Source organism: Chionomys nivalis, chromosome 9 (genome assembly GCF_950005125.1).
Source record: "Chionomys nivalis chromosome 9, mChiNiv1.1, whole genome shotgun sequence".
Taxonomy (NCBI): domain Eukaryota; kingdom Metazoa; phylum Chordata; class Mammalia; order Rodentia; family Cricetidae; genus Chionomys; species Chionomys nivalis.
This window is the reverse complement of record NC_080094.1, coordinates 42,646,736-42,702,588: the sequence shown is the minus strand read 5'-3', so window position 1 is coordinate 42,702,588 and position 55,853 is coordinate 42,646,736. Positions and strand designations below refer to the sequence as shown.

Here is a 55,853-nt window from a genome sequence, read left to right as displayed (position 1 = left end):
CAGCATGGGCTTCAAAATGCCTGGACGCACAAGCTGTCTGTCTACCTAGCTACTTGGTTTATCTATCTGTAATAGTTACTTTTCTGTTTGCTGGATAAAAACCATGACAAAAGCAACTTCTAGAAGTTTATTTGGACTTATGGTTACAGAGAGATAAGAGTCCAGGGCGGAGCGGAGGCAGCAGGCCACAGGCAGCTGGAGCAGAAGCTAAAGGTTCCCAAGCACAAAACAGAGAGAGGGAATTGGTGATGGCATGTGGCTTTGAAACCTTACAGCCCACCTCAGTGACATACTCCTTCTAAACCGAACCAAACACCACCACCAACTGGGGACAAACATGTAAACATCCGAGCCCATGCCCATGGTAGGCATTCTCATTCAGGCCACCATTCTATCTACCTATTTGTCTGTCTGTCCATCCGTCCATCTAACTATCTACTATCTACTATCATCTATCTATCTATCTATCTATCTATCTATCTATCTATCTATCTATCTATCTATCTATCTATCATCTATCTCTATCTATCTATCTATCTATCTATCTATCTATCTATCTATCATCTATCTACTATCATCTATCTATCTACTATCATCTATCTATCTTCTATCTATCTATCATCTATCTATCTATCTATCTATCTATCTATCTATCTATCTACTATCTTCTATCTATCTATCTATCTATCTATCTATCTATCTATCTATCTATCTACTATCTATCATCTACTCCTACCTATTTATCACCTGTCTTCTATTTATCATCTACCTACCTACTGTTTACCTAACTACCCACACATCTATCTACCTATTTATCATATATCTACCTACCTACTACCTACCTATCATCTATCTATCTACCTATTTACTTAAAAATGTATCTGATTCTTAAAAAGGGAGAAGAAACCTGGGAACCCACGTAAAGAACCAGAGCGACCCTGCTGTGATGAAATGGCAGTGTTACACTATTGTACTTGTTTAATGATGTGAGTGAGTGTTTTACAGCAATAAAGGATTTTCATTTTATTTTGTATGGAGTCCTTGCTACACAGAAGAATTCCTGAGAAATGGCCAACTTTAATCCTGATTATTTGCAAAGGAGAAGCACACTTGGCAGCAATATCTCTGAGCTATATTCTATTTTCTATATGTGTACTCTTGTCTGGGGCAATTTTGAGGGGCCCCATAATGAGTTGGAGAACAAGAAATTCTCTCCCCTCATTCTCTGACTGCTCCATATCGCCTTTGACGGAAACACCACTGATCCTGTCCTCTGCTGTTTGAGAGATCTGAGTAAAACACAGTACCTATTTAGAAATATGTATGTATAGACATAAATGCACGTAGCAACAACTAATGAAGAAAGAGGTCATGAGTTTGTAAGAGAGAAGTGAAGTGTGTTGGGAAAGTTTAGGGGAGGAAAGAAATAGGGAAACATATAAATATCTTTAAAAAAAAAACCCAACCTTTTTTCCCCTAAAACAAAAAACAAAAACCCAAACCCACCAACCAAACCAAAAACGCAGTCATCATTGCATCCCGGCAGTGCTGCCATAGGCCCAGCAGAGGGCAGTGGTGGATCAGGGACTAGACTCAAGTGCTCCAGCACAGGACACAATCGAATAGGATCCTGGCCCCAAACTTCACTGGCTTTTCCGCCTTAATAAAATTGCTCAACCACTTAGCCTCCACTGTATGAAACAGACATAACTGAGAAAATATGCAAAGCACTTGTCCAGTTCCGTTCCTAACATCTAATAACCATTGTGGCCAGAAGCTTCTGCTTGTAATGCCACCACTGTAGTCTGAGAAGTGAATTTCTGTGCGAAAGAAAGAAAGGGCGTCAGTATTCCAGGGAAATCGGGGTTGGATGTTGCAGCTGCATGCGCCAAGAAGTTCAGTCGTGGGAATAAAGAGGGAGGCAGGTTCTAACTACTAAAGTTGACTTAACTCGGGTGCCCTGGGCCCCCCTGGGACTGAGAGTACACGGAGATGTCGTTCGTTGACTGACCATTTCATGGCTTTGTCCAGAGTTCCAGCCAGTGCTGGATGGACCTCCCTCTGCAGACGTCCTAAGCCATCTGGAGAGGCGGAGGGATTCCGTTTCAGTTTGTCTGGCACTGGGCAGGTCAGCTATCCCGTCTGAGCTGTAGTTTTCTCACGTATAACGAGCAGCGCACGACACTCCTGTCCAAGTTACTTTTCCTCACTGTGTAAGGCGGTGGTTCTCAACCTTGCTAATGCTGCTGCTCTTTAATACAGTTCCTCGTGCTGTGGTGACCCCAACCATAAAATTACTTTATTCCTGCCTTATAACTGTAATTTTGCTCCTGTTGTGAATCGTAATGTAAATATCTGATATAGCTGATGTGTACCCCAAAGGGGGTCTCGACCCACAGGTTGAGAACCACTGGGTCATGAAATGTAGTGTGTCGTCCCCCCCCCCACCGTAATAGTTGCATTTTTTGTTGCTGTGACCAAATACCTGCAGAGGCGATGTAAGGGAAGGGAGGACTGTTGGACTCATAGCTTTGAGGGATACAGCCCAACGTGGTGGGGTAGACATGGCAGCTATGACATATGACAGGACAGGAGACAGCAGAGGCAGAGCCTAGGACCAGAGTAAGTGTGAGATAGACCCTCAAGGGTCCATTCCCACGGCCTGCGTCGAAGCGCCATGTCCCAGAAGTTATCTGACCTTTCCAAACGGTACCATCAGTTAGGGACCAGGTATTCAAAACAGAGCCTGTGGAGGGGGACAGTCCACGCTGAAGTCATAGCACCACCCCATGCAATGGTAAGGACTGAATGAGCGTCTGCTTGTAAAAGCTTATATAACCTCTGGCACACAGCAGATTTTCATAAACACGAGCCGTAGTCAATTTCGTAAACCTAGCCGGCTGTGGGTGGTGGCTCATACCTGCATTTATGGTATTTAGGAAGCTGAGACAAGAGGAGCCCTCTTTGTTCCAGGAGAGCTTGATGATGCTGAGTTCCAGGCCAGCCTGGGATACATAGTGAGAGTCTGTCTCAAATATCCGAAAGCCAAAACCACTGCCTCCAGCGAAGCACTGATATTTCCCTTTCACTCCTTTGGTCCATGTGGAGAACTTGGCCTTTGCTTGATTTCTTTCTTTCTTTTGTCTTTATAAAATAATGTATTTTTATTTGACGTGCACTGGTGTTTTGCCTGCATGGATGTTTGTGTGGGTGTCAGACCTTGGAGTTATAGTTATCAGCCTCTATGTAGGTGCTGGGAATTGAACCCAGGTCCTCTGGAAGAGCAGTCAGTGCTTTTAATTGCGGAGCCATCTCTCCAGCCCCCTTAGTTTCTTTCATTTCGATGTACCCTACAGGCTCAGCTTTTTGTCTTCTTCTCTCCTACCCACCCAGTCAGGGTTGCTGTCACCCAGTCAGGGTTGCTGTCACCCAGTCAGGGTTGCTGTCACCCAGTCAGGGTTGCTGTCACCCAGTCAGGGTTGCTGTGTAGCCCAGTCTGGCTTGAGTACACCATCTTTTTGCTCTAGTATCATAAGTATGGAATTGCGGTTGTGCACCCCACACTGACATTAGCCTTCCCTGTTACCTTTGAGAAGATCCTGTTGTGAGCAGGGAGTAAGCCCCAGTCTGGACCAGTGTGCTCCTGAGCAGCACTCCCATACGACAACACAGAACTCTTCGTAGTGGCCACTCTGTGTTGTAGGACCTTTGACCAAAGACTTTCTTTGTGTCCATTATGTGTTGTCATAGATATGTAAGTGCCAAGGAAATGACAAAAAAAGTCAAACGACTCCAAGCCAGTAAGAAGAGGGACATTTTGTCCTGTGGAATCCTGTAAAGATTTGTCACTTGTATTGGTTTAATAAAATGCTGGTTGGCCAGTAGCCAGGCAGGAAGTATAAGCAGAGCAACCAGACTAGGAGAATTCTGAGAAGAGGCAAGGCTCAGTCTGCAGTTGTCACCCAGATGCAGAGGATACAAGATGAGAATGTCTCACTGATAAAAGGTACCAAGCCACGTGGCTAACACATACAAGAATTATGGGTTAATTTAAGATGTAAAAGTTAATAAGAACCCTGAACTAGCAGGCCAACCAATTTATAATTAACATAGGCCTCTGTATGTTTCTTTGGGACTGAACTGATATGGGATCAGGCAGGACAGAAACCTCTGCCAACAAATAGTGCCAACATGGACAACTACATTCACATAAAACCTGAGAGCTTGGAAGTAATTCTAGACACAAAAGAACAGTGTTAAGCATGGCTTCTTGATAGCAGCATTTTCTTGGGTGAGCTGTTTGCTAGAGGTAAGTGCATCTCATTTAAGAGAAGCTTCCTGACTCAGCTTTAGCTGTAAAAACCTTGCAGCTCTTTCAAGAGACCCCACCACCAAGCGCTTAAATTTTGTTTATGAATAGCCTACAGCATGCTTCTTGGTGATGGCAGGGACATTGAAATTCAGAGAACTCAAGAAACTAAACAACAAATTACCAAATAATCCAATTTAAAAAGTAACTGGAACTTAGTTGGATTCTTAGACTTTTGTTTGAGGTAGGAACACATCTTCTCTATTCCTGAAGAACAAGGTCTGGCTATTTGCCACACCTGTTGACCTTGAGCAAGCGGTGCTCTCTGACCCACCTCTAGGTGGTGGGACCTTTGTTTGAGGTAGAAGCACAATAGTCTCTTCCCTTCCTCCACTTACACAGTTCAGGGCTCCATCCAGGAATAGCCCAGTCCCATGGGTGAGAATTCCCACTCAGTTAATACAAGAAAACACCCCAAGTCCTCTTCAGAGTCTGACTTCCAGTTGATTCCAGGTCCTGTCAGGTTGGCAACACTAGCCAGCCAAGTGATTGAGCAATGAGAAGCCTGGTGGGAGGAAGAAACAAGGCTCTCCTGTGAGTCACCAGTCGAATACTGAGGTTGGGAAATTTCAGTCAGTGATGATGCTGATTCTATGTCCTGGGGAAGGGAGGGTAGACGTTTCTGAGAACAAACCTGAGGCATTTAGGGAAAGGGAGAAGCTACGTGTAGAATCTAGCCTACTGTTCGCTGGGTTTAGACATGGTTTCTCTGCCCTTCCCTTCCTTTCTCTTTCCTTCCCTCTCCTCCACTTCTCCTTTCCTTCTCTCCCCTCCCCTCCCCCTTCCCTTGCCTTTCTGTATATCATGGATGAGGTAGGTATAAGGAGCCTTGGTCCTCAGGCAGTGGCAGAAGTCAATGGCCTGGAATTGTTCTTTCACTTATGAAAATAATAAAAAGAGACAAATAAGCCATCCCTTGGTTCTTATTAATCAGAAAGATAGACGGTCAAATACACCATCATAGGACTGGGGTGTAGTTTAGTAGTAGAATGTTTGCCCCACATACATGAGGACCTGAACTGATAACATAATAATTATAACCCATTCTAGTACTGCGTGGGAAGGTTCATTAGTAGGTTCAGTGATATTTTGAAAACTCTCTGCAATGAACCTTATTCTGTGACTAAGATTTTTTTAAAATATTTATTTATTTATTATGTATACAATATTTTGTCTGTGTGTATGGCCAGAGAAGCATGGGGACATAGAACCGAGGCCACTGGTCACATTTTGTCAGTTGGTCACCATCTAATCTTTTAAATGCATGCTTCCATTTAAACATACTTTATTTAACATGTTCTTGAGTCCTTGACATTGAGTTCACGCCAACACCTCTATAATAAAGTCTTTCTAACATATCCATTTTCTACATAAGATGTAATTGTAGCCTTTTTGTACCTGGGAACATCAGAAATCACTTAAGCATCACTTTGGGGCTCTATAAACAAGGCATGACCTAAACAGACTTTGAAAGCATATGTAGCATATGAGTCTTATATGTTTAAGGAGCCTCCCAAGAATTATAGGCTGATTATAAGTATAATTACTGAAGCCCATGCTGCCTGCTACCACAGAAACCTGTGAGCAGAGACAGGAGCAGAACAGAGAGAGAGAGAGAGAGAGAGAGAGAGAGAGAGAGAGAGAGAGAGAGAGAGAGAGAGAGAGAGAGATCTACCTTCCTTGTTCCACCTCAGTACCTCAGTTAGCATAATTTATTTTCAAGACAGGGTTTCTCTGTATAACAGCTCTGGCTGTTCTGGCCCAGGTTGGTCTCAAACTTACAGAGATCCATCCGCCTCTGGCTCCCGAATACTGGGGTTAAAGGCATGCACCACCGCACTGTGGAATGTAAATTCCTTTCCCGTTCTGAACCAACAATGTTTACAACTGAAGGCAGCAGAGTCTCAGCTTCTTCAACCTCTACTGGGAACACGTGTGTTGGATCAGTCAAAATTTACTGTTTTGTGTGTCTATACCAGCATCATGAGCACTGATTTGGGGGTTACAAATGGATTTTAGTTTGTAAACAAATTCACAAACATGCAATTCACAACAATGAGATTATATATATATATATTTATATATATATCATATATATCATAACAACTCATGAGGATACACATACTGAATATTTTCAACTATATGTAGGAAAGAGAATGTATGTTAAAATAAATATTAATAAAAACACGCCATGGAGAAATGATTATTTACAAGAACTGGATGCTATTCTTTGAATGTCTTCTGGATGGAGTTGGGTACCATGAGCTTCCAGCAGCTACCTGCAAGGAAGCCCCATGTACAACCCACACTCTGTCTCTTGATCTGATGCCTATACCATAAGGCTTCCAGAACGGGGATTTAATCCCCTTTTAATGAACAAACAAAGAAATCTAGGAATGTAAACGAGGTTCAACATATTCTGGAACCTGCCACCAAGGTACGCCAGGTCCTTTGGACTGAACATTGCTCATAGTCACAGGCTTTAGCTCTAGTGAGAATTAACTGTGTACCATTTATACGTAATTTCCTTCTTTGGAATTCAGATGCACCAAAGAAAGAAGCTGAATTTTATGTCCTCAAGGCATTTCTTGGTCTGGTAGTCTACCAGTGTGTGTGTGTGTGTGTGTGTGTGTGTTCTTGAGGCCAAGGGAGTATATGGTTGGATGCAGAGGATGTGTTTTGGAGCCACCATTTCTGAGTAGAAACAGAACTTGTGTTAAGATTTCTAATCACCTCCCACACACCAAATTCTTCCTTGTGATGCCTGGAATTGTTTGTCATGCCTGAGAGCCTGAAGCATTTTTTGATTCTTCCAATTTTAGAAGTAACTTATTTTAAATGTTGGATGCCTAACAAAACCCTGTAACAGCATCAGTGTGTAATCATCTTTTATCTTATTGTGGCCAAGAAAATGGATCTGCTTTACTAAATGATATTAACTTCTCAGTGTGAAATAGTAGGAGTAAGTGTGTACTTATCTCAACATGTTACAAAGTATCATAAGCTTGTCTTTAATTAATGTTGAGAAGAGTGAACACAAATGCAATTAACTTAGTACAAAACAGGGGGACACATAGGGCAACGGTTCTCTGCTAATTTACACTCAAGAACACACTCCTGTGAGAACACAGATGTGAGGCCAGTAGCTGGAACGAGACGGCCCTGTTCTAAGCACGCCTTTGGAGATTCGCTCTCGTCTCAGGCTTCAGTGATTTAGATAGCTATCACTTCATTTACATCTAGACATCTAAATGGAGTGGCATTTCATTTGTATTTTGGTAAATAAAGCTTGCCTGAGGATCAGAAAAGTAAAACAGCCACACTGGTCAACCTTACAGACCAGGCAGTGATGACACACACCTTTAATCCCAGTAGCCACACTAGCTTGCCGTAGAAACCAGGCTATAGTGGTTCATGCCCTTAATCCCAGAACTAGAGAGGATTATAAGACAGGAGGAGACAGCTCTCAGTCTCAGTCTCATTCTGAGATTCCTGGACGCAGGATCGCCATTCTCGGACTGAGGTCGAGGTAAGAGACAGCGGCTGACTGCTTTGCTTTTCTGACCTTCAGGTTAAACCCCAGTTTCTGTTTCTGAGTTTTTATTAATCATGCTTCATATAAATACAGCATAAAACATTAGCAGGGAACCCTTTCAACACTGTGATTATAGTTCTGTATGTTAACTATTTCATATAAGAACCACATACCCCTTCTCCACTGGAATATTACATATACACATTGATAATTACAGAAGTGTTTTCCAGCTGAATCCAAACAAAAGAAGGACCGTATGTTCAAATGTAAGAAGGAGATGAAGTCTGTTGATACACTCAAGGGATACAGGGTCTACTGAAGAGATTGGAGGTTTATCATGGAAGCCTGCCATGCCTATGCCCTTGAAGGAACAGTGGTTCTTCAGGATTGAGGACGGTCTTCCTTGGTAACGGAGTGTGCAGTTAAGGGAGGGATGGCTGTGAAGGAGGAAGGAGACACTCCTAGGCAGGCAGGTCAACTTAACCACCCCTACTGTCTGCAATGACACAATACAAATGAGTTCAGGCCTGGGGTCCACCCATGCTCTGTTGGGAAGATGGTCAGTGTTTCCAAGACCACAGGGATGCTGAGAGTATGGGCATTGGCTGCATCCTCTTGATTGTACCCTGGGGCAGGTGGACCTCTATGCCCCACTCTAGATGTGCTACTTTAAAATGAGTTCAGTAGTCTCTGGTCCAATGATCAGGGTTGAAAATGCGAAGCTGTTCCTCTATTAAAAAGAGACCCACAGTGAATGGCATTTATTTCCAAACTCTAATGAGCTATTCAGTATCACATTCTTATCCAGGGTAGAGTTGGAAATCATACACACCGTGGCTTCAATGGGCTCTTCTAATGACCGGTTTTCATCATTCCCATTTCATTAAAGTGGAGGCACACAGAGATGAATCCTGGAGTTAGGACTTTCACACAGATCTTCGGCTCTCAACCAAAGCTCCTTTTATACAACAGAGCATGTTCTAGTAGAGAATCATCCACACTGTAGTAAACGGACACAGATTCTATTCATTGCCACTGGCAGCTTCTGCCTCTTTCCGTGTCCTCTTCCTCCATGACCCCAAAGCCTTGAACTACTTGGCACTGAAGCATCAGGAACTGGATGCGTGTCTTGTGTTGGAATTTCCCATCTTCGCCCTATAGGCTGATGGAATTTGACACATCAGTGGTAAAGACATTTTCCCCCTTTGAAATTACACCATTGTAGGTAAGTACAGAACATCCAGGAGATAGCTGGAGCTGGGTGGTGAAGGTAAATATGATGTCTGGACTCTCTTACCATGAGACCGTGGGCTCCATACTGATGGAGTCACCCTTTACACTTCTGCTGGGTCTAAGTACTTTGTTCTGTTGCCTTTTGACAGTTCTGTGCGGATGGGATACAGATGAGAGAATACGGAGCACGACTCTGGCTAATCATCTGTGACCTCTTTCAAGTGGATGGATAGCTAGATTAAGTGGATAGATAGAGCATGACAGCGCCAAACAGATGCTACCATTTGCGGGGAAGGGTGGTAACTGTTTCTGCGCATAGCAGGGAATCAGCAAACGTCAGCTCCTGTCCTTGAATAATCTCTTGGTATGGTTTGCACACAGAAGGCATTCAGTCCTTGTCACTTGCTGCCATTTGTGTCTTGTCTCTCAAGGTGTTACACAGGTATCAGTTGTGCCGTATGTTAGGACATAGGAGCATCCAGATACATTTGGGCAGGAGAGCATGAATACTGTTGTCTTTTCTCATGTAGCTCGTGAGTATTTGATGGTGTGTGATACACTGAGTATCGAATTTGTTTTCCCTTGGGCATCACCAGCAGGCTACTTCAACCTGATACAATCCACCTCTTCTGTGGCTGGCACCCCACTGGTTTTGAGGTCAAGGTCAGCGCTGGACTTGCTGCCGTAGGGAGAGGGCCACCAGTGCAGCAGCAGCATCTTCTTGAAGTACTTCATGGTGTTGTTCTTGACCATCACGAAGCACATGGTGTTGATCATGCTGTTGCTCATGGCGATGCACTCAACGACATAGAAGGCAGTGAGGTAGTGCTTCTCCTTCACAAACACAGTAGGGAAGAAGTCTCGCACGATGGTAAAGCCATAGAAAGGCGCCCAGCACAGCACATAGGCCGTGAGGATGCCCATGAGTAGTAGCACGGTCTTGCGGCGGCAGCGCAACCGCTTGCGGATCTGCTCCGTCTGGAAGCCAGGTACAGCTTTGAACCAAAGCTCCTGGGAGATCCTGGCATAGCACAGGGTCATGGTGACAACCGGGCCCACGAACTCAAGGCCAAAGACGAAGAGGAAATAGGATTTGTAGTAGAGCTGCTGGTCCACAGGCCAGATCTGGCCACAGAAGGTCTTTTCCTGGTTCTTGACAACAACGAGGATGGTTTCTGTGGTGAAGTAGGCAGATGGGATGGCAATAAGGATGGAGACCATCCAGACCAAAGCAATCAGGAACCAGGCGGTCTGATAATTCATCCGCGGCTTCAAGGGGTGGACAATGGCCAGGTATCTGGAGGGAGAGGGAAGCCGGCAGTATGGTTATACTTGGAAGCACGGTTGACTTTTTTAATCAGCCCGGGAACAGCACAATGAATCCCCAGTCACCCACTACCCAGGTTTAAAGAGCACTAGATCATTAACAGCCCCACTTCGTAGTTAGAGTAGGGATTTAACGGAAAGAGCAGACAGGTTAGATCAACCTGGATTTTCTCCCTTGCTTGGCATAGGGATCTGAGATTTGTTTCCCTAAATACAACCTGGAACAATTGGTACTTACCCTGCGGGATGTCTGTGAACATTAAACATGCTAAGAATGTACTTGTGTGAATATCTTTCAGTAGTTACATGTGCTCATCTGTTCATGGAATGATTATATCCTTTGAGATTTCAATCTTGCTGTCCTGTCCACAAGGTACTCTTAAAGTTTTTATTCAGAATACCTCATGATTTAAGCTGAAAGAAGACCTCAGAGTGAGGTGTGGACACTGCCTGGGCTTTCTCCATCTCCTGGTTGGCGTCAACCTGTATTACAGAGGCAGTGAGATTGAGGACTCTAGTGAGAAATAAGCCCTAGGCCCAGGTTCATGGCTGGCAGATACCGGAATCGAGCCACCTGATATAGTACTTTCACGCCCCCCTCCCCATGCCGTTCCACACTCAAGAGAAAGTACATAACGAAGACACTTCACTGTGGTACCTTGAAGCTTTACCCTTGTCCTTTTCAGAGAGTCATTGCTCAAGAAACACAAGCCAGGAGCTGGAGAGATGGCTCAGAGGTTGAGAGCACTGACTACTCTCCCAGAGGTCCTGAGTTCAATTCCCAGCAACCACATGGTGGCTCAGAGCCATCTATAATGAGATCTGGTGCCCTCTTCTGGCATGCAAGCATACATGGAAGGAATGTTGTATACATAATAAATAAATAAATCTTTAAAAAAAAAAAAAGAAGAAACACAAGCCAGAATCTTCTGTGGAAAACTAGCTTGCCTGTGTGGGTTACTTGTCTCCCGTCTGAGAGAGGGAATGGTAGCTATTTGGATATTTGGGTCCTGGAATAATTTCTGTGCATTATGTGGGTCAGGGGCAGGAAGGTGGAGGAAGAGAAGAGGTGCAACATGTAGGTAAGAGAGACTATCCAGGAAACGAGTGCACGGGCCAAGAGCAGGAAGCACGTGGGCCGAGAGCAGGAAGCCGCCTGTAGACAATTCTGTCTGATTAACCTTTTCTTTCTGACCAGACCCTTTGACCACCTTTTCAACCCCTCTGCCATGTTATTGCCATGCTTTTGTCCCTTATGGTATTTCTGCCATCTTGTCCCATTCTGCCTCTGCTTGCTGGTGGCTCTCCAGCTAATTCCATACTGGAAGCGTCTGAATACTGAGCAGAAAGTTGGACCACCCCAACCACAGGCGGGGTGAGGGCACTCCTGGCTGGGTGTTACCACAAGTGCTGGAGCTCTCCACCCATCTGTGTGAGCAGGCTAGGAGGACAAGCATCACAGGTCTGGAGAGGCAAACAGATATTGGCAGGGGCAGGAATATCTCACAGCCAGGCATTCATTATTCTGTGTACTGTGCTGATCCAAAGTCTTTAGAGACTGTAAAACAAATCCAGGACTTACTAGTTCTCTCAGTCTGGTCCTTGTTGACACCAAGGACATCAGAAAGAAAAGAGCACCGGTTTAGGGGTGTTAGGAGGCCAGTTTCTAAGCTGTGCACTTGGATAAATAACTTAGGCTTCTGAGACTTAGTCTCTGTTATCTGTGAAGTGGGGATAACAATGCCTTAACTGACAATCTATCAGGATTTTTGTCAGCTTCCAAGAAAGTAAACATTCATAATGTATGATGGAGTTTAGTACATTGCTTATCCTGATTATTTCCCCTGACTCATTTGTTGGCAAGAGAGACATCTACAGGGTCTCTGTTGCCAACTATCTGCTTATCTGCTAGAGAGAGAGAGAGAGAGAGAGAGAGAGAGAGAGAGAGAGAGAGAGAGAGAGAGAGAAAGAGAGCGCACACTCAAGTGCTTTTGAGGTCAATAGATTCCTTTAACTCCCTACAACTAGAGATAGCACCTCCTCTTCATGAGCATAGTCTCTGGGCTCAGTTTCCAAAGGTAGCAGGAGCTGGCCCTTCTGGTGTCTGTAGAGAGCAGAACGGGGATATCTGAACAGACAGGAAGTGCTCCGGGAGGCTGGGGTTTCTGTGTTGCCGCTTCCTGTTGTCTCTACCATGTCCTAGTGTGCCAGGCATTGTGAGAGTGCACTTTTGGAGTCAGAAGTTTGACATGGCTCTCAGTGTGAACTTAGGGGCTGGCAGGGGGCATTCCTTTTCGGGGGGGGGGCACCCTTTGGAGAAAAACTGTATGAAAGGAGGGTAGAGGTTCATGGGTCTCTTCTAACTCCCAACAAACTTAAGCTGTTTCTCTCTCTGAGGTGAATGAAATACCATTCCAGGAAAAATTACCCAACCCAAATTTGGCACCATCAGGGAAAGATAGGGCATCTGACCATCAGGGAAAGATAGGGCGTCTGATGCACCTTTCAATTAGTTTAGCATCTGATGATGGAAGAAGGGAGCTATCCTAAGGGATCTCTGTCCTAAGGCCTAAGGTCCCATGTGCTATCTTTCCATCTTCGACCCTTACAGAACCCACCCCCTACCCATGACCTCCTGTGTGCTTGTCCTATGCGCTCCTGCCCACGACACTTCCTTTTCATCTAGCTCCTCGACCAGCCAGTCTCTATCTAGAGACTTCCTGAGGGAGCTGAGTCTAGATTTAGGGGTGCATGTCTGTTATTCCAGTGCCCAGGAGCTTAAGGAGAATCAGAGTTCAAAGTCATTCTGAACGACACAGGAGAGATGCTTGTCTCTCTTGAGAAACTAGCATCCGTAAATCAGTGGATCTTTTATTATTCTTAATGTTTGATAATTCCTAGTTTTTAAAATGGAAAAAAAAAACTTGAGTTCAAGAGCCACGTCTTCTACTGCTTGTATTTCCATGTATGTGGCCTGGGGACAGAGGAGCCCCAAATCTTGCTATGGCTATGGCAGATGCTGCCAGTACTTTCTCCATATGCTTCTGCTCTTTCCGCTTCGGTATATACCTGCCTATAGCTCCACCCCCTTTACTACTTCGCTATGTCCTTCCTCGTACCCCTATGCTCTTACCACCTTGTTATATCCCCCTCATTCCTCTGTGCTTTGCCACTTCAGCATGTGTGTGCATTCCGGCGTGCCTACACCTGTCTTTTTGTTTGTTTATCGGTATGAGGGTTTTCTCTGACTTCCAGAGTCCTCTTGGCTACCTGTGCTGTATTTTCAGAGATGCGATGATTTGTAAGAGCCCCGTATAAACACCCCAGCTCCCTCTTCCTGCTCCTGAGAGAATTCTGAGCTGGGATCCACACCTACTCCAAGGGTTCCTCAGCAGGAATCCCCCATGGAAGCTTTAGCAATGTCTGCTGCCCTCACTTCTCATTCCCCTCTCAGTAATTTCTGGTTCATCTGCACATGGATCCCTGTGTCAAAGGGTTTAGGGGATAACACAAACTAAGATATCTTCATATGTTATCTTAGTTGGAGACAGAAAGGCCAAAGATATGATGGTTGCTCTTAAAATATAATCTTTGGGACCAGGTGGTGGTGGTGCAGGACTTTAATCCCATCACTCAGGAGGCAGGGGCAGGCTGAACTCTGTGAGTTCAAGGTCAACCTGGTCTACAGAGTGAGTTTTAGGCTAGCCAAGGCTACACAGAGAAACCCTGTCTCAAAAAATAATATATATCTTTTTTGGGGAATGACATCTTTATCTGTATCTATATACACAATATGAATTGGAAGGTCAGGCTGGCATAGCCCACAGTGCTGCCTCAGGATTTATATCCTGTGATTGTTGTGGGATATTTGTACACTGTGTGGAGATATCACTATGATTGGTTTAATAAAGAGTTGAATGGACAATAGCTAAGCAGGAGGTGTAGAGGAAGTAGGAGGAGATAATTGAGGTGCAGGGAGAAGCCAGTGAGAGATGGGTGTGGGGAATAGGACATATAGAATGAACGAAAGGTAAAAGTTGTGAGGCAAAACGCAGATTGATATAAATGGGTTAATTTAAGTTATAAGAGCTAGTGGACAAACCCCAGGTAAGGTTTAGTTTTCATAATTAATAACAAGTCTCGGTGTTGTTGTTGTGAGCTGGTGGCCCAGAGAAAAATCTGTCTACCCTGTGACACTGGGACTTGCGGAGATTTCATAAGCACAGGAAAATCTTAGGAAGAGCCAGCAACAGCGAGGTTCATATGCTTTACACGGATGGACACGGGTTTTAGGGAGCAGTCGGAGGCTCCTGGGGAGTGACAGACCGGTCAGCAGAGCGCCAGTGTCCATCGTGACTTGACAAGTGGCAAAGCTGGAGGGACGCAGACTGGACTTAGAGATGAGCATCTAAGTGTGGAGTCAGTGGCTGAGGGACAGGAAGAAAGGCCGGGGATGACAGTCTCTTCTTTGCTTGGGTCACTGGGAATGGTGGCACAGCGGGGGAGGTTGTGTGGGGAAGGGGTGGCTGCGGCTGAGATGGAGCCTCTGCTGCCTGTGCCAGGGTGACCGCTTTCTAAGCAGTTCTAGCATCACAGACCTTAAGAGAAAGCAAAGCGGATGTCAGGTCACACAACACAGAGCTTGCAAGAGGGCAAGGGGTGAGGACAGCAATTACTCCACTTCAGCAAGCAGGAGAGTCACTCATGAAAATGAATAAAAATGCAGATTTTTGCAACTCCCAGCTCAAGGGATTCCCATTCAGGAGACTTGGGTAGGCGGGGTTCAGCAACTAGATGCAATCGCTGTAACAAGTGGTAATCTGGTGATTTTCCTGAGGAACCTGGTGCAGCTGGCTGGTGAGTGTGCGCCTCATAAACCGCCTTATGAGCTGCAGAGCCTCAGAGCTAGGTGATAAAGGCGTTTTCCTGCAGGTATCTTGCTATAAAAGGGAAGAAGTGTCTTGTTTCTGTGTCTTTGGTTAATATTACGGAACTAACTGGCATATTAAAAAGCACTAAACAGCACCGAGAACAAGGGAGGAACTCAAGAGCTGAAGGAGACAAAAGGGAAGGCCACAAGCACTTCATCAGAATGCATTTCAGAACAGCTCAAAAGGGTGAACTCATCAAAGGTCCCCACCCTCCACCCCGCCACTGGGGACAAAGCTGACCTGAAACTGTGTACGGAAATGAAACATGGAGGATCTCTCATTAGCCGCTGTGACAAATCTTACCTATAAATTCATAATAGTGCAAGGACTTCTGGAAGGTCTCATGCAAATGTATGTAAATAAGCATACAGACACTTGCAAAACAGCCAAAGCAAACACGCCCTTCCCTCTTTCCTGTAAGCAAACTCTGCTATCTTATTTTCAAACCAGCTCTGCAGTGAAGTCACCAGAAGGCGAGCGACATGCTGCGCGATCCCAATGAGGTGATTAAAGAACAGACAGATTTGAGCTGTGATGGCAAAAGTGATGCCCAAGACTGGCAGTGGAAACTATTAGGGGCCATGGAATGTTTTACATCTGGATCCAGCTGCATAAGAAACGTGATACCCTCGTCTTGACTGGAAGCTGCCCTACGTAACTATCCCATGGCTTTTGAGTAGTTGCTGCCTGGATTTTCTGCTTTTTACCTTTGTGCTGGACTGCCTACACCTGAAGCAGACAATACCTCAGGTCATGACCAGAACTATGGAACTCAGAAGCTTCCCGCTTGCTCGAATGTTAGTGAACAGAACACAGCTGGAGAAAAGTCCCCTCTAGCCCCTCAACAAATCACTGAGGAGCCGCATCGGGAGCGATGCCAGCCCGTGAATGCAGAAGTGAGGCTCACCTGTCAATAGCAATGGCCAGCAGGGCATTGGTGGACACATACAGCGAGACCGTACGAAGGTAGTTGACAGAGACGCAAAGCTCGTGGCCATGCTCCCAGGAAAGCTGACGTACTACGTAATAGTCCATCTCAAAGGGGCAGCAGACAATCGCCACCAGGAAGTCTGAGATGGCCAAGTTAGCAATGAGGAGGTTGGTAAGGTTGCGTAGCTTCTTGTAGCGGGCGAGGGCAGCAATGAAGACAAAGTTGCCGACGCCACAGACTAGCATGATGCCTGCCAGTGCCACGCCAATGACAATCCTGGCTGCAAAGAAGGTCTGTGTCTTGGTCACGTCCTCATCCTCATCCAGGGGAAGGTCGTAATCACCGTAACTGAAGTTGAAGGGGAGGGAGGAGGCATGGTCTTGAGGTGGATTCAAGCCAGGTGCAAAGCTAACGGTTCTGTTCTGGGCGGCCATGTTGTTCCCTGCAGGAGGGGTGGTATCAGGGAGGTGTGTCCACGTGGAGTTCAGCACCTCCAGCTGTGTGGGGGGTGTCAGGGAGCGCAGTTCCCTGCTGGAATCCTAGGGGAGAACTGATATCATCCAGGATCTGGTGGGGGAGGGGAGATATAACAAATGGACAGCAAGCATCAGATCTGACAGTATCCCCCCCCCCAGAATTCCCTAGGACAGTCCATCTAGACCCACCCAGGGGTAGGGAGATGGGAGACCCTCTGCCTGCTGGCCACAGTATGAACTGGACTCTCCATAGAAACCCAAGGGGAATGGGCACCCTTGCCCTTCTCCCAGTAGACAGTGCTGTTTTGACTGTTGTTACCCTCGACCCCTTATCAGACAACGGCATAAAGCAGGGGCTGGAGAGGAATCCGTTGGTGGGTGGGGCCCAGGCCACAAAACTGCCATGGCAGGCAGCACTGGGTTCCAGGAAAAGCCATAAGCTGACATCATCCGGGGAGGGCCAGCATCTAAAGGGGAGTGAGTGCCTGACACTTCAACCGTTAGATAAGGTCACCAGATGTCCCTGAGCCCAGGACTCCTCTACTCCCCTTTTGCCAAGACCCTTAGACAAATGTCAGTCAATCAGGGTACTGAACCCTGGAAATCCTCTCATCCCAAACTCTACTATGATAAAAACTCTGTCCCAACTGGGCTGTGCACTACTCCCAATCGCTGCATCGGACAGATAGAGGTCCACGCTGAAGCTTGGGTAAAGGCTCTTTGTTTTTACTTAGAGTGTGGACTCTGTGGTGGTTTTTGGGGGACCCCGTGATCTGGGTATAGCAGCTTTCCTCCTACTTGCCTTTCTTTGCCTAGGGATTCTAGAAGCCAGTCTTTCAAACTGTCTCTTAAAACGTGGGGGTTGCAAAAAACTGAGCAACAGTAAATGGTCTCTGAATGACCAAAAAATCAGCCCAAAGAACAAAATCAAACAGGCAGTGAATCTAAGCTGTTCTGGCATCCTTCAACCACGTTGAATCAGGAGACTTCATTATAGCCTTCTTTCTAAACATGCACGTTCACTTTGCCCTGCGTGCTGTCTCGTGTTTCATTGCCAGTGAACAGGGTCTGAAATACCTTGCCTCAGATCCAGATCATGCTATGAATTGCACTTCTACAATTATTGTACACGAGGCTTTCTGATCTCATAGAAACATAAAGGTTTAGTTATGGAAAACCAAGACTTTGAGCGTCACCATTTCCTAGTATGTAAGCATCAAACTGGTCTGTCTTTTTGTTTGTTTTATTTTTGAGGCAGGGTCATGCCACTTAGGCTGACCTTAAACTCCTGATCCTTTTGCCCCAGTCTTCCAAGCACTGGGACTATAGATACACACGGCTGCATACGGCTACTAGCTAGTAGCTTGGGTTTATTGTGCTAAAATATTTTCTTTTTTTTTATTATTTATTTATTTATTTATTACTAAAATATTTTCGATTTAAAAAATTTCTGTGTGAGGAGCTATGTGATGGCTTAGTAGTTAGTCGTGGTGCTTGCTGCTCTTGAACAAGACTAGAGGTCAGAGTTCAGGTCTCTGCACTAACACTGGGTTGTAAAAACTGTAATTCTAGCTGCCTTTTCTGATACCCTTTTCTGGCCTCAGAGGGTACTCAGCACACACATACACACGCACACAGGTTTAATAAAAGTTTAAAAATTGCTGTTTGAGGTGATGACTAGAGTCTTTAAAAAAATCATTAAATGAAATCTGGCTTGGAATTCGGACAGAATTTCCAGCAGTTTCTTAACTGGCCCTGAAACACTTCTTCCATGTATACCACAAGTTTACATGAAGCAACATTCCCAGCATCGATGACTACAAAATCCAAATATCATTCACCTCTGAAAAACGTTGAAGATGCTACATCGAATATTCAGCCAAGATTTAATTCTTTATGTAAAAATAAGCAATCCATCTCATTAGTATACAAAATTTGCTTTCCTCATTAATAAATGGTAAAATTATATGCATATCAAAGAATTGTTTTAAAATACATTAATGATTTATTATCAGTAAATGTCTGATTTATATGCCTACTTTATATGCTTATAAACCCAGGGTCACGTAAGACATTCTCTGGTGATTGAGGTCCTCCCGGATGGAAAAACCTGCTCTAGAATAAGTAATTTCTCCCCAAGTTGACCCCGCTGCTCTGGATCTGCTCCCGGACTCCTTCCCTAGGCTCCCAGCTTCCCATCCTCAGCCAACCTCGACTTGAGGGACTGAATCTTGTCAGCATCTGTGTCCTCTGAAGTGGTGGCTTCTCTGAGACCAGACCGATCTGGAAACAGCCTTCTAAGCGTGGGTGGGGACGATCAGGGACTCTAGGGACTGTCCTTCCTGACCTGAGAGCTCCTTTATATTCTTGGTGTCTTCAGGTGTCCACAGGAGGGAAAGGAAATGAAGTTTGTAAAATGCTAGCCCTCAGGAGGTGACCGCTAAAGGGGAAGGGGTCCCTGAGTGTGGGGAGAGGCCCCCAATCTAACTTGGTCTGTTTCATCATCCGCGAACCACCTCCGGCTCACACCTCAGCACACCTGCGAGTGTGGCAGCTGCGAGAAGGGAGAGCAAGAAGCAATCAAACTGGATAGCGAGATCTCTCCAGCCTTGTGAGGGCAGGGAGAGCGTCGGGAGCCCAGACACAGCAGCCACAAGGTTTGTGTGTGTGTGTGGTGTGTGTGTTTGTGTGGGGGGGCGCTAGTGAAACCCCAACGTGCTACGTACTTATAAGGTGTGCGCTCCACCCCACTTCACAGTTGGGGTTCCGGCAGAGTCTGCACCCCAGTGTCCTCCCTCTGGGTTGTCTATTGGTTTTGCACAGGCTGACACTGGGGATAGATAAGTGGGAGTCCTTGCTGGCTTCTCAGAACCGGCCCGCCCGCCGGTCCCTTGTCTCCCATTTGCCTCGGACACCAAAAGGCGCTGCTACTGGTCCGGGGTTAGGAATCCAGTGGGAAATTCAAGCCCAAGAAGCAAAGCTGGCCACAAGGTTGTCTGCGGGGCTTGGGAACGGCCCGGACACCTCCGCCCTTCTCGGCTCGCCTGCTGCCTACCTCCCTGGTTCCCGAGCTATGTATGCTCTAGTCCCCAACCCCAGTGTCCCAAGGCCGGGAGGAATCTCCTGGAAGCGACGCTCAGTGCCCCGAGTCTGCCCGCTGCCACCCAGCACTTACCTGCCTCGGTGCCTCCAGGGGAGCACTCCAGGCCTGTGTCAGTGCGGTAGGTGGGCGCGGCCAGGGCTCTGGGGACCTTGGCTAGTGCTGGCCAAGGTGCGCGTGCTTGGTGGGCGTGTATTGTTCTGTTCTGCCCTCCTCGGTGCGCTTCTGCGCGTCTGTCTGCAATTGCTGCTTCGCTCTACAGCTCATCATCCCACAGCCTGGGAGCCAGCCCTGGTGGCCCGCCCCTTTGGGCGACCGACTCCGCCCCGGGGACCCCGCCTGCCTTCCAGTCAGGCTAAAGGAGGGTCTCAGACTACAGGGCCCTCAATAGGCTTTCTAAGCTCTTGAACCCGGTGGGACCTCCACAGCCGGGCATCCACAGCGTCTCAGAGACTTGAGCAGTGTCCTCTGCAAGCAGCCGTGGTTCCCAGGGCCAGCGTTCTTGCCCTTCGCAAGCCAGGGGTAAAGCCGTGTCTTCTCTCAGAGGTGGTGCAGGGGAGGCCCCCATACTGGAACCCAGACCTTAAGAGTAAATGGTAGTGGCAGCGGTGACGGCATGGCTTGCCCTGCACAAAGCTTCAATTCTGAGATTCCCCATCCAAACTCTGAGATGACCTTTCCCATAATATTCCTTGGCTGTTCAAAGACAATCCCACTCCAACTTCCAGCCTATCCGCGGAGACTCCTGGGCCCCTGCTTTGCTTCCAGAGGAGTTATTACCCCGTTAAATCAGAAACTGTGTCTCGGCCACGGAGAACATTTTCTAGATGGGGCATGACCAATAGACTGCCAATTTAACTTCCCGTATAGAGGACTTGGAAAAGTCCTTTGGGATTGGGCATTCTGTGGTTCTGCCTGTCCTACCTTATGTGAAACTACCCCACTGTCCTGTTCTCCTATCCTTTCCCCCACCCCCCATGAGCAGGACAGGACCTGGCTTTCTGCCTTCCTCATAGGGAGGGGCTGTGGTTTGGCTGGTGCTGTGTCTGCTCAAGACAATTTCCAGACCGGAGGAAGGTCCTTGTTGTTCTGTTTTGTTTTTGTACAAGGAACGGGCTGATGCTGTGGCCAGATACCTGAACATACTCTTTAGGTCTTTCAAAGAGTTTGTTCATGCTTATCAACTTCAGCTAAACACTTCACCCCCGCGTAGGGGACAAACAGACCTTAGGACCCTTTGGTGTGCTCACAGCATCCCCCCAAGATAGATTTAGGGCAGGGTCGCATTCACACAGATCAGGAAACTCATCGCTGTTATCCTAGCAATGATGTCTAAGTAGATTTTTTTGGGGGGGTTCAGGGAACCAGCATGCAGTCTCCCAAGAGACAAAGAGGAGAAAGCTTTAGTGTGTTGAAATAGTTGTCTTAATCCTGGCTCCTCAAAAGACCCCCAAACAAATTTGAGTGCAGGCAGCTTATGGAAAGTAAGAGTGGGGTACACAGGAAGTGATACGGAGTGAGGGAGAGCCAATGCATGCTGTATGAATGAGCAAGGAATGCTGTGGCCATTGGGGGCTCACACCACCTACAAAACATGGATAGCCTGCCTCATGGTTGCCCATGGCAGCACAAGGCAACTAGAACATGCAACCATTGCCCCAACCCCCAGCTCCGATGGACAACTTTTCCTTTCTTTTTGCAGTTTTCTTTTTTTTTTAAAAAAATATATATTTATTTATTTATTATGTATACAATATTCTGTCTGTGTGTATGTCTGTAGGCCAGAAGAGGGCACCAGACCTCATTACAGATGGTTGTGAGCCACCATGTGGTTGCCGGGAATTGAACTCAGGACCTTTGGAAGAGCAGGCAATGCTCTTAACCACTGAGCCATCTCTCCAGCCCCTGCACAGTTTTCTTGAGAGCCATGATTGCCCTCCCATGTGAGCCAAGAGACTCCGTACCTGACGGAGAAAGCCCAAGGCTGAAGAAGAGAGAGCTTCAAGATTTGAGGGGGAGGGGCCAGCTCACTGCAGAGAGTTTCCCCACTGGTGAGATCAGGTGCACAGGGGAATATGGTGTGGGTGCAAGGCTACCACATGTTCTCATGCCACGATGAGAGCTCCTGGGTGAGAGACAGAGGTCCCATGACGAGAAGCCATGCTGCAGGACAGCTTCTCAGTCAACAGTAAACTCACGCAATCCAAAAACTAAAGCATATAAAATGATATCTTGTGAAGTAACACTCCTACCCACCCATCCACCTCGTGTACCCCCATTCTTCTTAGGGGGTCCTTCACATTCTTCTAGTTTTTCCTTTTGCAAATACAATACCATGTTCTCATTCATTCCCCTACCCTGAACATGCCCATATCCAATATACAGCTGGCTTCTTCATCCTTCTGCTGTACCATAGTCTATTGTAGGGACACACTGTTGCCGCTTTTTAAAACCCATATTGCCTGACACATTGTAACAGTTTCAAAATGTCTGTAAAGCTACAAATTAAGTTATTTCCAATTTTTAGTTCTTGTCCCGTTGTGGTATAGAATGTGGTATAGAATGACGTTCATCGGTGAACACGCACACAGCATACGTGTGCAAATATATTTGTATGACGAATTCCTAGAAGTGGTATTGATGAGTCAAAGCATGAAATGCATTTTCATAAGGCTCTGTGGTAAATCCTGTCACAAAAATCTCCGCAGGCCTCTATTAAGCAGTCTGTCGGGCAGAGGTCAAGGCCCTGCACTCGATTGACGAACACATGTCTATCGAGCTGGAAGAAGCAATATTCCAGAACAAGATTTCTCAGCAATGCTTCCTGCTCTCAGTCCCAAAGACACGTTATGATGTCCCTTCAGTATTTCAATATACAGGAGGGGACATTGTTCTAGAAAAAAAAATCCTTCAAGCCATTTTTCTATGTCTGTGTATCTCTTGTGGAACAGTCAGAAATCAAGCTAAGTCTGAGTCGTTGTTACTGACTGTAGATACATTAGTAGGTAAACCCTGTAAGGCCATTGAAATGAAATGTAACTTAGCTCCATGTGGTTGGGAAGGTGAGGACTCTTCAGTAGAGGTTCTGGTGTCCCAGCTTCCACCTTTCCCACACCCCACCTGCTTTTCCAGGCTTCTGTAGAATGCTTGGGTTAGACACTGGTGGACTGACTGAATTATGTAGGGCTCTGGCTGCCTCTCTGACTTCAGAGGGCAGTACCAGGTGTCAGTCCGGAGGATGAAGAGGTGTCAGATTTTATGGCCACTAATCCTACTTCCTGTCTGTGGTCAAAAGCCCTAGAGACTTTTTTTTAAAATCAGAGTCCGAGATTGCCATTAAAACTGCTTCAGAAGTGGTGGCTGGAGAGATGGCTCAGAGGAATAGAGCACTGGTCCTGAGTTCAATTCCCAGCAACCACATGGTGGCTCACAACCATCTGTAATGAGATCTGGTGTCCTCTTCTGTATTGCAGGATACATGAAGGAAGAAACCTATATACATAATAAATAAAAATCTTTAAAAAAAAAAAAAAAAACCTCTTCAGAAGTTTGGAAGTCCCTGGAGGAGGCGGGAGGAGTGAGACGAGAGGGTATACTCCTTGAAGGATGGAGCTAGTCACCAGACTCAAGGCTGAGGTCCAGCTGGGTATGGGCATGCTCACCTGTAATCCCTGCACTCTGGCAGATTGAGGCTGGAGGATCAAGAGTTCAAGCCCAGCCTCGGACATATAGTGAAAGCCTGTTTAAAAGAACCGAGGAGTAGGCATGTAGCTCAATGGTAGAGCACTTTCCCAGTATGTAAAAGGCTCTGGGTTTGGTGCCCAGCACACACACACACACACACACACACACACACACACACACACGCTGGACTCCATAACAGAGAGTTTAATTAATGAAATCTACTCTGTAGTAAGGGGGTGCAGACCTTTTTTAGCTAGAAAGCAGGGAGGTTGAGTGTTCTAGCTACTGAGGAACACCAAAGGTTTTCCAGTTCTGTCGACTGAGTTTGGGAATTTTTTTTTTTTTTTTTTTTTAGAGAGAAACAATCAGTTTTGATTTACTTCGTACCTCTGTATCTTTGGCTCTTTCCCTTCCAGGTGAAGATCTAGTGTTTAGGTGTTCCGGTCGCCCTTCCCCAAGCTCAGGAAAGGATGCAGACACGTCACATGCCACTTGGATTTTGGGGTGGTGCACATGTGTGAGGAAAAATTCACAATGTAGATATGTGGAAAAGCTGGCCTCCTTCTCTGCTCCCTCTTCATAATCCTGCCCCTGAGCAGTGACCCCTTTTCCCCGGGCTGTCTCAGATGTGTGCAAATGCCAATCATCAAGCTTAAGTGTACTTGGACTCGTTTTTAGGAGGGAGTGGAAGCCATTTTTGCCGTGAATGACATAAGGTTCTGGGTTAACTTGAATATTAAAAGAGTATGACCTTGATTTGCATTTCGGAAGAGAAATAGAACCTTTGGTTGGGGTACTTAGAACACGTAGAGACAATGATTTGAGGGCACTGTGCTTGCTAGGGAGCTGATCATAGGAAGCGCTGTGGAGAACGGAAAGGCACGATGGAGAAAGGGAGGTGGCCAAGAGAGAGAAGGCGATAAAGCTAGCCCTAAAGTGGAGGAGTTAAACCCAGCTCAGACTCCTTGGGAACCGTCTCAGCACAGAACAAGACTTCCCTATTCTGTCAGCAGAGGGCGTGATTGAGCCCTTGACCGAGAACTATGAAGGTGTCAGAGAACACTGAGAGGGCTAAGGCGTTCTTTTCACTGTTGGGGAAAAGCACCCGACAGAAAGAACCTCTAAGAGGAAAAGATTGAGTTTGGCCCCTGGTTTCAGAGACTCCATGCGCACGGGAGGAAAGCTCTTTGGGTCACGGAAGCTACAAAACATGAAGTGTGGTCGAGAGGAAGGGACAGGGACAAGATACACCCTGCAAAGGGGTGCTCACAGACCTACTTCCACCACCCAGACCCCACCTCCTAGGAATGCCGTCACAGTGTGGACCAATCAGCCACTTAGTTCACTCATGAGGTCATAGCCTTTAAGAGCCAACACAATCCCAAAGCCCCACCTCTGAACACTGCTGCCCCTGGAGACTAAGCCTTCAATACATGAGGGTTTTGTGGTGACACTTCGTGACCCGACAGCTGGGAGACGAACACCGCAATGACCAGGGTGAGCTGTCTCTGTGTCGCGGTGGGGGAGGGGGCGCCTGCCACCTGGCATTGCTTTGCATGGTCGTGTTAGAACTTCCTAGCTGGTCTTTTTGTGTCTGTGACCCTCAGTGACATCTGAACGTTTTGTTCTTATGGCAAAGGCAGAGGTGCCCGAGGAAACGAGCTCAGAGGTGAGTCTCCATTTCATTGCATTTGCTTGTATTTCATCGGCTGAAGCACTTGTTGAGAGTCAAGGGTTGGGGAAGGCCACGGTGCCCTCCACGGAAGAGCATCGAAAAGCTCCATCGCGAGAGGCCTGAGACAGGGAGAAGTGAAGAATTGGACTGAATGATGCAACCCACCACACTTGCCTCCCAGACCCTGAATCCAGAACTGCTTTTGGATGTGACGTCACTGCCTCTATCATTTGGTGTCTCATTGTCTCTTTTTCTACTTAATTTGCCCTAAGGTGGATTCTGACATTTGCTGTCATTGAACTTAACAGAACCAGGAAATTGTGTGTGTGTGTGTGTGTGTGTGTGTGTGTGTGAAAGAGAGAGAGGGGGAGGGAGGGAACAGCTAAGAAAGATGAAGTGTCAAAGGTACATAATAAGTGATAGAATTGATTTTCAAATCAGACTTCACCCTCTCCCTTGGGGAGAACAGCCTGGGATCAGGATTCCAGCCTTAGGTGGTCAGGGAGCATGAATATTAATAATAAATATTCATTATTTTTGTATGCTCTGACCACACCCACCAGAAGCCACTTTGGGGAGATTTCAGTCCTTCATGATGGCAGTCCTCATTGGCTTCTCAGTTGCCTTGACAAACACCATGACCAAAAGCAGCATGGAGGGGAAAGATTTAGCTTTACTCGTCCTGGTCACAGTCCACCGTGGAGGGAAGTCGTCACAGAAACCCAAGCAGGAGCAGAGGCAGGAACCGTGGAGGAAGCTGCGTGTTGGCTTCTTCAGGACTCACATCCGTGTCCTGTTCCTTCACGTCCTAGGACCACCTGCACAAGGTGGCAACATCACGGAGGAAGGCAGGTAAGTGTGAACATCTCCTGTATCTTAATTCGCTGCAGGTGCCACACTCCCTTTCCTAGCCCTCCCAACCCCCAATGACCAAGTTCTCCTTGATGTGATACTTTTCCCCATGGTGTGCCCATTTAAATAAAGTGACTTTTGCTTTGTAACCTACAAAGTTGGCACCCAAACAGGAGCTTTCATGCTGGTTAAGGCCAGTGAATCCGATCTGCATTGGCAGTTGAGTTGCTCAGAGTTCTGAAGTGGGCATCTCCTGTTTACTTGCAAGACAGTTAACACTGGGTCTGCCTGAGGCCATTTGGTCCCCAGCTTTCCAGGAAAAGAACTGATCTTGTCTTAGCTAGCGGTTCTATCTATCTATCTATCTATCTATCTATCTATCTATCTATCTCTATCTATCTATCTATCTATCTATCTATCTATCTATCTATCTATCTATCTATCTATCTATCTGATCCAGGCTCTCACTAGGTGGTCCTGGCTGTTCTGGAACTCTGTAGACCAGGCTGGTCTCGAATTACCAGAGATCCACCTGTCTCTGCTTCCTGAGTGCTGAGACTAAAGGTGTGCGCCACGACACTAAGCCTCCTTGCTATTTTTCTTGAAACAGAATGAACTCTTGAACTATTTCCTACTTCTTTCTTTTACCAGCAGGAATTTAGCACTCCAGGGGATCATGGGTAACTGGACTAAAACGCCATACCATCGCCACCAAGGCCAAGACAGTGCCCTCATAGCGCCCGGCAGTCATTCAAATCTGTTACCCGACTTATGATTTCTGCCTAAGTGCTTTTGGCCTCGCTTTAAATACTGTTATTAAGGCAAGTGGCACATCAAGGCAGGCAAACTCTGCAAGAAGGCAGTTCTTGTAACGAAAACCTGGTTAGCATCCAGATTTTTTGAATATGTGAATGAAAAAACTGGAAGTGGAAATTGCCATGTGTTGGAGCAATTATCCCCAGGTGCTGGCATCATGGAGAAATCTTAAGTGTGTATATTTTGAAGCTGACACAGTAGGCGCAGATTACTTGTGTAACAGAGTGCACAGGCACACACAAGCAAACAAAAAGTTATATAGATCTCTGACAAGGAAACAATAGCACTTCGTTTTGACACACTCAATGCTTTTGAGAAGTTAATTGGGGTGTGTACTAAGCCAATAAAATGGTTTTATGCAAGTGTTTTCTTTATTGTATTACTCTTTGTGAACGAGGATGGAACCTAGGGTCTTGCACCTACTAGGCTTAGTGCCGTCCTGCCAGGCTGCGTGATCCTGCATACTGGACCCTGCGTTCTATTCACCAAACCGCTGGTTAAAAGCCATCTGATCACACTCACTGGAGGGCTTGCTGAGGAGCTGAATTGATAATGTCCTTACATCTGGAGCCCCATCAGTGAAGGAGCCTGGGGGGAGGCTATGCTGGCTGCCAGGCACAGCACTCAGAGGACCCACCTTAAAGGCTCCCAGGAGCCACTTTTCAAAGTTTTAAAATTATTTTCAATTATGTGTATGTGCATGTATCTATGTGTAGGTTTGTGTATGCAAGTAAAAGTGCAGGTCTGTTCAGAGTCCAGGAAAATCTGTTTCCCCTAAAGCTGGAGTTACAGCTTCCTCTGAAACTGCAGCTCCTGATGGGCTGTCTGTCCCACCCTCTGAGCAACTCTTAACAGGTCAGAAGCACGCCCTTTGGTGCAGGTGTGAGAAACACGCCTGAACCAGCCAATCAGAGGAGGGACTCTGGAGACAACCAGGTGTGTCTCACAGGTCCCAAGGCAGGACTTGGGAGGGCGGACTTACAGCTAGAAGGCAGCCCACAGCTGTGTGGCACTCTACTGGGGCTCTATTTGGTTTCCTACACCCGCACCCCCTCTCGCCCACCCCCTCTGCTTTATGGTCCCCTCCTGCTCCATACCCAACTGGGCCAGACCTCTCCAATTTCAAAGTCTTGGAATTTCATATACCTTGGAGAGAAAGAGAATTTAACTAGTCCAGCCTGGGCCAAACATTTACCCTGATGGCCACCAGAGCATAAGAGCATGTGTACTATTTGGAAAAGTACCCTCCTCCCAGACAGATGTAACCCCAAGTCAGGGCACAACTCAGGCTTCTCTTGCACCCGCTCACTCCCCTCCACATGCCCTTGGCACAAGCAGTTGACACACAGCAGCCCGTGTAGACCCTGATCCAGTCCGTGGTGACCAGAGGGGGTCAGCAGGTGCATATGAGCCTCCGAGGTGAGTGGAGGACAGCACTCCTTTCTTCTGACCCCAAGCTTAAAAAAAAGAAAAAATGCTTGAGAAGGTGCCACCTTATCTTTCTCAAGGAAATCACATACCAGTGACATCTGGGCATAGTCTGATAAAAAGCTTGGAGCCCTTGTTTGCACGTTCGCCGAGCACAGTGAAGAGAGCTGAGAGCTGGGTTGCTGTGCACAGCTATGGAGACACAGAAGTCAGAGCTCAGTTCGAATCCTCCATGCAAAGACATAATTGTGGAAGTTTGGGAGGAATCATGGCTGGGCAGGGATGGATTGTTAAGCGGTGGAAGGAAGGAAGGAAGGAAGGAGGGAGGGAGGGAGGGAGGGAGGGAGGGAGGGAGGGAAGGAAGGAAGGAAGGAAGGAAGGAAGGAAGGAAGGAAGGAAGGAAGGAAGGAAGGAAGGAAGAGTTCTTTCCTCTGGAATTTCCACTTGAGACATTTGGAAATATCTGGCTGGAGAGAGTTACATCTGCCCAGAAAGGCAATTACAGTTTTCCTCTTTGAACTCTGCTCTCTGTAAACCGTGGTTTTCTGGACTCTGTTTGTCGCTGTCAACTTCATCCCTGTATTAGACACAAGGCTCCATCTGTGTTTCTGGAACATCTAGGGTCTCCCTGCATCTGGTTTTCTCCTCAGTTCTTGTTCTCTCCTGCTCGGGAAGAGAGCCTTAGGTCCCATCTTTCCCGCAAAGCATTCTGGCCTGGTGGACCTCTGGCTTCTTTTTCCAGAACTCCTCTGACCCGGTTCCCTCAACTGGTCTTTCCATCCCTTTATATGTCGCTTGGCACACATCTCAAATATCATCCTGTTAGAAGTGACAAGACATTTTCTCCTCTGATGGTTGGAAGTAAACGTTTCTAATTGACCTTAAAATACATTTGGAAACATTGGGTGGGTTTTCTGTTCCATATTGTATTACCTATTTTCTGATATGAAATAATTCCATCCTGATTTATGCAAGGCATAAATTGGATGGGCAGTCTTGGTAAGAGGGCTAATGGGCGTGTTCACAAGGTGGGCATGAATGGTTGAAGTCTCCTCTGGGGTAAGAACTCTCTGAATTTCTACTAGCCTCTTCCAACAACAGAGTGTTATCGTTACCTCAGAGATTCTTGGATTCCTTGTTATGTCTTTGTGTGTGTGTGTGTGTGTGTGTGTGTAGTGTGACTTAAAAAACTATTTGGTACTATTCAGGAAAGTTTAAAAAAATATAGAAAGAAAAATAGATTGGCTCATTTGGGAGACCTTTGGTTAGGGAAGCTGCCGAGGATTTGTGGGGCTAGGTTGTTAAATGCAGATAAAAACCCCTGACCACCAAAAGACCCTCATGGAAGATCATGATAGATGCAATGATTTTGGATGCAGTGAGAAGTCTCTTGATGAACTATAAAACTAAGAGGCTATGGGGGCTGGGGAGCTCGGAACAGGAAGCCAAGAGCAATCTTCACAAAGGGTTTCAAAAGTGCTTCCCATCAGGCAGGAAGAGGCAGAGAGGGAAAGCCTGTGTGCAGTAGGCTATTGAGAAAATGATGTGTTATTAATGCCTCTGATTAATAGCTGGAAACCTTTTGGGGGTGTTGGTAAGGGTCCAGGAATTAGGAGACACACTCTTTGTAAAAGAAAAACAAAGAAGAAAGAAACCAAATTTTGTCAGCATCTTTGGGGGATTGTGAAGCTCAGTCGCGTCATTTTGCATTGTCCTCAGTAGGAGCTGTTAGGTGGAGAAGTTGGGGCGTGAATGAAGGTGCCTCTCTATGCTTGAGGGATGCTGCCGAGTACGGATTCATGAGACAGTCACTCTCTGTATTTCAGATTCTCTCAGTGACTATGGAGGCAAAGCTAGTCCATCTGCTGCTGGTGCAGCTACGAGCGAGCACGCAGTGCACGTGGTTCGTAGGCTTCACTGTAAAACAAAGAAAACGATACCTGGGGACTAACCTCCTGGTTCTGACTTAGAGGTCTGGAGCTCAGCCTGGCTTTGGGAGCTTTAAAAGCTTTTCCAGATGGTTCTAAACCACAGAAAAGTCTAAGCTTGTGGATTTTCTACTGTAAACGTTTAAAACCAAAGTTTCTCTTTGAGGTCGGGCTGATCACAGAGAATTGTGTTTGTACTGAAGACTGTGTTTGTTAGCAACCAACTAAAGCACATTAGAATGTTCTAACGTGTCTTCAGCTGCATCATTCCACCATGTGAGGGAGTAGGTGTGTGCATAGAAAGTCACAAAACCTTACTCTTGAATTTAATTGAATGTAATTTTCTGAACTAATTTAAAACCATTAGGGTTTTGCAAATCCTGAAAAGGACTAAGTATAAATTTTGTTTTAACACAGGTTATAATCTATAATTTTGTTTTTTTAAAAAAAAAACAGGCAATGATTCACATTGTGGGTGAACTTTGGTGAGGTAGACTAGTTTTTATCACATAGATTTTGGTGCATAGCAAATTGTCTCCAAACATAGTGGATTAAAACAATAATATTCATTAGTTTCCATCAGCCTTTGGTGAGTTGGACTGGTCTACGGATGTGAATGGGGCTCGGGGGATCTTGGCAGCGCTTGCTTGCACAACTAAGGTCAATGCGTGAGTTGGGTGGGGCCAAGTCTAGGATGTCTTTGCTCATGTGTCTGTTATCTTTTCAGTTGTAAAGGTAACAGAGTGAGAGGTCATGTGATCTCATCCTTGAGTAGGCTAGCCTGGGCTCACTCATATTATACATTCCTTTAGGACTTCAAGAAGACAAACCTAATGCACAAAGACCCCTTTTTGTCTCTGCTTGTGCCGTCCTGTGGGTCAGGGAAAACCTGCCCCTGAGGTCACCTCTCTCTGCTCTTCATGTGTACTTTGTGTTACAAGACAAGAAGTGGTAGGAGAATTATTTTAGATAAGAGAAAATTAAAGAGACACAAAAGTCAGCTGGGGGTGGTAGCACACACCTTTAATCCCAGCAGTTGAGAGGCAGAGGCAAGTGAATCTCTGATTTCGAGGCCAGCCTGGTCTACAAAGCAAGTTCCAGGACAGCTGTTACACAGAGAAACCCTGTCTCAAAAAAGTCCTCCCCCCCTCAGAGAGAGAGAGAGAGTCAATGAATTATAAGGATGAATTATAAGGGCTTCCAGATTGAAAAAGAAGTGTATGGATATTTGTTGGTCGTAACATGAATGGCCAGGCCTGCTTGTTAGGGTTTCTGCCCTGCCCGGTACCCCACAACTGTTTAGCCCCAAAGAAAATCACACATAGGTCTTCATAAATTATAAGCTGATTGGCCCATTAGTGAAAGCCTCTCACTGGCTAACTCTCACATCTTGATTAACCCATTTTTCTGATCTATGTTAGCCATGTGGCTCAATATCTTTTTCCGTGAGGCAGATCATATCCTGCTGCTTCGGTGGTCTAGGCAGGAGTGGGAGGAATCAACTTCCTCCTTCCCAGAATTCTCCTGTTCTCCTTGCATCATTTCTACTTCCTGTTTGGTGTTCCTGCCTATACTTCCAGCCTGGCCAATCAGCATTTATTTAAAACATGAATGACAGAATACAGACAATTCTCCTGCACAAGTTAGTGATATTTGGAAAATATGGACATTATATTTGGATTATATATTTGGCATTTTAAGTATCTCCCACTTAATGACACAGTGTTTATATAGAAGAATATGATTAAAGGTATACACTTAGGGCTGAAGAGATAGCTTTGCCAGTCAGGTATTTGCTCTGCAAGCACACACAAAAGCCTAGTGCTAAGGCCATGAATTCTATCCTTTGAGGCCCTAAGGGTTACAAGCACCCGCCCCCCCCCCATTAGCACTCAAACTGGCCTAAAACTAGCAATTCTCTAGCTTCAGTGCCCCAGTGCTAGGATTACAGGCGTGTCTCTGTAACCAGCCCTCAGCATGAATCTGGAGTTGACAGAGTCTCGGTCCTTAAGAAGAGCTCATCTTTATTGCTGATTGTGTGACAGCCCCTGTGCCAAGCACTTCAGTTGATGAGCTGAGGGAAGTGGTAGGACACTGAGGCTCAGGGCAGCACGGAATGTGCCTCAGGACATTCAGCAGAGGGCAGCTGACTTGGACTGGACCGGCCGACTTCAGGATGTACTCAATAACCAACCGTATTAAAGAGAGTCCCCAAAGGCAATAGCAGTATACTAAGTTCCTGGTTGCTTAGCAACCACTAAACGTTTAGAATGTGCTTTTGAGCAAGTGTCCCAGCTAAAGCTTGCTGATTTCTGTGGTCAGTTCTAAACCCAAATCAGAGGCGCTTGGAAGAGCTCCCTGTTATTTGCATGGCTGACAAGTGTGGGTATCGGATGTGTTCACATTTGAGGTATTACTCACACAGCTCCTTGAGGATACTAGAACATTCTAGTCCTGCTCAAATAACTCACAAGCATCTCAACTGTTAGCGTGCAAAAGCATCAGGGAAGACAAAGACTCCAATCATGCTCATGCTTTAGAGAGGAGCTACAGTTCCTTCCAAAATCAGAACGTCTCATTATTTATGAGACAAACCCCAAACTTCATTCAGTTTTTCTGGTCATAAACATTTTGATTTGCCTTGATTTACTTTTTCTAGAATTTCAAAGAGTTGGGACTTTCATACAAAGTATGTGGCAGTAATTACACGATAGTGGCCAAATGTCCTCTTTTTGTAATTTTGTAAGTATGTACCGAGGTAAATTAGGGTAGTGAGGGTGACCACTTTCCAACACGGATGCCAGCACTATGTTTGCTCCCTTGAACACTGAGTTTAGAGGAGGCCAGATGAGTGGCTGGGAAGACAGAGATCATCAGTTTCCAAAGTGGCTTCATTTTAAGGTATCTGGCAGGAAGTGTGGAGGTCACTCAAGGTGACAATGCCACGTTATGAACACTCTAACATGCTCTCTTAGTTAGGGTTTCTATTCCTGTGAAGAGACACCATAACCATGGCAACTCTTATAAAGGAAAACATTTAATTGGAGTGGCTTACAGTTTCAGAGGTTTAGTCCATTATCACCATGGCAGGACATGGTGGCATGCAGGTAGACACAGTGTTGGAGAAGGAGCTGAGAGATCTACATCCTGTCTGCAGGCAGGCAACAGGAAGTGAACTGTGACACTGGGCATTGAGTATAGGAGACCTCAGAGTCCAAACCCACAGGGTCAGGCTTCTTCCAAGAAGGCCACACCTACTCCAACAAAGCCACTCCCCTTAGGGGTTGTTTTCTTTCAAACCACCACACATGCTAAGTCATGACCCCTTTCTCCTCCATGCAAGTCAGTGTAATGTGACGAACTGCCCTCCACATTCTTCTTTGCAATCGTTCTGATAAGTAGAACTTTCTCACATAATCAAGGTTAAGATGAGCGTGTACCTGGAACGTGGGTGTCCTCCCACTTATCACCGCTACTAAAACTTGCTATGAGACAGACAGAGATTGCTGGAGGAGACATCATGTTCAGGTCTGATTTTAGAAAAATGAAGTAGACATTCTCCTGTTGCAGAGAAAAATATTCTCCACTTTCAATCTTTGAGAAAAAAAAAGTCTCTATTTTAAAATGCAAAAAGTTTCAGGGATTAGAAACTTAGTTTATAAATGTGTGTGTGTGTGAGTGTGTGTGTGCCTTTGTATGTGTGTGCCCATGGGTGTGAAGAGTTATGTTTCACTTACGTTTTGGGGTGGGTCTCTCACTGAATCTGGCATTCATTGACTAGACTCTGGCCAGTGATGTCAGGGAATCTGCCATTTCTGCCATCACGGTTTCATGGTTACAGACCTGCAGGTGGCCATTTCAAAAGAGCAGCAGATAGCAGCTGACTTCAGGGTGTTAGCCCACCAGGAGGTGAATCCCTGGTCAATCTTGGTGGCAAAGCCCTGAGACCACAGACTCCAGAATGTCTTTTGTTCCTACTGAGCCTTTACATGTTTGCTGCTGCCATCTTTCTCTGGTATCTGGCATGGGGTGAATGGGTGTGGGGAGATCCCCACTTTCTGTAATGTAGTGTGTTTTTCTCATGGAAACATCTTTTTCTACTGGGCATTTTTACTTATGTATTATTATGAAGAAGATTCTTTCCTATGCTGTGAGAGAATGCTTTTGTACACTGTAAAGATTTGTCACTCATATTGGTTTAATAAAACACTGGCCAGTAGCCAGGCAGAAGTATAGGTGGGGCAACCAGACTAGGAGAATTCTGGGAAGAGGAAAGGCAGAGGCACAGTCACCAACCAGATTCAGAGGAAGCAAGATGAGAATGCTGCACTGAGAAAAGGTACCAAACCACATGGCTAAGCGTAGGTAAGATTTATGGGTTAATTTAAGTTATAAGAGCTAGTTAGTAATAAGCCTGAGCTAAGAGGCCAAACAGTCTATATTTAATATAAGCCTCTGTGTGGTTTTTTGGGACTGAATGGCTGTGGGACAGAAAACTTCTATCTACATTCCTCACCTGTACTATCTAATTGGTAATAACAATGCTGTTTATACAGAGTTTTGGTAAATAGAAATATATGCAAAGAAATGTTACACAGCCAGGGCCTGCATGTTTCACCTAGGGAGCTGCATAGATTGTAGCTCAAGTTAATGATTAAGAAAAACAATTGAACCGGGCGGTGGTGGCGCACGCCTTTAATCCCAGCACTCGGGAGGCAGAGGCAGGCGGATCTCTGTGAGTTCGAGACCAGCCTGGTCTACAAGAGCTAGTTCCAGGACAGGCTCCAAAACCACAGAGAAACCCTGTCTCGAAAAACCAAAAAAAAAAAAAAGAAAGAAAAAAAGAAAAACAGCTGAGTCCCAGGAGCCCGACTGGCTCAAATTCCTTTAATGTTAATCCTGAAAGATGCAGTTGTGGGTTTTGGTGTTTCATAGCTGAAGCAAAGCCTTAAAACAACTTCAGATGAGATCAGATGTTTTGATAATAGCTTTGAGATGAAAAAAAAAAACAACCCTAGAAAACAATCTAAAGTTCACAAGGACACATAGCTGAGGTAAAAAAAAAAAAATACAAAGAGGCCCAACTTTCCTAGCTGACAAACCTTCCTTGCTAGGGTTGGTTGATGATCAAAGGTGATAATTATTTCTTGTACCCATTTCTGCCCTCAGTCTCCTGATATAAAAACCTCCTGATGAGTGTGTATGCTCCCTAAAGTAGAGCTAACTGCTTTTTTTTATGTTTAAGAATCTTATTCCTTTAAGATTCCTTGTGAGATATTCTTTCAAGATAGATAATAAAGTGATTGACTCTTTCTTTGTAACTACAATATGCAGCCTGCCAGCAAAAGAGTTGGCGGAGAAAAAAATACCCTGTGCTTGCTCATAATCCGTTCATCTGTAGCAAGCTACTTAGATGTAAATGTGCGTGGACTCTTGGGGGACTTGGTTGTAATCATGAAAGGGAGATGGAAAATATGTTTTTATCTGTACTCATTATACTCATTCACTTGAAAAACAGAGTATAAACACACTGTAATTCCTAGATTGCCTGAAAGATTTTGTTGGGGGTACATGAGCTGTAGAAAAAAAAGATGTAGTTGAAGAATACAGAAAATAAAAAAAGGGATCATTAAGAGAGAGTGTGCCCTTTTCCCTAACCCCGCAGATTGAAAAGTCTAGTATGCCAACCTCATGAACTGTTTTTAAGCCTGCGCTGCTGAAGGCTGGCCCTCCACACCTGGGTTTTTATGTGGGTGCTGGGGATCTGGACAAGGTCTTCCTGCTTATCAGCAGGCACTTTACCGACTGAGGCTTATCACCCAGGAGACCAAGGGCCACATGGGGTGAAGGGAAACCAGGTGAGGCAATGATCGATCTTCCCCTAGGGACTAGAAGAAGCATGGCCTTGTCAGTGCCTTGATTTTAGACTCTGGTATTTTGTTAAACAACCTTATGAATCCAGGATACTCAGGGTCTCTTCTTACCAGCCATTCTTTAGGACGCCTGGAAATGTTAGGAATGGTAGCAAACCCTGCAATTCCAGCTCCCAAGAGGTTGAGGCAGGAGGATTGCAAGTTTGAAACCGTCCTGGGCGTCACAGCTGTCCACAGAACTCCATTTCTGCTATGACTCAAAAGACATGACTTTATTTCTCTCCAACCAACAACGACTCTGGTTTGCCTGCCCAGTGTTTTTCTACCAAATTCTAACAAAATGATCTTTGAATATCCTTCTGAGTCTGTTCTAAATTCCTTTACCAACTATGAACCTTCAACAGGGAACTCTGATTCCCTAGTAAATTGTGTCTTAGAGTCTTTGAGACACAAAGAACCTTGGCATTGCATCGTGGAACCTCTCTGAGAAGCCCTGCCTGTCACAGTGTAAAGCAGGCTTGGAGTAGCCCAAGATTATAAACATGGGGCTGAGAGAGAGGTGTTCAGGGGGAGGGCGGTGAACATCAAGTGGATGGGAGGGTTTCCCAGGCCAGAATTGTATTTACAATGGCCACAGATGGCTTCCAGTGGGTTCGGAAGTTCTTGTTTCCTTACCCTTGCTGGAACATAATACTCTGACTGAGAGCGATGCAGGAGAGGAAAGGGTTATTTTATCTCTCAGCTCCAGGCCACAGCCCATCACTGAGGGAAGCGGGGCAGGAACAGAAAGGCAGGCCTGCTGCTATTGCACACAGTACCTCTGCCCAAAGGACTCACAGCCAGGAAATTAGAGCGGCAATCATGGATCATGCTGTCTGACGGCTGGGGCAGGCTCATGCTTAGCTCACTCTCTTAGACAGCCCAGGATAACCTCTCTAGGGCATGGCACCACTCATAGCAGGCAGGACCCTCATACCTCCTGCATCAATTAGCAATCAAGACAGTCCTGCACAGATGTGCTCACAAGCCAATCTGATCTAGGCAGTTGCTCACATGCGCCTATCCTCTGAGATGACCCAAGGCTGTGTCGAGTTGACAGTTAAAGCTAGCTAGGAAGATCTTCAAAGGGTTCCTGAGGAGTTTAAATAAGATCATGGTGTTACTTTGGTCTACATGTCTGTTCTATGTATCAGCATAATGGTGTCTTTGTTGCCATGGCTCAATAATATAATCTGAGCTCAGGTGGGTGCTGTGATACTGTTAGCATTGGCCCTGCTCCATGGGAATACAGCTGCCTTAGTCAGGGTTCTATTGCTGGAGAGTACCTGAGAGTTCTACATTGGATCCCCAGACAGCAGGAAGAGAGAGAGAGAAAGAGAGAGAGAGAGAGAGAGAGAGAGAGAGAGAGAGAGAGAGAGAGAGAGAGAGAGAGAGAGAGGTAGATAGGTAGGTAGATAGATAGACAGACAGACAGATAGATACTCTAGGTTTGGAATGGGCTTTTTGAAGGGACACACTTCTTCCAACAAGGCAATGCCTCCTAATTCTTTCAAACAGTGCTATTTCCTGGTAACCAAGGTTTCAAACCTGTGAGCCTATGGGGGCCATTCTTATTCAAACCACCATAAAAGGGTTTTTTTTTTTTTCTAGTTCTGTGAAGAATGCCACCAGGATTTTGATGGGAATTGAGTCTGTTATGTTTCCTTATGTCAAATGAAATAAACCCCACTCAGATAAGTAATGTATGAACTTAGAGATGTATATGCGCATGCGTGTATGTGTGCACGTGTGTGTAGGTCATGAGACTGGAAGAGGGATCATGGGATGAGAGGAAGATCAACTTAATAAAACGAGGGGAAGGGAGTAATGAAATATACATGGTGAGCATGGGTGGAGACTCTCTGAGGAGGAGAGAAACTAGAAACGACATGGCGCTGAGGAGCGGGTAGTGGAAAACAAGTTATAAAAACACGTAAGCATGATAATTTTATACGAGCACCATTATGTTGTATAGTCACCTAAAGCATTAGTAATACCAGAAAAGACGACTTTCAGGCAAGATGAATTTAAGAAGGAAACCAACCAAACAAAACACAAGCCAGGGAAGTAAGGGGAAAATGCAAAAAATGCCATAGCGAGGAGGAAACCATGGAAACACAAAAGAAAAAAGAAACTGAGAGAAAAAAAAAAGCAGACCAAAACTAAATGAATTAATGAAAGGACATAACAAAAACATGGAAAAAAATCAAAACTACAATGCATTCAAAATCCTGCTAAGTGTGTAGGAGAAAAGGAATCAAAAGCACACGGGGATAAGAGCAGCTTCTGTGTCCTTGGAAGTGGACACTGCCAGCCATATGCACACTGGAGGGTCAGTAGAGAGCTTGTCTTTCCTTCGGTTGCTATTATTGCTGAATTGGTATTGGACAAGAGTCTGATGTCCTGCAGACCCGTGTTCACGAGGCCTCTGCTGCCCACACTGAAGTTTTCATTCTGTGGGTTGTGTGACTCCTCATCCTCCCCAGATCCCCCCTACATAGTGCTCCGTGTGTGGCTGTTCTAGCAGGAAAGTGTCCCCCAAAGGCTTAGAGTGCATGGAAGCAGCCACAGCATTATAATAACCTTATCTTGTTATCTATGTTTTTAGTTTTTTTCCCTCCTTCTTAAATTTATATAGTTTTGTTTTTGAACTACTGGGAAATATTTTGTTGTTTTTTGTTTTTTGTTTTGTTTTGCTTTTCCATTGTTTTTAATCTCTTGGTCTTTCTTTTTTGTAGCAATCTTCTCCACTCCCCTCCTCCTTCCCTTTCATTTATTAAACCCGATTCTCCACAGCTTGTCTCTTTCTTTTACTTCATTTACCATTCCACGCTGTCCATAAATAATTCTCCGTTCGTAGCACACCCTCCAACTTTGCTATCTTTAGCTCTGTGCTTCCTGATGATGGTGGTAGCTCTGATTTGTGCCAGTGTCACGTGCTGGTTGATGCAGGTGGCGCTGCAGCGGTCTGTTTCCTCCTCACCAAGTGGTCCTGGGGAGTTGAGCCTTTGACAGAGGCGCTCAACAAGAACATCACTCCCCAAATCCAGACGAGATGTTTAAACCAAGAGATGTGCAAATCACAACTCCAGACCACAAGACACATGGAAAGGCCACATCACTCCTCTAGAAGATCTAGCTCCTTCACTGAGCTCTGAGATGTGGAAGCAGGTGAAATACCAGGCGAAGCTTTCAAAGTTATGTTTTAAACGATCGGTGATTTGGAAGAGGGTGCACACAAGCAGGTGAAAGTCAGCAACCCAGAGGGGAAAGTTGGCAAGAAGGATGAGGAAATTACCAGTACAGAAGAAAAGGTCAGCAATGCAGGAGAACTCAGCAAGGAAACTGAGATTTGATAAAAGCAACATAGAAATATTAGAAATGGAAACCCAGTGCCTAACATAGAAACGCCATGGGAAGCACCACCAAAGATGCGACCAAGTCAAAGAAAGAGCATCAGGGCTGGAGGATGAGGCTGACAGCATTGTATTCAAGTATTGATAAGAAAAAATAAATAAATCAGAGCCACAGCATCTAAGAACTTCTAGATATGACTGAAAGACCAAATCACAAATTACTACAAGAGCTGAAAAAAGGCACAAAGAATGCCCTCGATGAAATTATAGCAGAAAATGCCCCAAATCCTAAGGAGAGAAATAACTGTTCATATGGGATAACCCCTAACAGATACGATGACCAGAGAAGACTGTCGCCATAACATGTTATAGTCTAGATATAAAAAATACAAGGACTGTACAACAGAATAGCAACGGGTCTCTCATCACAACCCTCAGAGCCCAAAGAGAGTGTGATTGCATTTCAAGCCCTGCCAACCCAGAGTAATAGATCCAGCAAAATTAGCTTTTAAGACTGGTGACTAAGCAGGAGCATTTCCAGACCAGCATGAGCTAAGGCAGTTTGTGACTACTGAGTCAGCATTGTAGATGACTCTTAAAGGAACCATATACACCAAAGAAGAAGAAAGACCGTCCCAAGAGCACAGAAAGAAAACATATTCAGTAGAGGAAAGGCCAAGCAAAGAAAGCCAGGGCAAGCCCATCATATCTAACACAGTAGACCAGCAAATGGCTGATATTAATAAGTAAAACCCTATAATCTAATCTACTAGAAAACAACCAGCAAAATTATAGGAATAAGCAAATATGTCTCATATTTTAGTGACTTTAACTGAGTAACTTCTTCGCTGATGGCTGAGCAAGACACTCATCTACGGGTGTAGCAGGATGTCAACTGGAGTCATTTTGCTGCTGTGTTCCTTTAGTAGAACAATAAGAGTATTTGGTTTTCCCCTAGCATAGAAATGAATGGAACTGGATATCTGTCCATCTGTCCGTCTGTCTCTGTGTGTGTACACGCATGTGTGTGTGTACATGTACCTGCATGTGTTTGTGTGTATCTGCGTATGTGCCAGTGTGTGTCTGTGTGTGCACACATGTGCGTGTGCACATGTGCCTGTATGTGTTTGTGTGTATCTGCGTATGTGCCAGTGTGTGTGTGTCTGTGTGTGCACACATGTGCGTGTGCACATGTGCCTGTATGTGTTTGTGTGTATCTGCGTATGTGCCAGTGTGTGTCTGTGTGTGCACACATGTGCATGTGCACATGTGCCTGTATGTGTTTGTGTGTATCTGCATATGTGCCAGTGTGTGTCTGTGTGTACATGCATGTGTGTGTGCACATGTGCCTTTTTGTATTTGTGTGTATCTGCATATGTGCCAGTGTGTGTGTCTGTGTGTACATGCATGTGCGTGTGCACATGTGCCTTTTTGTATTTGTGTGTATCTGTGTATGTGCCAGTGTGTGTGTCTGTGTGTACATGCATGTGCGTGTGCACATGTGCCTTTTTGTATTTGTGTGTATCTGTGTATGTGGCAGTGTGTGTGTGTGTCTGTGTGGAGATTATGAAACTAGAAAGGCTGCTATAATATGGAAGGCAGAGATCTTAATGTAGGTGGGAAGTGGGATAACTGAGTACAGGAAATAAAAAAGCAGAAGTTTGAACCAACTGGGAAAAGGAGAAAGGGAAGCAGAAAGATGGGCTGCTGGGGAAAGGAGAACAATCAAGAAAGGAATGCATGAGAGCAAAATAAAATGATATTTGTGCATGGAGATGCGATGTGAAACCCATTGCTTTGTCTGCTAGCAAAAAAGAAGTAACATGAATAAAATAGAAAAGAAATACAGGGAATGGAGCTCCACCTTCTGCTTTCAGACTCGGGATCTACATTTTCATAAGATTCCCAGGGAATTCATTTGCTTGCTAGGCTTGGCAAGTACACCTGCAACAAGCTTGAGTGTGAGGCTGTATAAGACTTCCTTTCTAGTCTTTCTCTTCCTAAATGTCAATTCACCCGAGGAAACCTGACGGGGCCCCTGTCTCTTACAACCTGAAAAGCTGTATCCATTCTTCCTGGAGGGAAGGAATAATTTCTGTCTAAGAGCACTCCAAAGCTGCAGAGCTTTGGAGAATGAGTTCTGGTACTGCAGACTGCTGGAGGCACCGGTGCCATTCACTATGCAAGCATGCTTCAGTAGCAGCAAGTTCTACAGAAGCAAGGCTTTGAAAATCTTTCTAGTTCCGTAATTGTCAAAGAAGTGTGCACGCTCATTTTATTGTATTTATTCACAATGCCCAAGACACAAAATCAGTCTGTGTGTCCACCAATGAATGAATGATAGAAAACATGTAGTGTGTGTGTGTGCGTGTGTGAAAGAACAGTTGCAAAAAATCTAATATTTAATGCTCTCTCTCATGTATAGAGTGTTAAAAAGAACAAGACATAAAAGTTGAATGGGGCGTCCTCGGGAACAGGAAGGCAGGAGGGGGCCAGAGAATGAGAGGATAACCATCGGTGATAGGGGAGATACATACGACCAATGTACCTTAATTAGATTTGTGAAAATATAATAAAACCTAATATTTTATTCATTAATAAACACCGATAAGCACCCACAGAGGAGGGAAAAGTGTGGTCGCTGAACAAGCGGTATCCATGATACCCAGAGAACTTGTTAGAAACGAAACAAGGGTTCTCTTTTTTTTTTTTTTTTTTTGGTTTTTCGAGACAGGGTTTCTCTGTAGCTTTGGAGCCTGTCCTGGAACTCCCTTTGTAGACCAGACTGGCCTCGAACTCACAGAGATCCGCCTACCTCTGCCTCCCAAGTGCTGGGATTAAAGGCGTGCGCCACCACCGCCCGGCTCTGAAACAAGGGTTCTCAGGTCCAGCACAGACCCACTGAACCAAACACCCTTGCGGTGAGGCTAGAATTCTCTATTCTAGGAAGCCTTCCAGGGGCGTTCAGTGCACACTGATAGTCAACAAATACTGCTCTAGTGTATTGGTTATATACTGCTGGTTTATCTTCAAAACTACTGGGCAAACATCTTTGCCATGCCAAATGTAATCCTTTGGAAATCATTTGTGAGGCAGCTCTACTGGGGAGAATATCAAACTGGCCATGGGAAGGATGGTGAGCAAAGTGTGTGTTTACAGCAGGAATGGAGCAACTGGAATGAAGGAATTGTAGCTGCAGGTAGAAGTGCTGCATGAAAAAAGGTGAGCACAAAATCCCTTGTTTAAAGTTCAAAATTGGGTGAATCCAATGCGCATCGCTGGCAGTCAGTCTTGTAACAAGATGCCTCATCTCTTAGGACATTATCCCCTTCGCAGTGGGCCTTCTCTGTCTAGATTCCGTTCTTGACTTAACTGTACATTTTGACCCCTTGTCATCTCATTTAGTACGTCACTCAGAAAGGGCCATGTCTCGAGGAAGGTATAAGCTGGCGATGGTTCTGTTGTTCACCATGGATGCTTGTAACAATGGTATATTATTTTTATTAAAAAATACAGGGTCGGGGGGCTGGAGAGATGGATTGGTAGTTAAGAGCACTTGCTGCTCTTTCAGAGAACCTGGATTTAATTCCCAGGACCCACGTGGTAGCTCACAGCCCTCTGTAACTCCAATTCTGACATCCTCTTCTGACCACCGCCGGTACCAGGCATACACCCGGTAAACAAATATACATGCAGGCAAAACATTCATGTATATAAAATAAAAAATCTAAAAATATTTTTAAGAAAAATACAGGGGTTGGGGCTATGGCTTAAGAGCACTGGCAACTCTTCCAGAGGACCCAGGATTGATTCCCTGTACCTGCATGGCTGCTCACAACCATCTGTGACTCCAGTCTCAGGGGATCCAGGGCCTTCTCCTGACCTCCTGGGCACTGCGTGCATGTGGTGCACAGACAGAATGTGGCAGACAAACACCTATATACAGGAAAGGACAAAATAAAATTAAAAGAAGAAAAATGTGCCAGGCTGTACATTTGTGTACTTTTCTGTATTTATGTCTTTATTCTTCCATAAACAAATTAAAAACTGATGGTGGTTGTTGAAGAATGTTTGAATCCTGATGGGACTTTCCTACAGTGTTTATAAATAGCCTGTAATTTGGGGGAATCCAACTCTATCCAGCTCATCCGTCGTTTGGCCACTCCGGACATTGTTTTTGGAACTCGGAACTGAAACAGCTGGACTAGCTCCTTTCCTACGTTAGTGAGCCTTTCTGTCTCACCAGCGCTCAGGAGCCTCAGAGAAATCTCAGATCAGCTTACCGCGCGCGTCAGGACCAGCTTGGATCTATGGCTGCTGCGGTGCTCCATGACTAGACGTGAGCGCGGCTAAAGATGGGATTTGTGCTTTCCTCTGAGGACACTGCTGCTTCTGCACCAGCAAATCCTAACTAGACGGGGCCAAAACCACGTGGACCAGACAAAAATCCAACCGCAAGCCTCCTCCTGTGTATGACTTCCGGTTCCCTCCCATTCTGGCTTCCTCTCTGGAAAATGCCTTTCCTCCTCATTATCCTCATACGTTTTCACTCTATCTCTTAAGTATGGAATTGCCCCTTACATCCAAACAAAAGGTTCCACGTAAGCCCTTCCAGCAAATCTCACCCTAAAACAGCCACCCGTACAATAGGTACCACACAGTCAACTGGCCAATCAGATTAAGGAAGACCTGACCGTGGTACAACCATGCATAGTCGCCCTACGAAACTGAGTGGATTCCGTGGCTGCTGTGGTCCTCCCAAACCTCCGAGGACTCGGCTTGATGACTGTCCTGTTCTTACACAAACTAATCTGACCTAGTACAGGAAACCACTATATAATTATTAGAATTGAAAACAGAGGAAGGGCAGGCAACTCTTTCTGGAAGACTGGGGACTTCTGACTGCTTGGAGACCTGGTCGGCCCTATTGGCAAGCCGGGTCATTATGATTGTACTGTCTTTACTCAATGGTCCTACCTTTTCCATTGTCTTATTTAGTTCCTCTAACAAAGACTAGAAGCTTTCATTCCCAGAAGGTCACTGAATTCTTCATGACCAAAAACTACCAGCCCTTATCCTAGCTAGGAGGTACCTCAACATGCCCCCTTCACCACTGTGACCATCAGCCCCCATCCAGCAGAAAGAAACTTGCCTGAAATTACATCCTCTCCCCCTTCTTTTTACCCTTCCAGAGTTGAGGTATGTTTGGTCATGAGGAATTGGGACAATAGCCTCCACCCGCAGAAACAGTATGGCCTGGTATTGAAAACGCCCCACTGTGCTTCCATCAAAGCCCAATAAGTAGCTGTAATGTCGCGGTGGCTACCGCCCCCTAAATGCTCGCAACCTTCATCCTGCAGAAAGGCTGGGGCCCTTGCTCTTCCAATAATGCAGCCTTAGCCTGCTGAGGTCAGTCCGTCTGCTTCCCCATCTCAGTTTTCTTAGGTGGCAGCTTTCATTCCAATTCTGTCTCCCCTTGCTGGGCTCCAGGTCTGAGCTGGGAAAGGAGCCCATGGGTTGGCTCATCAGCTGGCTGTTTTCCTCAGGTCCTTCCAGGAAGAGCCAGTTACAAAGGAATAAAACACAGGGCATTTTCTGGAATTCCAGGAACAACGTGGGCATGCCACACAAAGATGACTAAAGCTACCAGAGTTCATCCATGCCTCTTATTACAAAGAGCATGGAGCAGCCTGAGCAGCCAGAGGACCAGGGCTCGCCCACAAGGTAGCACAGAATTTCTCTGAACCTGAATGTCTTTACTCAAAAAGAAGAACTGAGCCTGGTGTTTCTGTGTGGGCATTAGATATTCTTCTTTCTTTAATCCCATATAGCAATTGTCTTGCTGGTTTGAGAACTAGCAATTATCAAACATTGAAGACTGAAGATGTTCTTTGAAGCACTCTTGCTTTTAAGACTTACTTTTTTCATAGGTATTGCTTGAATTCAGCGCTGTTTTGAGTTTCACAGAATCAGGCGAGATGGAAAAGACTGTTGAGATTTCCCAACCAGCTTGTTGTTTCAAAATCGAGAGAACATGATTCAGATAGCCCGCGACTTGGCCAAGGTCTTCTCGTTGAAGTGGACACTGAGGGGCTCAAGTCAGGGTCCCTCTCTGTGAGCCAGAGCCTTGCAGACTTTCCTCATTCCCCTTCCCTTCTCTCAGGCACAGGCCTACCGTTTCTCCTTTGTACCTGAGGGGAGTAACCTAGGCAACACCAGGAAAGTGGCGAGGGAGGGGGGAGTAGGGCGTCGCCCAAATGGCCAGTTCAGGGAGGTTAACAGTCTGCCCATGGATAGCAGGTAGAGGTTTGGTCATCAGTGCTGTACTGGCCACTGGTGGTGATTAGCTTGCCCTCTCCAGGGGACTGCGCTCCTTAATTGCAGAGTTTATATTCCACAGTGTTGGGCTTGTAGATTAGGAGGCACTGCTGTAAGCCAACGGTTGCCTTTTTTTCTGATTTTTGCTCACACATGATCCTGTTTATCTTCTAAGAACTGAAAAACAAAGAAAAATCCAGATATTGCCCTCTGAGACAGAGATAAGAGAAGTGACAGTTCTACAGCTCTTTCGGGTTCCGAAGAAGCTAACACGCACGCTTCGACCCGGCTCTGCAGTCAAAGCCACTGTCACGGCAATTACGGAGCAGAGCGTTGATTGTCTGCCCCCATAGGTGGAAGGTGAATACATCTCCGCTTTCCGCCTCGCATGAGAAATCAATTTCAGGCAATTTGTTGGCCTAAATATGAGAGGTGAAGTAGTAACGATTTTAGGAGAACACGCAGGAATATTTTTACATCCTGGGGGTTAGAAAGACTTGTTTGTTTTTGTTGCTTTTCAAGACAGGTTTCTCTGCGTAGCCCTGGCTGTCCTGCAACTGGCTCTGAAAACCAGGCTGGCCTCTAATTTACAGAGCTATGCCTGCTTCAGCCTCCCAAGTGCTGAGATTAAAGGCCGGTGGCACTACCGCCTGGCTAGAAAGACTTTTTAAACAAGGTGTAAGTTGAAAAATAAGATTATATTAAAATTTGAAATTTCTAGTTATCAAAAGATGGCAGAGAGTGAAAAGTTAGCCACGGAATAAAAGGAATTTTTAATAGTTAAGTTTTACAAAGGATTGGCATCTAGAACACATATACAAAGAAAATCCTACAAACTGATAAGAAAAGCTGGACCTTCACACAGAGAATTGGAAAAAGAGGCGAATGGGCACTTCACAGTATATCCAAAATGGCCAATGCCAGGGCCATATCCGGGTCTTCACAGCATAAGGACTACTTCAGTGCAAATCGATTATTGACAGATTGCCTGGTTTTTATCAAGTGTGAGACAAGGGGAATTTACTAGTTTAGATATCTAGAAATGTAAAGTTTGAATACAAATAATTGGTAAATAAACATTAACTCACAAAAATGATTATATATGATATTTCCTGTGTGATATCTTGATAGGGTGTTCAGGACGGCATACTTTTTCTTTATTGCTTTTCTTACTCGTGGTCTTGCTGTCTAGCCCAGGCTGACCTAGAACTCATGACTCCTCCGCTTCACCCCCTCAGTACTGGATTTTAGGTGTGCACCACCATACCAGCGTTCATCAGTCAAAGACCAGACTGGGAGAAGGAAGAGGCCAGCATGGTAGCTACACCGATGGATTGAAGAACAGATGGCTATTGGTTGCAAAACGCATGTGATATTTTTATTTAGCCATCAATATCTTCGATATAGCAGGAATTTACACCTTTTTTCAATCATCTGAGGTTACGGCAAACACCGAGATCTACATTTGATATTTGGGTGGAGTTGTGTGTCGGTCCATTTAAACTGCTAATACAAAATTCCCCAGGCTAAGTAACTATAAACACCAGATATTTATTTCTTTCAGCCTTTTAAAGCCAGAGAGGAAACGTCACATTTCCAACAGATTCTGGGCGGTGAGCATTCCCTCTCTTCTTCCTGTTTCCTAGTGTTGTCCTCACGGTGAAAGATGCAAGCTAGACCCCCCACCCCAGACCCCCTGTTTAAGGGCACTAAGCCCACTCATGAGTCTCATCTTTATGACTTAACCATATGCAAGGGAAATTTTCAACACATGAAGTTTGAAGGACGCACTCAGACTAAAGTAAGTGGGAGACAGAGTTTTTCCTGAAATCTTTAGTGTGTTTATAATGAAAAAAGTTCAAGACTTCATTTACAATCCATGTAGGACCAAGCCCATAGAATCATGTTTGGTGGCTTTTGACCAGTGGGTTCGGCTGTCTTCCTTACTCACCGCACACTTCATTATAAAATCCAGCACGTATCAACTGGTTTGTAGATTTTCTATCCTCATATTCTGATTAGTTACTTTCTAGTGATAGTAAATATCTAATATTTTCCCCTTCTGTTTTATGTGTGTGGCTGTGTTTTGTCTGCATGTATGTCTGTGCACCGTGTGCTTACAGTGACCGCAGAGACCAGCAGACGGCATTGGATCCCTTGGGACTGGAGTTACAGACAGTCGTGAGCTGCCACGTGGGTGCTGGGAATTGAACCCAGGTCCTCTGAGAGAGCAGCTACTGCTCTTAACCATTGAGCCATCTCTCCAGCCCCAAATATCTGACTTTTTGGAGACAGTCTTGCTATGCAGTTCTGGCTGGCTGGAACTCATAGAAGTCCTCATGTTTCAGCCTCTTCAGTGCTGGGATTATAGGTATGGGCTATCACACCTGGCTCAACTTTTTCTTTTCAACTTAAAGGGCTCACAGATGAACTATCCAAAAATTGGTGAGTATATATTAAAAAGACGATAGAAATCTTAACACAGTTGACATTTAATAGCATGCTTTAAGAAAATAGTTTGGGGATGAAAGTCATTTATATTTTACAGTCTCAGTTTCCCTTTAAAGGTCAAATTTTCCATTATTTAGATCTTAGGCAGAGACTAGCATGTTTGGATTAAACAAGTAGTAAGTAATTATTGTCACATATGTACATATTAGTTTCCAAAGCACATCAAAGCCCATTTGATAGTGATGCACGATTCCTTTAGCTTTGGCAAATTCGGCAACCTCAGGGGCTGTCTGTCTTGGAGTCTTTCTTATGAATGCTAATTATCACTATTTTATAAGTATGTAGGAGTGAGTGTTCATTCAGATAAGCATAAAGACAGAAAAATGAATGCGTATTGTGCTCAGAGTTGAAGCTGGAAATGACTGGCAGAAATAACAAAAGACATATAAACCATTCCCGAAGTATTTCCACCCAAACAAAAGAGCATTGTAATCCAAATCTGAGGGTTCTGAAGTGCATTGAACACCATGGGATTTGGGGAGCTTGTGTATTTCCAGTTTTTCGGTCTTCAGATAGTTGCCTTGGTAATGAGTCATTTTGCAGATTTATAGGAAATTGAGAAGTGGTGTTGAGAGAGATTTAATTTTTCATGATCAAAGACTAAGAACTTTTCAAACTTGAGGAGTTCATTGATGTGCAGAAGGAGAATGCCAGGCACAGCTCTTCTTCTGAAGCATCAGTAATTGACTTGTTATCAATTTGGTGGCTGTCAATTAGTGAGACTCTTGCTCTACATTAAGTCCACATTTCCATCACTCTCTGCAGATGGATGTCTGGGTGGATACTGGTGATGCAGACAATTCCCATTTTATTCCAGGGTGGGTACCAAAATGTGCAAGTCAGCCATCTGGGACTTATTTTTTATTTCTTTAAACTTTTTTATTGAAAAGAATTTTCACGTGTTACACTTTGATCACGTTATCATCCTCTCCCCCATTTCTGCCTAGATCCTCCCCACCTACCTACTTCCCCAAATTTATATTCTCTATTCTCTCTCTCTTTAAAATAAACAAAACAAAAAAACAAAACAAGAACCACACCAAAACTTTCATAAAACAACAATAATCAAAATAAGCAAGCAAAAATCTAAAAGAGAAAAAAAGCCCACACAAAACAAAATGTTTAAAAAAAAATACCATTGAGTTTGTCTTGTGTTGACCAATTACTGCTGGATATTTGACCTACTCTGACATGTGCTTAATGTACCAGTGAGACTCCACTGGAAAAAACTGATGTTTTCCTTTGCAAGCAGGTAATAACTGTGGATAGCCTGGTTAGCAGTGGGAGCTGCCTGTGTCCCACATCACTATTTTATAGGTATACGGAGACGCTCTCCTCTTGACACTGATACCTGGTCTGGCTTAAATCTGTGCAGGCCCTGTGCACGCTGTTCGCCATGAGTTCATATGTGCACCAGTCCTGGTGTGTCTGGAAGACACTGTTTCCTTGGACTCATCCATCCCCTCTGGCTTTTATAATCTTTCCACCTCTTCTTCTGCACAGCTCCCTGAGCCCTGGAGGGAGGGCTTTGGTGAAGACATCCCATTCATGACTGGGTGCTCCAAAGACTCTCACTCTCTGCCCATTTTCCAGTGTGGCTCTCTATTTGTTCCCATCTACTGCAAGAAGAAGCTTCTCTGATGAGGGCCAAGCAAGGAACTGGTCTGTGGATGTGGCAGGATGCCATTTTATTGCTGCGTTCCTTTAGCAGAGCTATAGTATTCGATTTTTCTGTAGGCCTCCTCAGCATTTCTTAGTTGCCTGTAGTTCTTAGTGTAGGGTTCAGGCTGTGTGGGGTTCGTCCTACCAATGGACATCTTATTTTTAACAAGGAAGCCAAAACTATCCACTGGGGAAAAAAAAAAGACAAATCTTCAACAAGTGGTGCTGGTCAAAATGCATGTCTGCATGTAGAAGAATGAAGATAGATTCATATTTATCACTACACAAAACTCAACTATAAACGGATCAAGAACATCAGCGTAAGACCAGATAACCTGAATCTCATAGACTAGAAAGTGGGGATATGCTTGAATTCATTGACACAAGAAATAACTTTCTGAACAGGATACTGGCAGCACAGGCAATAAGATCAACAATTAACAAAAGGGACCTAATGAAGCTGAAAATATTCTGTAAGGCAGAGGACACCAACATTAGGGTAAAGTCGTAACATACAGAATTGGAAAAGATCTCTATCAATTCTACATCTGATAGATGGTTAGTATCTAAAATATATATTTAAAAAACTGAAAAACACCCTGACCATGAAGAAAATAAACAAGGCAATTAAAAATGGGGTACAGAGCTGGTACCTAACTAGAAACTTCATCCCTACTGACTAGCATTCATGGTGCTGGAGGGTGCTCTGTGTGTCACCGGAGGAGGAAAAAGACAATCAGTATCTCCTAGCTACAGTCTTGTGCCATACAACAGTGACCTGCCTGCAGGCTATGCTGATACAATAGTGGCACAAATGTTATGGAATTAACCAATCACTTTCTGATTGACTCTAAGATTTACTCCGTAAGATGGAACCCATACCTGACACTGCTAACATGGGCAAGAAACTGAGGCTGGGTAGGTCATGGGCTTAGGGGAAAAAAACAAATACTAATTTTTGAGACTATTGTGAAAGATACTGTTTCTAAGAATTCCTTCTCGGTCCATTTGTCATTTGTATATAAGGAGATTATTCAATTTTGTATCATGGTACTTTGCTAACGGTATTTCTCAGCTTCAAAAGTTTCTTGGTAGAGTTTTTAAGGTCTTTTATGTATAAAATCACATCATTTGCAAATAAAGATGCTTTGACTTCTTCCTTGCTTATCTGTTTTGCTTTGATATCCCTAAGTTGTCTTAATTTCTCTACCTAAAATGTCAAGTACTATGTTAAGTAGGTATGGAGAGGGCATGCATCCTTGTCTTGCTCCTGGTTTTAATGGAAAGGCTTTGAGTTTCTTTCTTTACATTGCTGTTGGCTGTAGGTTTGTTGTCAATTGCTTTTATTATTGTGATGATTTGCATGAATGAGCCCCATAGGTTTGTGCATTCGAATGTTTGTGCAACAACTGCTGGAACTGTTTGGGAAGCCTTAGGAGATAAGCCTTGTTGGAGGAGGTGTGTGTGTGTGTGTGTGTGTGCGGGGGGTAGACTTTCAGGTTTGGTGAAACCAGAGCCATTCCCAGTAAGCTTTTTTCTCTGTCTCTCTTTCTTCTCTCTACTTTGTGGTTGTCTCAACAATTAAGCTCTCACCTATGATCCCTCCAGCACTATGTTTGCCTGCCTGCCATGCTCCCCTTTCTGCCATAACTCACCCTCTGAAACTGTAAGCAAGCTCCCAATTAAATACCTTGATCATAGTGTCTCTTCACAGCAATTATGTTGAGGTATGTTCTTTGTATCCCTAGTCTCTTTAGGGCTTTTATCATGAAGGGATGTTGTATTTTTCCAAGGGTCTTTTCTGTATCTAATGAGATAATTGCATGATTTTTGTCTTTCAGTTTGTTTATGTGGTGGGTTACATTTATCAATTTATGTATGTTGAACAATTCCCAAATCTCTGGGATAAAGCCTATTTGATGATGGTAGATGATTTTTTTATGTGTTCTTAGATTTGGCTTGCAAATATTTTATTGAGAATGTTTTGCATGTATATTAATAAGGAATATTGGTCTATAATCTTTTTTTTGTCTTAGTGTGATTTAGGGTTATTGAGATCTCATAAAAAGAATTAGCTGACACCCTTTCAGTTTCTATTTTGTGGAATAATTTGAAGGGTATTGGTGTTAATTCTTCTTTGAAGTTCTGATCGAATTGTGCACTGAATACTTCTGGCCCTGAGGTTTTGGGGCTTGGGAAACTTTTAATTATTTCACTAAGAGTTATTTGATCTTGATTTAACTTTAATACGTTGAATATATCATAAAATTCGTCCATTTCTTTTAGGATTTCCAATTTTGTGGAGTATACATTTTTAAAGTACCTTTTTATGCCTCAGTGAATTTCCTCAATGTTTGTTGTAGTGTCCCATTTTCGTCTCTAATTTTATTAATTTGGATTTTCTCTTTTAGTTAATTTGGCTGAGAGTCTGTCAATCTTGTTGATTTTCTCAAAGAACCAACTCATTTTATTGATTTTTTTGTATTTCTTTTTTGTTTCTTTTTAAAAGAAGATTTAATTTTATTTTATGTGCATTGGTGTCTCATCTGCATGTGTATCTGTTTGAGGGTGTCAGATCCCCCCTAACTGGAATTACAGACAGTTGTGAACTGCCATGTGGGTGCTGGGATTTGAACCAAGGTCCTTTAGAAGAGCAGCCTGTGAGCACCTGACTTTGCAAACTCCATTTTAAAGAAATGGCTTCATCTTAAGCCATATAATGAGCAAGGGCTGGTCTCAGCCCAGAAATGTGCTGCAATAGCAGAATTTGAATGGATTCCCTGAACATAGCCAATGAAGGAGCTAGGGAGCAGGGCTATAAAAGGTAACGAAGTTCAGATGTTCCTAGGAGGCCTCCTGTCCTTGAAGATACCTTGTCTGTTATTAATGGCTCTTTGTTAGCATTTTTCTCACCCAAAAACTGACCAACGGTTTCAGAAACTACCTTACCCTATACCCTCCTTACCCAATCCCAAGATGAGAGGGCATGAACTCCCCTAATTACAGTTTTTCCCCTTTAAAAGTTCTCCCCTTCCCCGGGCTTAGGGATGTACTTCCCTCACCCACTACGTTGGTGTGGTGGAGGTGTAGTCCAAATTCAGGTTTGACTATTAAAAACCCTCTTGTGCTTTACATCGGAATCTGGTTCCATCGAGTTTCTTTTGGGGGATTACTAACTTGAATATGGCAAGCCAACGCTCTTAACTGCTGAGCCATCTCTCCAGCCCTATCTTTTTGTTGTTGTTGCTTCTATTTAATTAATTTTAGACTTGAGTTTGACTATTTCTTGCTGTCTACTTTTGCGTTTCTGCCATGAAAGCAATGCTGCAAAATGTGAGGCCAAGACCCAAGACACTCAGTGCGCTACTTGTGGTTAACACAGCCCTGACTCGCTTCTGCATCCAGTTACTCTTCAGGCTTCATCATCGCCTGTGTGATGGCTAATCTTCACTGTTATCACGCTTGGACAGACCCTTCTGAAACCATGAGCTCAGTAAAACGTTCCTCCTCTCAGTTGTGTCTGTCACACATTTGTCAAAAGTGATGTAAAAGTTACCGCCACATTCTGCTTGGCTTTGGAGTCAGCAAGACCAGGGGCTCAGATCCCAGCTCTGCTACAGGCAAGCTGTGATTCTTGGCAAATCAACTCAATGGGTGTGTCATTTTCTTCTGCTGTGACTGGGACTGTTTCTGGCTCCTGGGTGTTCTCCAGTGACTCCCTTTTCTTACTCATTACCCTTCACAAATAGGGCAGGGCTGACCCACGGGAGCAACTGAGTACAGAGAATGTGACTTCCAAGGCTACTCACCAAATGTACAGTGGCTTGCTTCTCTTGGATCTCTTGCCCTACATAAAGCCAGGTGCCATCTTGTGGGGGACGAACAGGTATCTCCACTTCCACACGGGCCACAAAGCAGGGAACTGTGGTCTCTTGCTAACAACCAGTACCATCTTGAGAGTCACGAAAGAACAATCCCCTAGGAGATGACAGAAGCTCCAGCTACCATTTTAATCGTAATATGAGAAATTCTGAGCCCAAGCCATTAGCCCGTCATCTTCAGATTTCCTAACTCATAGAGTCCTTATTGTTGTTTTAAGATGTTAAGTACTGGGGTAACTTATAACACGGTAAAAATAGCTAATATACCACCTCGTGGGCTGGATGACGATATGTAGAGGATATAGCCTGGTATTTGAGCACGAGCAGAGGAAGCATACAGTAAATGGTAGCTGTTAATGTGGTTGCCTTCTGCCTTGAATGCCTGGTGCACTGAGAGATTTCAGTGTCCAGTAATCTATCTGGTCATCAGGTAGCAATGGTCACACGGTCCACATGATGCCAAGCTACATTTCTTTCCTTTTCTAACTGAGTTTTCAGCATGGGGTGGGGCCCACGGACTGTTCTGCCGCTGGTCTTCTCCCTCCACCCCTCTTTCCTTTCCTTAGAGGCTCTATCTAGGGAAGCACAGTGCTAGGAAGGTAAAGAAGGTGATCTGCCTCCTCCTTTCATCTCAGCGGGTCATTGTTCTTCCTTAGTGAGGCCAGTGCTGTTGCTTAAGTTTGGTGGTTTATTATGCTAAAAAATGTGTTTCATCATGGAAACACTTCTGCCTGAAGAAAGCTGGTCAGCAGCCCCAGAATGTCACAATGTACTAGCGTTAGAAAGACATTTAGCTTTCTGATTCTTCAACATAGCATCTCTATCATGTTTTGTGCTTGCTTTTTAGGTGAGGTGGTCTGCTCATACCACCTGCAGTTCTTTGTCCAGGCCTCAGAGGCATGAACTGGATGCTGTCCTTTACTGATACCGCCTGCAGCTTTTTCTCTGTCCAGGCCTCAGCGGTATGAACTGGACGCTGTTCTGTCCTCGCTGATGCTGTTTCAAAGCTTTTTGTGAGATGCCAACTCCGAGCCAGGTCTCCAGTCTCCTCAGAGTAAATGCAGTCAAACAAGAAATTATTAATACGAATTTTTATTCATGTAGACATATTAAATCACCCCCAGTTAGCAATTATGACCAATTATATTGTGATAAGGCTTAATGGGAGAATTCCACAGAACAGAAAGAATTCTTGAGAGTGCTAATTATTTCACACAAACACTGGGCTGAGAATTTCTCATGAGGAAAAATGTAGAGTGGAAATAATGAGAGTTCAGTCAGAAAATTATTTTGGGGTAATAATTGGAATTTACCTGCATGTCAGACTTTTATTTGTATTAATCTTCATCTACAGTCTTTTGGGGGATAACCTTTGATTTCCATCTTATAAATGTGGAAATTGAGCAAAGAGTCATTAAAAACCTTGACAGAAGCAGAATTAAGCCCTTGCTGCCTCTTTCGCAACTTAGGGAAGCATCCCTGAGAGTGGATGCTTTGTACAATGCGCACATGTACTGTTAGCATGATGGAACAAGACATGCTATCATGTGTTTTAAGGAGGGCTTATAGGCCACAGCTGGTCCTGTAGGATCTCAGGAGAGCAGGCAGACGGCACAAGAGACACCCTACTGTGTAAAAATTTTTTTGGAGACTAAAACATTCCATTCTGCAGGAAAGCACTTGAAACAACAATGTTTACAACTTAAAATAGCTTCAGGAAGTTTCTGAAACTGACCAGATTCACTAGGCTCCTCTCTGGCACAGTAAGCAATAAGAGTTCAGGGTCTCTCTCAGACAAGTCAAGTTGCAAAAAAGATTCTGAGACTAGATCAGCCGCCTGGAAGAGGTTTAGACTAAGCCACTTGGAAGGGCGCTCTCCAGTTGTTGAGTTGCTTGTAGACTACAGTGTGTTCCAGGTTCCCAACTATG

At 44.8% G+C, this 55,853-nt stretch overlaps 1 protein-coding gene across 1 annotated transcript; it reads right to left on the bottom strand.

Annotated features, from left to right (window-relative positions):
• Positions 1-9,150: 9,150 nt before the first annotated feature.
• Positions 9,151-20,085, bottom strand: Prokr2 (prokineticin receptor 2). The gene is made up of 3 exons (XM_057781571.1): positions 19,977-20,085; positions 16,302-16,892; positions 9,151-10,434 (listed from the first exon to the last, which is right to left on the bottom strand). Exons 2-3 carry the CDS (start codon positions 16,757-16,759, stop codon positions 9,738-9,740), a joined length of 1,155 nt encoding a protein of 384 aa, XP_057637554.1. The 5' UTR covers positions 16,760-16,892; positions 19,977-20,085; the 3' UTR covers positions 9,151-9,737.
• Between the last annotated feature and the right edge of the window lie 35,768 nt (positions 20,086-55,853).

Excerpts from the sequence above, each read along its gene's own strand:
- Prokr2 (XM_057781571.1), bottom strand. The coding sequence starts at position 16,759 with ATGGCCGCCCAGAACAGAACCGTTAGCTTTGCACCTGGCTTGAATCCA. Across the intron at positions 10,435-16,301 it reads CTGGCCATTGCTATTGACAG|ATACCTGGCCATTGTCCACC; the intron begins GTGAGCCTCACT and ends CTCTCCCTCCAG.